At 32.4% G+C, this 72,089-nt stretch overlaps 3 protein-coding genes across 4 annotated transcripts; 1 reads left to right on the top strand and 2 right to left on the bottom strand.

The window, feature by feature from the left end:
• Positions 1 to 23,619: 23,619 nt before the first annotated feature.
• LOC141690197 (uncharacterized) lies at positions 23,620 to 37,238 on the top strand. Of its 2 annotated transcripts, none has more exons than XM_074494881.1 (24): positions 23,620 to 24,012; positions 24,645 to 24,754; positions 25,287 to 25,359; positions 25,632 to 25,693; positions 26,620 to 26,761; positions 27,725 to 27,943; positions 28,035 to 28,101; positions 28,693 to 29,092; positions 29,445 to 29,592; positions 29,697 to 29,857; positions 30,758 to 30,857; positions 31,532 to 31,606; positions 31,734 to 31,868; positions 32,856 to 32,945; positions 34,106 to 34,282; positions 34,400 to 34,504; positions 34,590 to 34,748; positions 35,354 to 35,398; positions 35,504 to 35,725; positions 35,919 to 36,025; positions 36,121 to 36,177; positions 36,293 to 36,350; positions 36,422 to 36,711; positions 36,859 to 37,238. In XM_074494881.1, exons 1-23 carry the CDS (start codon positions 23,872 to 23,874, stop codon positions 36,581 to 36,583), a joined length of 3,015 nt encoding a protein of 1,004 aa, XP_074350982.1. In that variant the 5' UTR covers positions 23,620 to 23,871; the 3' UTR covers positions 36,584 to 36,711; positions 36,859 to 37,238. The 2 variants fall into 2 exon arrangements, with proteins under 2 accessions (XP_074350982.1, XP_074350981.1); XM_074494880.1 differs by having other exon boundaries at positions 23,621 to 24,012; positions 36,290 to 36,350.
• Positions 37,239 to 42,339: 5,101 nt separating this feature from the next.
• On the bottom strand, positions 42,340 to 43,570 carry LOC141693254 (ERBB-3 BINDING PROTEIN 1-like). The gene is made up of 3 exons (XM_074498279.1): positions 43,440 to 43,570; positions 43,252 to 43,343; positions 42,340 to 43,145 (listed from the first exon to the last, which is right to left on the bottom strand). The coding sequence occupies exons 1-3, from the start codon at positions 43,505 to 43,507 to the stop codon at positions 42,940 to 42,942; spliced, it is 366 nt and encodes a 121-aa protein (XP_074354380.1). The 5' UTR covers positions 43,508 to 43,570; the 3' UTR covers positions 42,340 to 42,939.
• Positions 43,571 to 68,300: 24,730 nt separating this feature from the next.
• LOC141691148 (protein FAR1-RELATED SEQUENCE 5-like) lies at positions 68,301 to 69,794 on the bottom strand. The gene has a single exon (XM_074495889.1). The coding sequence runs from the start codon at positions 69,792 to 69,794 to the stop codon at positions 68,301 to 68,303; it is 1,494 nt and encodes a 497-aa protein (XP_074351990.1).
• Positions 69,795 to 72,089: the final 2,295 nt, after the last annotated feature.

Genomic DNA, 72,089 nt, shown 5'->3' with positions numbered 1-72,089 from the left:
GGAGATTGTTGTACAAGACATACTTATACAATAACAAGACTAAGTCACAATGAAAAACCTGAAATTTAGTTGTTTGATAATCAATTTTGTATTATGTATTATATTTCTTGAGTCTGTAAAAAGGATAGAAGATTAGACTGGAGTATTATTCTGTGAACAAATTCAAGCTAAGGAATAAACTCTGGAAGAAGATCAAGCCATGATCATACCTCATAGAAAAGTGTAGAAGTTTAGAGTTGGATAAAACTATTTTATGAAAAATATTCTGAGTCAAGATATCGATAAGTCACAGATCAAGTTATATTAAGAAGTCATTCGAGAAGTCCATATGACTTATCGAGAAGTCCAAAATGGCTAATAGAGAAGTCTAAGAGAGATCGACAAGTCAAATGAAGATGTAGAGAACTGAAGATATCGACAAGTCATTTCTGCATGTAGATAACTCAGAGATATTGACAAGTCAAAATGAAGATGTGAAGAATTGGAGATATCGACAAGTCAATTTCTCATTAGAGATCTCAGAGATATCGACAAGTCAAAATATATATAGAGATCTCAGAGATATTGACAAGTCAATTCTACATGTAGAGATTTCAGACATATCGATAAGTCATTTCACATGTAAAGATTAAGAGACCTCGACAAGTCAAATATACCTATAGAGAACTCAGAGATCTCGATAAGTCATTATACTTATCGAGATGTCACTTCTATATAGAACAAACTGGAGATCTCGATATGCCTCTCAAATACAGAATGCAAACATGTTCAAGATTCAAGATTATTAGTCAACAAACGATCTATTCACTAGATTGAAAAGTCTACAAAGTAGTTGAGAGAATTCAAGATCAAGGGTCAAGATTAACTGGACAAAGGATGGTCACAGACCTGCAAGATTCTGCACATATTTGCTAAGCTAAAAATGGAAATAGAAAAAGGTTGTTTTAGAAAGTAGTTTAGTATATTTTAGCGCAAATCTTGTAAACCTGTGCTGCTAGTGTATAAAGCATTATTGATCCTAAGTTTAGTAGTATCAAATATATTCAAATTTTCTTGTATTCTCTTAAGAAAGAAGTTGAGTTCTTATAATTTTAAGAACACGGATTTTGTAGCAAGACAAACTTAATTAATACAAATTAAGTGAGTTTTGGAATATTGTACTTGTTGTTTTATTTCCGTTAAACACAATATCTCTGCAAATATTAAATTGCTTTGTTCATATAATATCCAACTGTTTAAAAAGGCTAAAAATTCAAAGAAACACATTCATCCCTCTCTGTGTTGTACTCAATATCTAACATTTTAACACACTGAAAAAATCTTAAATTCGATTGATCATTTTCACTTTTACCACATAAAATATTTTTGTTATTTTTTTCCTAGTGTATCAATAAACCTGAATACAACATTAACATTAAATATGTTACAAATAGTGGAGCCTAAGTCATATGTGTATATGTATGGAAGTAAATTATCATATTTTATATTTTTGAGTGAATTATGCTGCTCCCGTTTATTTAAATGCTAAATATCTTATTGATGAATATGTTTATAAATATTAACATCTAGTAAGTCAACTGATTAGTCAAATAACATGTAGCTATAATTATTCAAAATTTATAACTAGCTAATAGATAAATTGCAATTATTTATATATGGTAGTCGCAGTAGTACTAACAAACAATCCATATATAATTTTTAATCAACCGAGTGTTAGTCATGATTGTGACACAAAAAATATATTTATACATTATAAATACTTCTTATTAATTTTCACGATTAATCTCAAGAATTTGAAGAAAAATTTGTAATAATATCGTTATTCAAAATATTATTACCTTTTTTCCATTTATGATTCTAATTTTTTTCTTATAATAATATGATAATCTTGTACATTATATTTTTTGAATTAAAAAAAAATTGATTAATAAAGTTTTTATAAATATTAGTTGAACTTCTTAATTCTTTCAAATTACTAAATACTATAATCTTTTATTTAAATAGAGTAAACTGGATTGAATCAAATGCTATAGTATATTATAGAGATTTAACATTTATTCAATTCCAAATATTAAAATAATTTATAAAATTTGGACGATGTTTTCTAGTAATTTATATTATCTTCGTCAATTAATATTGCTTTTTAAAATAATGATTTTTAGAAAGATGGTTCTTTTTTAAAAAGTGAAAAATGAAAAATAAATCGATTTAGTATACCGTCGCAGTTCATATCAAATTTCAAATATTTTAAAAATTAGCTCAAGTCCCTAAAATAATAATGCACTACCGATCAAGTTAGTACTTTTAATACATATAATCAATTGACTTGATCCAATAAAGACCTCAAACACATTAATTTTTATTAATTAAGATATTAAACATATTTTGCATTATTGGTAAGATATTCACCCTGAGCTTGTAATATAAATTTGTTAAATCGAGAATTTCATGATGCACTTTTAGTTGGGCCGGGTAGTCAAATTTTGAGTATTTTTGAACGAGTTAACTTCTTATTTCAAATTCAATATAAACAAAAATACACCAACTCTTTATAATAAGAACCTATCTAAATATGCAATAAAAATATAGATTATTAATACAAAGCGATTCTATTTTCAATATTTTTCTAAAAATTATTTTTACATATATACATTTTAATTCATTTTTATATTAATAATATACTATGCATATTTTTAAACCAAAAAAATTAATAAATAGGTTAATGATTCATTTATGTACTATACTTAACCCTATATCTTAACTTCATTTCTTTATAATTAACTATAAAACTATTCAAGTAACTATCTTTGAAGTTAAATAAAATATTCATTATTTACCACACACATATTAATTTATTATTTTAACATAATTATCTTCTATAGTATTACAAAAGAATGGACGGGAAAAAAAGAGTTATATCGTGAATTAGAAAAGTTCATGTTCACAACTCTAAAACTAATGTTGATAAATCAAATCAAAAATAAAGATTGAACTAAACAAATTTTGTATGAGAATAGTTCTCCAGCACTGATATAAAATTGTTACGGATGGGAATAGAACCTATATTTTGAGTGAGTTTATTAATTTATTTTTTTCTAAAACCTAATTATTATAAAATATGTATTATAATTATAGTCTGCTTTACTTATTCTTGCTAACATATATAATGATATTATATTATTGGATAGTTTCATTATTATAATAGTTTCCTTGTTATGATATTTTCTTTTATTATGTATGGTTGTTGGCTATATAAGCCCTTTTTCTATTGTAATCAAGAACAAGTCTTATTATAATAAAAACCTACTTTTCTCTCTTTTCACCATACTTTATCATGGTATCAAGAGCTATGGTTCGATCCAAGATAGGTTGATGAGTTATATCGGGTTAGGTTTCACATGTTGGGTTTAAAACATGTGATATGATTATTATTTCTTCTCGTATTCTTCTTATTCAAATCGACTATTTTTTTTTCTCAGATGATTTTGAGTTTTAATTATGACTATTGTTTTTTTTTCTTCGATTTGGTTGGATTTATCATGGGTAAGAAATTGATTTTGATTAAAGTTTATTTTTTCTAGCTGGTTTTGGTTTGGACTCTCTACAGGTTTTGGTTGGAACTCCCGTACAACTTTTTATGCTGGTTTTGGTTGGGACTTTAATACACAGTCTCGGTCTCGCATTGATGATATTGGCTCCTTGATAATATTGTTTTTTTCTTTCTTTCGCTCTCATCTTCCTTTCTTTTTCTCGTGTTGATGATGGGGGTAGCCCTAGGCACATCTGTATACTTCTCCGCTTTTTTGTTTTATTTTATCTGGTGCTCTAGGTACACTGGCCATTTGCAGGATTGTTGTAGGTTATTTGGTACTCTAGGCACATTAGTTTAGTATATTTTGTTCTCTAGGCACATTGGCCCTGCGAAGGATTGTTTAGTTTATTTGGTGCTATAGGCACATTGACCCTTTGAGGGATTGGTTTAGTTTATTTGGTGTTCTAGGTACATTGGCCCGTCACGGGGATTGGTTTAGTTATTTGGTGCTCTGGGCACATTAGTTTAGTTTATCTCGTGCTCTATGCACACTGGCCCTTGGAGGAATTTGATTAGATTTGGATACAATTTGAATTGAGATATAGTTTGTGTTAGTCCCTTAACAATATAGCAAGAATTACAGAAGGGGGGTTGAATGGAATTCTTGAACCTTTTTCTCGAAATAAAAATGTTCAACTCGAATGTAGATATAAGTGTTTCGATTAGCACAATGCGGAATAGAAACTTAATTGAATCAAAACATAAGTAATTAAAAACAAGAGTCTTTAAAAACTTTCTGGTGGATTTAAACAATTCCACCAGAAATATATATTATATAGCGAGAGAACTCTGTGTGCAAGAATGCTCACAGCTGCTTACAAATTGAACTACTGAGAATACAGGGAAATGCTAATGATTCTGCTTACAAAGATTTCTTTGTTTGTGTATCTCAGCTCTCTTGTTTTTATTTGCTACGTTCTTGGTTTATATATTACCAAAATTATAAAGTCAAAAAGACTGAATAAATATAAAAACTATCAGTCTTAAGCTTTGCTACTTTTCGTCCTTTATTACCCAGTTAATGGGCTTCCACAGTAGATTTGTATACATCTCGACGGCTGTGCTCAGCTTTCACTGTTCAACTGTTGTTTGAATTCTTTATATGATCATCCGTTGGACTTTATAAATATTCGTTGGATATATGATCATCCGTCGACTTTCTGAACATCCGTTGATGGCTTCATTGATCATCCGTCGACTGCTATATTAAACATCCGTTGATAGTCATTTGATCATCCGTCGATGGCTTTGTTAATCATCCGTCAGTAGCTATTTTGGCACTTGACTTCATTTCACTTATGCAGAATTACAAGACATCATTTATATACAATTAATCAACCTATTCTGCATATCTAGTGAAAGTCAACATGACTTATAGGCTACTACAGAATCTATATAAAGATGTATACAGAACTGTGCTACAGACTCATTATTGCATAAGCTACTCACTCGATGGATAATAAGTCATCATCCGTCGGGACTATAATGAGTTATTCGTCGGGACTATAATTCTTATCCGTCGAGTGCTACATAATTTCACTAAGTAAAATCTACTTAGATGTTTTATTTATGAAATCATCAAGTACACAACATATGCACAACAATCTCCCCCAATTTATGTCTACTGGAATTGTAGGCATAAATTAAGAGATACTTGATGATGACAAAACATCCTTAACATACAGCTTTAAAGACAAGTATATAATACTGAAAGTGCTTCAAATAATCAAAATGTACAAAGTTTAGCTCACAGTCATTTCAAGATGCTCCTCTAGCCTGAGCAGATTTTTCTAGTTTCTTGAAGGTCTGGATCTTCTTCCAAGCTTCCTGTTGTTTTCATCAATCTGATTTTGGAGCTGCCTGTGGAATTCCAATTCATCAGATTCTGAGAGATCTAGCTTTTCTTGCAGTTTCAAGAGAGTCTCATTGCTAGATATACTCAATTGGTCTTCTAACCTGAAGAATCTTCTCACACCTTTGTCATCTATAAACTCCATCAGCCAGTAGGGCCTTAGATACACTCTTCTCCCTGTGTATGGGATGATTAGAGTCTTTGGGAGTGCATTTTTAGCTCTAATACTCCTTAGTTCTTCAATCTTCTTCAATACTAGTCTTCTCGCAGTGACATTGAACCCAAAGTTCTTCTTGAAGGATGAATAAACTTTAATCAGTACAGCTTGGCTCTCTTGAAGAATCCTGTGAAGTGGCCACACAATCTCCTTTCCTCCTTTGTACTTGAACACTAACCTTTCAGGTAGGTTTCTGTAAGCATCAATTCCCCTCACTTCATCTAGTTCATCCAGATAAAGATTTAGATCTGAAAACTCTTTGATGTCACACAAGTACAAGTAGTCTCCCCTGCTGACTTTGGGTTGAGCTTTAACTACTGATTTGCATTTGAGAGGTGACAGCTTCACTTTCTTGACTGCCCTTGACTTTGTCCTTTTTGGCTTGCTAAGGATTGGTAAACTGAAGTCAGGAATTGGTATGTTATCCCACTCTATTGGCTCATCCTTGGGCACAATAGGTTTACCATGAATATTCCTGTAGGGATCCACCACCCTTATATCTTCAAATACCACAGAGGGCTTTGATGCTTGAGTTGTAGCTGGTGTGGGTACCTTAGGAAATTGATCTTCCAATTCTTTGTCAACAATATCCAGTTTCCTTTTTGTTCTTCTAGCCAATTCTTTCTTCCTTGGGGATTTCTTCTGTTCTTCAATTTGCTTCCTTGATTCAGTGGCTTCAGAAGGTTGAGAGGGAATTTGTTGAGATGAACTTATAGCCTGTAGCTTGGCTAAGATAGCAATCTGCTCTTTTTTTTGTTTAGCCTTCTTTGCATCTAGAGCAGCTTGCTTCTTTTCCTGCTTCAATCTTGCCTTTTCTTCTCTCTTTGCTTGAGAAAATTGAGGACATCCAGCTATCACACAAATTTCCTTCCCATTTCTGAATATTTTAGCAATTCTTCTTTTTGAAGCTGAATGAACTGGATCTTTATAGAAAACAATTGATCTTGACAGAAGCTTCTTTTCATCAGGCTTGGGTGTTTCAAACACAGTATCCAAGGGGTTCTTTAAGGATGATTTTGAATAATTTACCCTTGGTTTAAGAATCATTTCAGCCTTTGGAGATTTGATGCAGGAAGATTGTCCTTTTTCCAGATAATTCATGCTCATCTCATTCACACTGATTTGCTTGACTTGAGAGTGATGGATGGCTGACTTAACTGGCTCCTTGACAAGTTCAAACTTTTTCTGTATCTCCTCATCAATCTTCTCCCAGTTGATCAAACTCAACTTTCCTTTCTCAGTAACTTTCAAGTTTGCTGCTGCTGCTGCTTTAATTAGATTTATACCATCTGCAACTGGTGGCTTGGAATTGAAGGTACAATTACTTTGCTGATTTGAACTTGAAGTTTCTCCCCCTCACTTGGTCCTTTCTCCCCCTTACTTGGTTCTCTCCCCCCATTTTTGTTATCATCAAGTTGAGGAGTTAGGCCTTCTGCTTTAGCCAGTTGCATGAGAAGATTTGTCTGAGACTGTTGATTTTGAAGAAGGGTGGCCACAGAATTCTCAATAACTTGAACTCTATCTTCCAGCTTGGCCAGCTTCTTTTCAGAATCTGATTCTCTCCTCAGTCTCAGTAATAGATCCTACATCGTACCATATGGCATGACTGAATCCAGCTTCTCAGAATTGTAGGTCTTCAAGTCAGCTATATCATTTTTGATTTCATCTACACTCGGATTCTGTTTGACTTGCTGTAGCTTCATTAGATGTAAAGAATCTAGGTGAGCTTGAAGAACAGCCTTGGTACCAGCATTTGAGCTCTTCTGAATGGCCTTTTGGATAGACATAATTTGTTTGACCAAGGATACATTGAATTGTCCAGGTGTGGATTCCTTAGTCAAGGCCCATTCAGGTAGATCAGGAATAGAACTTGGGCCTTCATCTCCCCCTAAGTTCATGCTTCTATCAAATGAAATAGAGTCATCTTCATATTTATTCCAAATTCTTCAGATGGCTCATCAGCTATAGGAGGCATTAAATTGACAGCAGCTTTATCCCTTTTTAGAGATTTTGAAGTATGCACCAAATTTGATGTCTTTTCTGCCTCCTCATTACCCTGAGCAGCCAACAATTGATAGGCTGACACAGGATGAGTAAAAGTGTCAGCATCCAAGGAAATGTTATCAATTACAGCCTTGTAATGTTGCTGAAATTGTCTTTCCTTTTCAGCATCATCCACAATCATTGACTCATGAGCAATGGCTGTATCCACCCTTATTACTTCTATACCTGCTTTTCTCTCATAATCTCTCTTTTGTTACATCAGGGTCTCACCCTGGCTCCCCACCCTCACCTTCACCTACTAAGGTGGGACTCCTCTCACTCACTTTTGCCAATCCTGAATAAATGGATTGCTGATTTTCACTTTTTTCCTCTCCTTTTGCCTGGGAGCAACCCAGCCTCTCACTCAATACACTCTCCTCTCTCAGTCCTAAGAGTGACTGTACAACCCTAAATCTTCTGCACTTGAAATAATTGAAGTTTGAAGTTGTGCAGAGATACTCGACGGATAAGTGATATCCATCGAGTGAGTGGTAATGCTATCCGACAGATAACTGCTGTTAAGCTTATCCGTCGAGATACAATCACTACTCGACGGATGAGCAATATCCATCGAGAGAGTAGAAATGAATGAGGTGGGAAGAGAAACTATTGTTGACTCTGTGTTGATTGAAGATATTTGAGGCACAGATGTCTCAATAGTATCTGAAAAAATTGGCAAGTGAGCCAACAAATCATCTAAAAGATGATGCTCACTTGCACTAGATTTTGGCTTCCCCAACAGAGTTAAAGAAGGGGAATCAGGAATTGAAATATTTATCATATCCACTTCCAGAGAGTTTGTTGGTGAGTATGGTGTTTCAGATGCTTCTATTATTAGAGATTTTGGCTGTGACTCCACATTTATTGGAGCCACATCAAACTGAATTTGAGAGAGTGCAGGGACTGTGTCTTTAGCACCAGTTTGCACTGTGTGTGTGCCCTGTGCATCCCCAGAGGTTTTAGATTTCTTCTTTCTTGAGTAAGTTTGGGGTGAGCTTGTGTCCCTAACCCTTTTGGCCTGTGCTCTTGGCTGAGAGCTTTGTTCAATAACTGCATCCTTTTGGGAGGATGCAGCTAGAAGTGTGCTTTTATCCTTTTTAAGCACTACAGTTTGTTGGGAAACTGCAGTGTGGCTAGGCTGAGATTCACTCAACTCTCCATCCTTATTCTTGGGGTTTCTTTGATGTTCACCCCTTCCCTCACCTGACTTTCCCTCCTTCACACTCCCCTCTTTTGCTTTTATGGATTTTTCAACTGGCATCTTTTGAGAGATGCCAGAGGGGGTTTTCTTTGATTTAGATTTGGAAATTGTAGAGGGTTTGGAGGCTTTGGTAGGCAACTGTTTGGTCATTGGCACAGTTGCCATAGCTACTCCTGAAGTCAAAGAAATAGAGGAAGTTGGAATAGTTATAGGGATGGATGAACTTACCTCACTTACCTGAGGTGCCTGCATTACAGGAAAATAGAACATTGGCACATCCCTGTGATGGTTGGCTCTGTTCAAATCAGCAATGAGTCTTTTCTCTTGAACCCAACAAGTCAGTTTGTTGTTTGGGTTCTCAAGCACAATCTCTTGACATAGATGGTTAGCCAATAACATGAAAAATCTAGCATAATACACATTCTTTCCTTTTTTAGCTAACTCACCTAGTTTAAAACCTAACTCAAACAAGACAAGGTCACTGAAATTATAAAATTTATCTGTAACTAGCATGTATAGCATGTTAAGCATGGAAATATTCACTGAATCAAAATTGCTGACTTTTCCAGAGAAAACTTTAGTAACCACATCACACAAGAAACTCCACTATTTCCTAAGACCCAATCTCCTAATATCACTTAGTTTAGTAGTAGGAAGTGCATAATGCATGGAATTAAGCATATTGATAATATCAGTGTCATTGTGTGGTGAAGTCACATTATTATCAGGAATTTTGAAACATGCTTTTATCACATCACTATTGATACAGAACTCATTACCTTTGATGGTTAGAGTGCTGGTCTTGTCAGCAGAGTTGTAGATAGCAGTGGTCCACATCTCTTCAACAACTTCACAGAAGATTATGAGTGACTCCAGCATGGCGTAATTTAGCTTGCAATTCTTCACAAAGTCCATCATCTTGTGATAGTCCTCTGATTGCTGAATACCCTTATTGACCAAAGCAGTGAAGTTGTTCTTCTCATAAATGAACCCAGTTTGAGACATAATCTTTACTACAGGTGCCATTGTTAGAGAATGAAAGCTTTGAAGAGAAAGAGAATATTTGCTTGAGAGAGAATGAAATAAAAGCAGTTAAATTTGAGAATGATAAAATAAAACAATTGGAATGAAATAAGCTTTTATACTATCTCAAAAATAACTGATAAAAATAATAAAGAAAAGTAAATTAACCAATAGAAATTGCCTAAAATAGCCGTTTAAAAGTAAACTGTAAAAATTCCACCCATTATTCGTCGTGTAATGCTTACAAACTATAAGTATACTCGATGGATTATGTTCAGGGAATTAACGGCTGAGATTTAGACAATTCGACGGATGAGGATAAACTGAAATCCGTCGAGACACAAAGTATTCCAGAAAAATAATTGACTTTTATTAGCAAGTAGTATATCGACGGATGACTAAACTCGATGGATAAGGGTCATCCGTCGAGATGCAAATTTTGACTTATCCAAAATTTCATCCAAGACTTAAAAATCAACTAAATTTCTGGCTACATTACAACTTGCAAAATAACAACTCAGATAAATTTAAGAGTAATTAAGCATACCTAACTCACTTACCAACCTTGAAAAGGTGGATTCTTCCAGTGGCTTGGTAAAGATATCTGCAAGTTGCTTTTCACTAGGAACAAAATATAATTCCACAGTACCATTCATCACATGTTCCCTTATGAAATGGTACTTGATGTCTATGTGCTTTGTCCTTGAATGTTGCACTGGATTCTCAGTGATGGCAATTGTACTTGTGTTATCACAGAAAATAGGAATCCTCTCAACTTGCAAACCATAGTCTAGCAATTGATTTTTCATCCATAAAATATGTGCACAGCAACTGCCAGCATCAATATATTCAACTTCAGTTGTTGAAGTAGAAACTGAATTTTGCTTTTTACTGAACCAGGACACAAGCTTGTTTCCTAGAAATTGACAAGTTCCTGTTGTGCTCTTTCTATCAATTCTACAACCTGCATAATCTGCATCTGAATAACCAGTTAGATCAAAACCAGAATCTCTAGGGTACCAAATGCCAAGTTTTGGTGTTCCCTTGAGATATCTGAAAATTCTCTTAATAGCTATCAAGTGAGATTCTCTAGGATCAGCCTGAAATCTAGCACATAAACATGTAGCAAACATTATATCTGGCCTACTAGCTATTAAGTACAGAAGTGAGCCAACCATGCCTCTTTAACTTGAAATATCCACAGACTTTTCAGTAGTGTTTAATTCAAGCTTAGTTGCAGTGGCCATGGGAGTTTTTGCAGATGTACAATCCATTAGATTAAACTTCTTTAAAAGATCAAAAATATATTTAGTTTGACTAATGAATATTCCATCATTAACTTGCTTAACTTGCAAACCAAAAAAGTAAGTTAGTTCTCCCATCATACTCATTTCATACTTACTTTGCATCAATTTGGCAAACTTTTTGCAAAATTTCTCATCTGTAGAGCCAAAAATAATATCATCTACATAGATTTGAACAAGTATACTAGAGCCATTAACATTTCTGAAAAATAAAGTTATATCTACAATACCTCTTGTGAAATGATTTTCCAAAAGGAACTTTGATAAAGTGTCATACCAGGCTCTAGGTGCTTGCTTCAGTCCATAAAGTGCTTTCAGAAAATAATAGACATATTCTGGAAAATTTGGATCTTCAAAACCAGGAGGTTAACTAACATACACTTCTTCCTCCAAATCTCCATTTAGAAAGGCACTTTTGACATCCATTTGATAGACCTTGAAATTGGCATGGGCTGCATAGGCTAAGAAGATTCTGATGGCTTCAAGTCTTGCAACAGGAGCAAAAGTTTCATCAAAATCTATTCCTTCTTGCTGACAATAACCCTTAGCAACCAATCTAGTTTTATTCCTGATTACTATGCCATTTTCATCCATCTTGTTTCTGAATACCCACTTCATGTCTATTGGCTTCTTTCCTTTAGGCTTGGGTACCAGCTTCCATACATTATTCCTTTCAAATTAGTTTAGCTCCTCCTGCATAGCTAAAATCCAATCAGGATCCAACAAAGCTTCTTTTACCTTCTTTGGTTCTTCCTTTGATAGAAAGCTGCTGTATAGACATTCTTCCTGAGTTGCTCTTCTTGTTTGAACTCTAGAAGAAACATCGCCAATGATAAGCTCAAAGGGGTGATCTTTTGTCCATTTTCTTTGTTGAGGTAGATTAGCTCTAGATGAAGAGACCTCATGGTTGTCTTGATGTGTGATTGAGTTTTGATTGCTAGAAACTCCCCCTGTGTTTGTGGATCTTTAATTTGAGAAAGGGGAATTTTCTATAGGTGATCTGTTTTGACCTCCTGCTCCTTTTGATAACCCGACGGATGGTGAATTTTGAGTACCGACGGATGAGGCAGGTTGTCTTCCGACGGATAACACAGATTGTCTTCTGACAGATGAAGCATTATGCAACTCGACGGATGTTGAGTTTTGTGCTTCATTGGTGGTAGATTTGTCTGCATTATCGTTAGACACTGTTTCTTGATCACTCTCATCATCACTGTCATCACTAACCATCTCCACATTGTCGAATTTGAGGCTCTCATGGTAATCTCCATCTATCAGTCCTTCAATCTTTTTATCATCAAACACAACATGTATAGATTCCACAACAATGTTGGTTCTTAGATTGTAGACTCTATATGCTTTACCAACAGCATATCCAACAAAAATTCCTTCATCTGCTTTAGCATCAAACTTCCCATTTTGATCAGTTTGATTTCTCAGGATATAGCATTTACAGCCAATGACATGAAGAAAGTTTAGAGTTGGCTTCTTGTTCTTGAACAATTGATAGGGAGTCATGCATCTTGCTTGATTAATCAGAGAAATGTTCTGAGTGTAGAATGCAGTATTTACAGCTTCAGCCCAGAAATATGTTGGTAGTTTGGATTCTTCAAGCATTGTCCTTGCAGCTTCAATAAGTGATATGTTCTTCCTTTCCACTACTTCATTCTGTTGTGGAGTCCTTGCTGCTGAAAACTCATGCAGAATCCCATTTTCTTCACAAAATGCTCTCATGACAGAATTCTTGAACTCAGTTCCATTGTCACTCCTGATTCTTCTAACTTTGAAATCAGGATGATTGTTGACTTGCCTTATGTGATTGATGATGATTTCACTAGCCTCATCTTTAGACTTTAGAAAATGTGTCCAAGAGAACTTTGAGAAATCATCTACAATTACTAGGCAAAATCTTTTCCTTGAGATTGACAATACATTGACTGGTCCAAACAAATCCATGTGAAGCAGTTGCAAAGGCTCTTCAATTGCTGAATCAAGTTTCTTCCTGAATAATGCTTTAATCTGCTTCCCTTTTTGGCAGGCATCACACAGTCTATCCTTTGTAAACTCCACTAGAGGAATGCCTCTTACTAGTTCTTTCTTTACCAGCTCATTCATGGTCTTGAAGTTTAAATGAGATAGCTTCTTGTGCTATAGCCAACTTTCATCCTGACTTGCTTTGCTGAGAAGGCAAGTTACAGATTCTGCTTTGGATGAGTTGAAATCAGCTAGATACACATTTCCTCTTCTCACACCAGTGAGAACCACTTTGTTGTTTTGATTATTAGTCACAACACAGGCTTCTTTGTTGAAGGTTACTAATTTGCCTTTGTCACAAAGCTGGCTGATACTCAACAGATTGTGTTTGAGACCATCCACTAAGGCAATCTCCTCAATGATGACATTGTCCTTTGAAATCAAGCCATATCCCACAGTATAACCCTTGCTGTCATCTTCAAATGTAATACTTGGGCCAGCTCTCTCCTTAAACTCTGTGAGCAGGGTAGAATCATCAGTCATGTGTCTTGAACAACCACTATCCAAGTACCAAAGATTCTTTCTGTTTCCGTACATACATCAAAATCAAATCAAGTTGATTTTGGTACCCAAGTTTCCTTGGGTCCTGCCTTGTTAGCTTTCTTTTTCTGTTTCTTAGGTCTTATCTCATTTGACTTAGTAATTTCAGATTTATCCTTAGTCATTTGGATTGGACCTTTGAAACCATTCATTGCAACAGAATTATCATGTATATTATGACTAACAGGAAATGGCATGCTTGGTGTAAACATGTTATTCCAGTAGGGCATGCTAAATGGTATTTGTGGCATACTATATGCAACATAATAAGGATTAGGCGCAAATGGCATATTAGCAAACTGTGCATTCATGTTCTGTGTAGGCATAGCATTAACAGGCATGGGAGGCATGGCATTCATGTTAGGAAATTGAGACTGAACAGACATGGGAGTAGGCATGGCAGATTTGCAATTAACATTAATGATTTACACTACCACACTTGACACAGATTTTTCTAGGAGCATATTTATCAGGTGTGTATTTATTGTGTTTATTAATCCCCACTTTACCATTCCTATTCTTTTTCCTTTTAGTCTCTATTTTTACCTCAATTTTCTCAAGTCTGTCACTTAACTGTTTGACAGTCATGTGACCAACATTAGCCTTTTTCCCTTTCTTAACTTGACTTGACTCTCCTGAAACAAAATTCTTGGAAACAGACCCATACTTCTCATTCAGCTTGATTAGTTTGGCTTTGCTAATGGGCTTGCTCACAGCCGATGGATGAGGATTTTCATCATTCGACGGATAACACTTTTTGTTATCCGACGGATAGTCCTCATCATCCGTCGAGTCTACATCTGTTAGCAGTCCATCTACCAAATTAGGTTCTAGTTTCTCTTTGTTCTTTTTCCAGGCTTCATCACAGAAAGACTCAATTCCTTGAACTTTGGTGATTTGAGCATGGACATCCCTGGATGTTTTCCAAGCTTTAATCACCTCTTGTTCACGCTCGAGCTGCTTTTTTAAAATTTCTTCCTTTTTCAAGGACTCAGTTAATTCCTCCTTGGCAATTTTACACTCAATTCTTAATTTCTCAAAACCAATAAACTGAGACTCAAGCACATTATTCCTCTCACTTAAAACAAATTATTTTCTTTGATTTTAGCATTTTCTTTAGTAAGAGACTTAAGTGTAACACGCAAATGATATAATTCCGTAGACATGTCATTTATGGCATCATTACACTCAGCTTTAGATAAATGTGCAAGGTTTGTGGTAATTACCTGATTGCTTGAGGAACTTGTCTCTGTCTCATCAGACTTGGCCATTAGAGCTAGATTGACATAGCTGGCATCTTCATCTTCATCCAAACCATCTGCTGCCCAGTCATTTTCTTGTGTAATAAAAGCCCTTTCCTTTTGTTTGAGTAGATCAAAGTATTTTTGCTTATAATCCACAGACTCAAACTTTTTCTTACTGGAATTTGACTTTCTACACTCATTGGCAAAATGCCCTGCCAAGCCACATTTGAAACATTTGAATTTTGACTTATCCACCATGTTTCTATTTGGCTTGGCTGCTCCAAAGTTCTTCTTGAACTTGAGCTTGGCAAATCTCCTGGAAAGAAATGCTAGGTGCTCATCAATGTCCTCCACGTCATCTTAGCTCAATGAATCTTCACTTTCTACTATAAGCCCCTTGCCCTTGTTCTCACAGACCTTAGAAGTTGACTCAACAGCTTCCATCTTCACTTCCTTCTCCTTTTCCAAATCAGCAACTAGTGCAATGGATCCTCCTTTCTTCTTTCCTCTCTCCATCCTTTCATCCTGCTCTATCTCAAGCTCATAGGTCTTCAGGATGCCATTCAATCTCTCCAAAGTAAACTCTTTATAATCTTGTGAGTTTCTTAATGAGACTGTCATTGGTTTCCATTCCTTTGGAAGAGATCTAAGGAATTTCATATTAGAGTCTTTAGTCTGATAGACTCTTCCATGCAACTTAAGAGCATTTAGTAGTTTTTGAAATCTACTAAAAATGTCAGTGAGTGACTCACTTTCCTCATTGTGAAAATGCTCATATTGCTGAATCAAGAGCTGCATCTTGTTTTCTCTAACTTGCTCAGTGCCATCACATATTATCTGTATAGTATCCCAGACTTCCTTGGCAGTTTTGCAGTTGATAATGTTGTCAAACATGTCTGCATCAACTCCATTGAACAGAATGTTCATGGCCTTTTTATCCTTCCTGACTTGTTCAATGTCAGGATCAGACCATTCGTGCCTTGGCTTGGGAACTGATGGCTCGTTTCCTGTTGTAGCTCTCATTGGAACGTGAGGGCCTCTTTCTATGCAGTCCACATAGGCCTCATCTTGAGAAATCATATGAAGATGCATCTTTACCTTCCAATGATGGTAATTATCTTTATCTAGAAAAGGAATCTTGACTCCAACGTCTTTCTTGTTCATCTTGCTGAATTGTTTTGATCTTTAAACTCTTTGTAGATTAAGAGCTTGCTCTGATACCAATTGTTAGTCCCTTAACAATATAGCAAGAATTACAGAAGGGGGGTTGAATGGAATTCTTGAACCTTTTTCTCGAAATAAAAATGTTCAACTCGAATGTAGATATAAGTGTTTTGATTAGCACAATGCGGAATAAAAACTTAATTAAATCAAAACATAAGTAATTGAAAATAAGAGTTTTTAAAAACTTTCTGGTGGATTTAAACAATTCCACCAGAGATATATATTATATATCGAGAGAACTCTGTGTGCAAGAATGCTCACAGCTGCTTACAAATTGAACTACTGAGAATACAGGGAAATGCTAATGATTCTGCTTACAAAGATTTCTCTGTTTGTGTATCTCAGCTCTCTTGTTTCTATTTGCTACGTTCTTGGTTTATATATTACCAAAATTACAAAGTCAAAAAGACTGAATAAATATAAAAACTATCAGTCTTAAGCTTTGCTACTTTTCGTCCTTTATTACCCAGTTAATGGGCTTCCATAGTAGATTTGTATACATCTCGACGGCTGTGCTCAGCTTTCACTGTTCAACTGCTGTTTGAATTCTTTATATGATCATCCCTTGGACTTTATGAATATCCGTTGGATATATGATCATCCGCCGACTTTCTGAACATTCATTGATGGCTTCATTGATCATCCGTCAACTGCTATATTAAACATCCATTGATAGTCATTTGATCATCCGTCGATGGCTTTGCTAATCATCCGTCGGTAGCTATTTTGGCACTTGACTTCATTTCACTTATGCAAAATTACAAGACATCATTTATATACAATTAATCAACCTATTCTGCATATCTAGTTAAAGTCAACATGACTTATAGGCTACTACATAATCTATACAAAGATGTATACAGAACTGTGCTACAGACTCATTATTGCATAAGCTACTCACTTGATGGATAATAAGTCATCATCCGTCGGGACTATAATGAGTTATCCGTCGGGACTATAATTCTTATCCGTCGAGTGCTACATAATTTCACTAAGTAAAATCTACTTAGATGTTTTGTTTATGAAATCATCAAGTACACAACATATGCACAACAGTTTGGTTGAGGATTAGATATAGTTTGTTGACTTAGATTCAATTATTTGGAGTTTGTATTGGGTTGATTATGGAGTTTGGTTTTGGATTAGAATTCAGTTTCGCATACAGTTTTGGTATTGTTTCGATGGTTGCATATTTGTTACTTTGGTGACTTAATTGCTTTATTTTCTCTTGGGTTGCCGCGTCTTTTGACGATTTCTCTTTTGTTGTTGCGTTCTTCTTTGTATTGTTCCGTCTTTGGTATTGTTTAGAAGTTTTTGGTTTGTTTGGATTCGTAACTCTGTTTTTGGATTTGTTTGGATGCTCTTCAATCTCTGGTGATGCAACTTTGGATTTGTTTGGTTACGTGGCTCCGTCTCTTGGTTAGCAAACTCCCGATTCAACATCGTGAGTTTAAGGGGGGATGTTAACATATAAAATGATATTATATTATTGGATAGTTTCATTTTTATAATAGTTTCCTTGTTATGATATTTTCCTTTATTATATATGGTTGTTAGCTATATAAGCCCCTTTCCAATTGTAATCAAGAACAAGTCTTATTATAATAAAAACCTACTTTACTATCTTTTCACCATACTTTATCAATTCTGACATACTTACAGGTTTAACAAATATATTTAGTAAAATATTAACATTCAAATAACAATTATGTAAAATAATCGTGCATCGCATAGGTTCAGACTAAACATTAAAAATTTGATAGTCGATCGGTACTTGCTGAAAGTACTTAATTGCCCTCACTTAATTAATTTATTATTTTGATATAATTATCTTATATAATATTATCGTTAAAAATTTTGAAACCCCTAGAATAAGGTTATATATAAATGGACACAATAGACGAGTATGAGACGGTATTTGGGTAGAAATAGACGGTGTCCAGGCTAAAATAAAATAATAGATATTACTGATAGTATTAAAATAATTATACTATTGAACCGAGATAAAAAAATGAAGTAGAAAATAATTCGTTGGTCGATATACTGATATATAGATAAAAAACAACGTATTAATTACTCTATTAACAAGTATCATCAATACAATATTAAAATATAAATAATAAAATAACATATATTTAAAACAACCGTGCATCACATGAGTTTTAGGCTATTAAAGTTAAAAACAAACTAAGTGTAATTAACTGGATTGGGCCAAAAAAATAATGAAATTATTGATCTACGCTAAAATCAAAATCAAATTCAAACTAAAGATAATTTTTATATTATTGATCCGGGTTAAAATAATTTAAAGTCTACCTAATTCGTTGATAGGTATAATGTAGGCTTAAAAGAGTGGGATAATTAGGATCCGACCCTAATAGCCGAAATATTAAATTCTGATATTTGATTTTTGTGTACAATGTTTGGGTTTATATAATAACGGGTTTTCTTTAATTTCTATATGCCAAATTTAGAGCATAGGGGACAAACCTCCAACTGATCATGCAACCAGGTTGAAAAACAAACAAACGAGCTAAAAAATTAGCCGCTTTATTTTCGGATTGCTTAACTAACTAAATACAAATATTCTGAAAATTAAAAACGAAGATAACTGTTTCCTGAGCAATCCATCCTGCTTCCCGCCAGAAAAAAAGTAGATTCACAATTGACCCGCACATTAATTTCATGGGTAGTGCAATGTTCAGAGGACTCGGTTGCAAAACTGAGCTTAGAGCCCTTATGTTATAAACAAATATTTTTTGTGAGAGGTGAGCATATGCAATTTTCACCACCGTTCTGAATGCACCCTAACTATCTACCGGTCGGACACCAGTTATAGACTCGTCGAAAGTGTTGTTAATGTGACACCATAAAAATAATTTTCAACACAACCACCACATCACACAGAACGAGACACATCGCATTAAGCGAGACAATTAAACACACAAAAATAACTCAAACAAAAACGAAACGAAAAAAATCCAAAATTCAAAGATCTCGGAATGACACCAAATTTTAATATGTCGCAGGACCAGAGATTTTGAATCCCAAAACTGAATATAATGAAAAATCCGAGCTCTTACCATTGTAGATCTGAAACTAAAGTAAAGAACTCATATGATTTTTTCGAGTTATGTGGAACAAAACTCGATTTTATTAAAGAAGAGGCAAATAAAAAGAGGATGTTTATTGAAAGAAAATTAAAAAAACAAGAGAAAGGTGTTGTGTGAATAGAGAAGGGGCGGTTAAGAATTATGACGAGAGGGAGAGAGTTGAGATGGGAAGAAAGGAGAGAATATGGGGATGGGAATAAGGTGTGGAAAAGGAGATGAGGCGGCTAGGGTTAGAGAGAGATGGGGCGGCCGACTCTAATGAGAAACGTACTATTTTAATAAAATGAAAATAGAGATACTAGCGCCATACTAGAATAAATTAATGTAAACTATTCATATGGGCTAAAAAAATTAAAATAAAAAAATAGACCAACTAAAATAAAATAATATGTATTTTTATCCGGGCTTACATAACTTTTTTTACCATTGATAGACAAAATTTACCATTAATCTAAGCTTGAACATATTAAACTAACATAAATTAGAATATAGTTAGCTGAATTTAGTTGATTAACAGATTCATATACAATTGATCTAAGCTAAATTTACCTTTTAACTAAAACATAATTATTTTTTATAAACACACATATAAATCTTTACTTGTATAATACACCTGTTGGGCTTGCTAAACAGGCCTAACTCCACATTAGTATGATATTGTCCGCTCTGGGTTGAGCCCTCACGGTTTTGGTTTTGGGCACCTCCCAAAAGGCCTCATTCTATTTGGAGTTATCTGGATGCTTATATTCTAGCAAACTGCCCCTCCCACAAACGATGTAGGACAACTCCTAACAATCTCCCCCTTCACACATCGGGCCCGACACCTGTCGATTCTACCTCCTTCACTGTGACCAGGCTCCCCCTCGACCTATACTGAAAGTCTATCTGGCTATCTGCTCCCCCTAGGCCCATACTGGAGGCTCGTCTGCCTTTTCCTTGAGCCCATTCTGGGGCAAGCCCATCTGTCTCTTCCTAGGTCACTTCTGGAGCCTATATGTGATTGTTATGGACCGTTTCGACCATAGCTCTGATACCACTTGTTGGGCTTGCTAAGCAGGCCTAACTCCACATTAGTATGATATTGTCCGCTCTGGGTTGAGCCCTCACGATTTTGGTTTTGGGCACCTCCCAAAATGCCTCATTTTAATTTGAGTTATCTGGCTACTTATATTCTAGCAAACTGCCCCTCACACAAACGATGTGGGACAACTCCTAACAACACCAACATGGTTATAAAATTAATGAGATATTTTATTTATGAGTTGAAATGACTAATTTACCCTTATATGTAATGTTTACTTAAAAGATGTGTTGGTGATTGGAATATAATTTGAGCCTCTACATTCACAAATAAATGTCCATACCACTGTACCATATTGTCACGTATGTTATTAATAATAAATATTATATGTGAGTTTTGTAGATAGCAAGACACTTTATTTTTCAGTTCAAACATAGTTAGTAGATTATTTGTATAGTTAATTTTAAAAAAGTTATATTTATTTATTTTCTTCGTGTATTATTGTGTTAAAGATTTGTATACCAAAATTATTAACTTAATTTATTTTGATTTGTCATGGACTTAACCTTATTTTTCTAAAAAACTCAGTATTTTGGTTCAAATTATCGCGTGATTAGATAAAAGTACAGGCTTTGTACTCACCCAACTTTTTTTCCATACTTCACTTTGTTGAAATAATATACATTAATATCGGAATTTAAACTTTTTTATTATTGGCGAATTCTTAAAGAGCAAAATTTAAATCACTAATTTATATTTTCTACAAATTCAAAATAAAAATGTTATTTACTTTTGCAATTTAAAAAAACAAATTATATTAGTTAATGTAATTTGGAAAATATATTTGGTAAAACTACAAGTTTTGTACTCACCCGACTTTTTTTCCATACTTCACTTTGTTAAAACAATATACATATATATCAAAATTTATATTATGTGTATGTGACTTTTTTTCCATACTTCACTTTGTTGAAACAATATACATTTATATCCAAATTTATATTATGTGTATGTGACTTTTTTATTATTAGCGAATTCTTAAAGAGCAAAAGTTAAATTACTAATATATATCATACAAAATCAGAATAAAAATGTTATTTATTTTTGCAATTAAAAAAAATCCTAACAGTTAATGTAATTTGGAAAATATACTGACTTCAACGATTTTAGACAATACTCTACTTACAAAAAATGTAAATTTAATATTTTTTCATATATTTAAAAGTACTTGAATAAAACAAAGTACTTCTTGTAATTATAGAATTATTTACATATTTGAATTTTAATACATGAATAAAACTTATACGCACACTAAAAATGTAATTTGATTCAATCTATTATAAGTTAAAAATAAAAAATAATTATATTGATCACGAAAATTATTGTACTATTTCGTTCATAATCACGTTAAAATGTTAGAAATTCAAGTACTAATATTTATGAAAATTTAATCAAATTTAGAAAAATGGTGATCCCGCTTATGAGGTCAAATCGAGCAAGTTACTGAATTTACATGTGAAAAAAGGTTGAAATCATTCACGAACAAACGGGTGAATGATTAAAATAATGCTACATTAGTCTCTATATAAAAAACAATATATGGGGTGACACTAATACTACCACACACAATAACATATTTTAAAATACATCTCTCATGCATAAATAGTATATATATTTATATTTGCTAAATAAATAGTCTTGCAAAGAATTTAAAAATATTATAGGAACACTTTAACACGAGAAATTTGAAATTGACCAGAAACATCTTCTACTTCATATGAAATAAGTTTTCATCACTTTAGAATCATATTTATTGGAACTACATAAATTATAATATGCAAAAATATACTTAACTTAGAGTTCACGCACAATAAAAATATTTGTTATCACTAGAATTGTCAAATCCTGGAAAAATAAGGGCAATGAATATAACACAGTAGATCATCACTTAAGCATTTAAACAATAATTGAGTTTAAACTACTTTTGGTGCTATTTTTTGTTCACTTTAACTAAATTATTAAGGATTATATATTTTATTTTTTAACCGCAAAATATTGACATTTTAAAAACTATATACACCGCATTTCGATATTGTTAAAAAATGGTTCATGTCTCGCACAGAGTATTATGCTAGTATCAATAAAGCTATAAATTTAATCATTACAATATTTTTTAAAACTGAAATATCACTAAATTATACACTTATGTGTATATTTATAATTATTATCAAATCCTGTTTGTTAAATTTTTAAATAAATAAATTTCATAACTTAAAATTTTCACTTCAAATTAAATTCAAAAAATTATATAATATTAAAAGCAATAAATGCATCGGCTAGTAATTATTAGAATAGAAATGTTTAATAAATAAAAGAAATATTTTTTGTTCATCATTCGAACAAGTACAAAAAGGAGCATAATAAATACACATAATTGAAATCTATACTATAATATAATAACCGGAATGAAATATATTTTGATTCAATGATTATCCTATTTTGGTTATTAAAAAAAAAAAAAATAGTGTTGTACGCTAAACTACTAAATCGCTAAATTACCGGATATAATATCCTTATCCCGCTTATCCTACTAAACAACTTATTTTTATTATAAATTTATAATTATATATATATTAAAATTAATATATGATTGGATAAAAAATTTAAAATCTATTTAAATATTAACGGAACTCGTGTATCGCACAAAATTTTAAGCTAGTTAATTTTAAAGATGAAGGCCTTATTTGGTAATTAGTGGTTAACTGTAGCGGTTTGAATTAATTGTTTTGACTAGCTCATTAAGTAAGTAGTTTTGACTAACAGCTTAAATTTAGCTATCTTGAACCAAATTGTTTGGTAATTAAATATTTTAATTAGTTTTTTTATATATAAGTTGAAAAAACTACTTCAAGTAACTCTTTCAAATTTAGTTTGTTTGAATAAAAAATTATTTCAAAAATCTAACTACCAAACACTTTACATTAAAAATTTCATTTGGTCAAAATTCTAATTTGTTTCAAAAGAACTAATTTATTGTTGAAAAACTAATTTTCAAAAACGGTCTAAAAACTCATAAATAAGTTAGTATAAAATAATAAAATAGTTAATAATAAGAAATACAATAAATAAAATAATATAACATAATTAATTTCTCCCTCGTAGAGATTGTGATGGGCCAACCCAAAATACCCAAAATATTCGCAACTCGCATATGGAAATGAGGTGTAAATATGGAAGGAACACAACTTCATTCTCAGTCTTAGCTGGCATCTTCCTTAACTTCTATACTCAACACTTTTCTAAACCCTCACCTGTTAAATCAATAAACACACACACACACACATTCATATACTCTATTCTTCAATTTCACCTAATAATCACATTAATTCATCTAATTTATTCGAATACTCATTCTAATTGATTGAATTTAAGCCAATTGATTCCGATTTCATGTAGTTTAGCTATGGCACTCACACAAGCTGACCTACCTGTTATGTATACTCTTCTCTCTAATTCACTTAGTGGCGATGATAGCCTGCGTAAGCCTGCTGAAGCCGCGCTCTCGCACAACGAAAATCGTCCCGGTTTCTGCTTTTGTTTACTGGTACCTGCCGTTTTTCTGTTGATTGTATTGTGTTTTTTTCGTGTTTTCGAGAAATCAACAATAATTTGTTTTTTCACAGGCTTTCAGGATGTGATAGACTATGCTAATGCTTTGATAATATTTCGGTATAATGAACACTAATACAAAACTTAATTCTCGATATCTTTGTAAATTGATCATGAATTGTGTTTCCTAGGGTTTTAGGATGTAAGATACGCACATTTGTATCTCCCTAAATGAACACTAGTTTTCTGGTAGCTCTGTAAAATGCTCACTAATTTGTATTTCCTAGGGTTTTAGGATGTGATACACACACATTTGTATCTCGATAAAGTGAGCAATCATTTTTCGATATCTTCGTGTAATGATCGCTAATGTTGTTTTTCCTAGCACACATTTATATCCCTGTAAAGTGTACACAAAAATTTGGATATCTTCATAAATGATACTCTATTTTATTACCTTGGGTTATAGAATGTGATACACAAACACATTTATATCTCTGTAGAATTACCTCTAGTTTTATGATATCTTCGTAAAATGATCACTAATTTTTTCTTTTTCTAGGGTTTTAGGATGTGATGCACACAACACACATATGAATATGTAATTGTTTTTTTGGAGTGGTGTAGGAAGTGATTACTGCAAAGGATTTGGCAGCTCAGACGGATGTTCGGTTAATGGCTTCGGTGTATTTTAAGAACAGTGTTAGTAGATACTGGAGGAATAGGCGTGAGAGTCAGTAAGTTCCCCACTTTGTTCGTTTTGGTATTGGTTGAATTTGATGATTGATAATAATTGATTTGAATTTTTAATACGGTTTAAAAGAGCTTGTTTGATAGTGTTGGACGTGTTATGTTTTTATATGATAAGTATCATGTTGACTGCTGTTAAACATTAACCGTGGCTGCTCGAACAGCACCCTTAGGATAAGAAAAAGTTTTGTAAGTATAAAAATAACTTTAGCTTGATATGCTATACCAAATTGGATAGAGTCTGCTATAGTTAAAACCCTAAGCGAGAAAAGATTGTGCAGTTTTCTTGGATGGGCTGTAGTGGTGTACATTTTATGTTTTCTTCATTAGGAATTCAAATATGATGATGCTTAAGTTTTATGTCCTTAGTGATCTACTTCAGGCATTGGGTTTCGAGTATTGCCAATTGGACTTGTGCAACTAACTGCCTTGTCATGCTGTCAGTGGCTCATGCCTTGTACGTTAGGATTGTGTACATGATTTTCTTTTTTTAATTATTATCTTCCTAATTATCTGCAGTGGAATCAGCAAGGAGGAGAAATCCTATTTAAGACAAAAACTGCTGTCTCACTTGAGGGAGGAAAATTATCAGGTAATATTTCTAAATGTTCCAAATATATACATGTTCCTGTCGTCATGTGCTAGTTTCCCTGATTGAGTTTCTTTTACTTGCATTTCTGTTACTCCTAGGCAATTTGTTAAAACATATAATTGACCTGGAAGATTAAGTGCGGTTCTCCAATTTGTTATTGGTCAATAAGACTACCAAACTCAAATTAGATTTGCTGTTTTTGGTTCTTATTGGCGTGAGTTGTAATTATTTGGTTGCCTTTTTCCAACTTCTTTGTTTCTGGCATTATGCAGATTGCTGCTACATTGGCTGTGCTCATTTCCAAGATTGCTCGAATTGACTATCCTAAAGAATGGTATATACTTCTGCTCCATATGTCACATACAAGAGTCACAAAATGAAATCCATATTGGGCAACTAGTACATGTGGAACTTGAGTATAAAGATTTTATTGCTTTATAATGTAACCCTTTTCAATTATGTGCACTAAATGCCGTTGATTATGTCTTAGGAAAAATCTCTGGATCTCAATCAATAAGGTACTTTGCTAGTAGATGGTTTATTTCCTCTCAATTAGACACTTGCAGAAAAATATTTTATTTGAGTTTGATGCAACTTTTTCTACTTTATAGGCAAAGCCATATAGAAACTCAACTCATAAATCTATCAACGTAGTTTAGACTATATTGTCAAAACTATTTTTTTTAAGAAAAAATAAAATACCAACCTCACACCTAACTACACAATGGAAACTTCAGTTTTAAGTTATTGAAGCAGACCTGTTCTGTGCAGTCTACTAGCATCTTGCCAAATATAACTTTATCCCCGAAGTGGAAGACTTATCCATTCCTTCTTAGTTAATCCTGATTATACATCAACTACAAAATTATGCTGTTCAGTAGCTAAGTTGAGGCAGGGTTACCATCGTAAGTTTCATTGGTCTGTGAACCAGGCTTAGTAAGGGCATTTTGGAAGAAAACATTAGGGTAATTATACGAGAATATCATCTAAATCTGGTAGAACATGTTACGACAATAATTGATTTATTTGCTGTCATTCTTAAAGTTCTCTCTTAATATCCTTTGATTTGATGGACCAACATCAAGATTATATAGTCCTATTCAATCATTTTATTCCAAACATTATATCTGTTGGATCTATGGATCTATGTCATATTATTTTTCGAAAATTTGTGGGTTTTGAGTTGTAATGATTCTCTTCAGTATATCTTTTGGTTAATTGGGATCTAGATATTGATCACTCTGTTGATTAATTATTCAGGCCAGAACTATTTTCTACCTTGTCTCAGCAACTTCAATCAGCAGACATTCTTACATCACAAAGAATATTTATGATCCTGTTCCGAACTTTAAAGGAGTTGTCTACAAAACGCCTTGCTGCAGATCAGAGGAATTTTGCACAGGTATACTCTATACCGATATATATATATATATATATATATATATATATATACACCGTGAGAACTGGTGATTACTGTAGTAAAAACTGGTGATTTTTTGAAAAGTTGAAATTTCGAAATCAGTATATTGGTGATTTCATGCAAAACAAAATTTTTAGATTTTGTAAAAAATCACCAATTTTAACTATGAAAATCACCCGTTCGGTTCTCATTTTAAAAGTTCTCATTTGAGCAAAAGCGTGTATATATATATATATATATTTGAGCAAAAGCGTGTATATATATATATATATTTGAGCAAAAGCGTATATATAAATATATATGCTTGTACCGCTAATTGTTTGGTATTTTAATTGCTGCACGTTATCTGACTATAATTTTGATTGTTTTGACAATTTTATGTTTCACTTTTCCCCATGGTGGCCACTGTTAAAATGTACGGTTCAGCCATGGTTGCTATTTTTATCTATACTAGCTCTCAACCCGAGTGCACTGATTTTAAAATTTATAATTGTTAGAATTTATTTAATGTGTTTTCTAATTCTTAACTAAAAAAACTCACACACACGTATGCAGGCCTTCTTTCATCCCTCTATTCAACTTCTTTCCTTTAATTTCATTAAAATTCATGAACACGGTAGTTTAATTAGATTAAGACATCCGAAAAAGAGAAATATTTAAGTTTAAGAACGATAAATTTTGTGGTTTGAATTCTTTCTCTTAATGAATATTTATAATTTTATTTGTATTTTGTACACAACATAATATTAAGAAACATATCTCTATTACTTTTCTTAGCTGGAAAAAAACTACACCTTTCAACTTGGTAATATTTATAAATGAATATTATGTTATTTTTTGCAATGTCCCAACCTTGACCTTTGGTAGTACTCTGGATAAGATATCTCTTCTGCTTATAATTTGTAGGATGAAGTTTATGTAATTTATGAACTCTCTTCTATACAGATATCGTCCCAATTCTTCGATTATTGCTGGCAGATTTGGCAGAGGGATGCACAGTCAATACTACATGGTTTTTCTACGCTTGCTCAAAGTTTAAGCTCGTCAAATGCTTCAGAGATAAATGATGAACTTAATTTAACATGTCAGAGATGGTATCTATGCTCAAAGATTATACGTCAATTGATTATCGCTGGGTTCCAAAGTGATGCAAAATCTATGCAGGTATCGGTGCAGTGAAACCTCATTTCTATTTGGAAGTAGATGCTCATTACAGTTTTGAGTTAAATTCTAACACAATTTATTGTTATTTCAGGAGGTTCGACCAGTCAAAGAAGTCTCTCCTTTTTTTTTGAAAGCCATTCAATCATTTCTTCCACACTGTAAGAATACCTTTTTTTAAATAGCTCTAACCTTTGCACAATTCATTTCTGTTCATATGTCATGTCTATGATCACATGTTCGTGCTTCTATTAATTTTCCATTGTTAGAATCCAGAAACTCAAGCATTAGCAAATGGTGCTTTTGTAATGGTAAAAAAGTTTGGTGCAATGCTCCAGATTACTCTTTATTGGCAAATGTTGCTCATTTTTGCTCATGAAAGTGGTGGAAATACTTCTTTTCAAATTGACTTAACGTGTGTTACCTATCCTCCATACAATTGCCCTCAACATAAAGGCACTATGGAAGTTATTATTACACATTTTCTACAGAATGTCTTCCAATATGTCTCTATGCTTTAAAGATGAACTCCTTTAAATTGTCCTGATTAAATCTTGTAATTTTATAAAGTAGAATCTGTATCTGGTTTTCGTTTGGCTCACTGCCATCATGCATCTGATGGAAGTTTATAGAAGACCGACATTTTCATTTACGCAGTTAGAGTATTGTCTCTGCATTAAAACATATTTATCAAAACTACATTTCTTAAAATGCTTAAATGCTGATCAGCTGATGTAAAATTATTTCTGCAGATTCATCTTTCCGCGAGAAGCATCCCATGTTTTGGGAGTTCTTGAAGAAATCGTGTACTAAACTGATGAAGATTCTAGTCGCAATTCAGAAGTGTCATCCATATTCCTTTGGTGATAAATGTGTCCTACCACTTGTCATTGATTGCTGCTTGAATACGATCACAGATCCGGGAACGGAGCTAATGTCATTTGAGCAATATACTATTCAGTGTATGTCAATGGTGAAAACTATTCTTGAATGTAAAGAATACAAGCCAAACTTGACTGGTCGCGTGATGGGCGAAAATGGAGTTACATTTGAGAAGATGAAAGAGAACATGTCTAGTCATGTTGCTGGTGTGATTTCATCACTCTTGCCAAGTGACCGGGTGGTGATTTTATGTAACATATTGATAAGGAGGTATTTGCAAATTTCCTGCACGGTGTCAAACATAATTAATAGGAAATAGTCGATCATTTTACCTTAATATTATCACTATCTTTTTTTTGCCAAAATTAAGGGCTGTTATTTGGAACAACATTATTCTGCTGGATATGCAATCGTTAGAAATGCCCAATCTGTAGAACTTCTTTCTTTAGAAAGCTAACCCGAACTTATACCCTATGAGAATGGCTACGTATTGCAATACTCTTTTCAGCTACTTACAATTGTTAACTTTGTGATTTGTAAGGTGCCTGCATTTTTGCATCTTTAGATCAATGATGAATGTTATTGTTGTCTTTTAGCTAATACTACGCGACTCCTAAAACAGGTATTTTGTGTTGTCAGCAAGTGATGTGGAGGAATGGTTCCAGAACCCTGAATCTTTTCATCATGAGCAGGATTCTGTTCTCTGGTCCGAAAAACTTAGGCCATGTGCCGAAGCACTATACATTGTTTTGTTTGAAACTCATAGTCAAGTAAGTGACAGTATGTATGGTGTCATGCACTTGACAATTTTATGATCTTTTAGTCAACAAGTTTTTTTCATTGGCAATGCATATTAATCACTATCTCTGTTCAGCTTCTATGTCCTGTTGTGGTTTCTATTCTCCAAGAGGCTATGGGTGGATGCCCCTCTTCTGTATCTGAAATCACCCAGGGTTTACTTCTCAAAGATGCTGCTTATGGCGCTGCTGCGTACGTGTATTATGAGCTATCAAATTACTTGAGCTTCAAGGACTGGTATGTTTATACAAGTTGCTGTATTACCCTAGTCCTTTGAATTTGTATTTGGCTACCTTGCTCCACCTTATTGTTTGATAAGTTTTCAATATTGTTTTGTGACGGATAACAATGACGAGCTGTGTGAAAACTTATGTATTAGGTGTCATGCTGCCACAGTACTATTTTCACTTTTCACAATATAAAGCAACCTGAATCGTCATTTAGGCATGTGCCTGGACGTAGTTTTCAGATGTCATGCTAGTTCATATTGGCCATTAACAAATTTTTTATTAGTTGTACTGTGATTTCTGCATCGATCTTCCCCGAAGTTAACTCTAAAATTCCTCTTTTATGCTTCAGACAGTTCTTTGAAGATTTGTTTTCTCCCTCCCCTCTAACTTTCATTTCTAGTAGAGATAAAGTCAAGCATCGTCCTGCCCGAATATTATGTATCTACCATCAGTAATAAAGTGTGACATTATTTTGTAAAATATGTAATGTATTCTTCATCATATATTTGTACAAAAACTTGCAAGATCGAATATTCCTAAGTTAACTCATTTCACCGCCTGAGTTGGTTGATAAGTGGCGACGAATCCTATATGCAGGAGAGAGACACCTCCACGTAAATTGTTCAATTATATTTAATGGAAGAAGATGAATGATTACCCAAGCATGTCTTACTTTTCTAGTTTCCCTTGTTTAAGTATAAATAATTTTTGATGCAACTGCTTTGATTAAGATCAAGTTTTATATCTTGTAATTTACTTGTGACATCTTGATAGGTGGCGTTAATTAGCTATCAGAATCTTATAATATTGATTTAGTTATCGTGTAATGTATTTTACTATTAAGTGGATGCCTAACGCAATTTCCGTATATGTACTTTATGACTTATTGACTCTAAATGTCTTGTAGGTTTAATGGTGCATTATCTCTAGAGTTGACAAATGATCACCCGAACATGCGGATCATCCATAGGAAAGTTGCACTCATACTTGGGCAGTGGGTCTCGGAGGTATAATTTATCTATCAACTTAACTTGCGTAGGAGGGTTTAACGTCTCAACTCTCAAGTATTATGCATTAGCTGGTGCCTAATGGTATAGTGTCTACTATGCCACTTGATTTTACATATACAAAGGCTATCTAGGGTACGGAGTGTCGGACACGACACATATCCGAGTGTCGGACTTCAAGAGTCTAAAAATTGGGGACACATGGACACTGTCCTATTTTTGCACACGGGTGTATAGGGACACTGCATAATATATTAATAAACAATTACGGTAACATGGTACAAAGGTATTTTGCTTTTTATTATTATGTTAACATTCGTATTTAGCTATATATACATTACAAGACAATGTCTATAGAAACTCACTTCATTTGACAAAGGGCTTACAAGGATGGTGAATGCTCTACAACAGCATCGTCTCCTTGGGTTTTACAGCAAGTTTTTTTGTTCAGTTTTGGTAACAATACTGTGCTTTATTACTGCTCGTTATACAAGACAGTATTTATAAAATCTCACTTCATTTGACAAAGGGCTTACAAGGACGGTGAATGCTCTACAATAGCATCGTCTCCTTGGGTTTTACAGCAAGTTTATTTGTTCAGTTTTGGTAACAATACTGTGCTTTATTACTAGCCACTAGCCAGAGTATTCTTTAATTTTCTAGCTTCTTTACAGATTAAAGATGACACTAGAAGAGGAGTTTACTGCGCTTTAATTAGATTGCTTCAGGACAGTGATATATGTGTCAGGGTATGTATAGATCATAAGACATCCTAGTTGTTTTTTCCTTCTATCCATATTTCAAATATACCACCTTCCAAATTATCTTTGCTTTCTGAAGTACTTTTTTAAAATTTTATCCTTTCTACCTTTTAAGCTGGCAGCGGCTCGGTCACTATATTTTCATATTGAAGATGCAACTTTCTCAGAGCAGGAGTTCTCTGATCTTCTCCCAGTATGTTGGGATTCGTGTTTTAAATTAGTAGAGGAAGTTCAGGAGTTTGACTCCAAGGTAAAAGTTGTGGAGTTCATATTTTAATGTTTGGTTATCATTTTGGTAAAATCTCTTTGCTGCTCAAAAGGGACCTTCGTTGCATAAGCATTTGGCATTTCTATAATATTAGCCAATGTCAAATTTTTGTGATATATCAACATTTTTTTACAATAAACTATACATGAATGTTGTTGCATGTAAATATTTATATACTCGCCTAAATATTTACGTAGGCAGATGACTGTTTACACATGAATATGTACTTTTTAGACACACTCATGCGTACCCAGGATTAACTCCAGTGGCAGCTTAGGAATTGAATAAAAAATCAATTGCTGCTAGGTAAAAAAATAGCAAAATTTGACAATCGATCCACCCTATGTACAATTTTTTACTACTACCTCGCCCCCCCTCATTTCTTTACCTTTCTTTTTCACTGCTCGGCACGTATCTTAAGGCGTATATAAAGTATAGTTCCATAACTTATTTTTAATTTTTTTTTTCTCAATAAAAATTTAAACATTAAATTTTTATTCAGAAATCTTAAAAAAAATAAAATAATTTATGGAACTATACTGGATAAGAGTCTTAGAATGAGTGCTGTACCATCCCTCTCAGATGTAGAGAATTGAGAGGGACGGAGGGAATATTTAGGATTGGTTATAACACTTGAATTTGTTAGATATGGACTTATTATTACTAAATTTTTTAAAATGTAAGAGATTTTCAAAAAAATTAAGAAAATAATTATTCTTAGTAAGATCCAAATCTTGATCAACCATATAAGGAAACATTGTAGCTTTCTTAAAGTTAACGTCAATTTTTAGTGGTAAGATAGGCAATCTTGTTATATATTAAATTCTACTAATAAGATGGTAATTTAAGTTTGGGTTACACCTTAGTCATTAAATAATCGATATATATTCAAATAAATTTTAAATATCGATCATCTTGCCCTACCTGTTGGGTTACTGGTTATTAAACCCTTTTTACTTATTGTTTCAGGTCCAAGTTCTAAATACTATTTCAGCTTTAATTACACATGTCAGTGGGGTCATTCCATATGCCAGCAAGTTGGTGCAATTCTTTCAGAAGGTATTGTTGTGTTTCATAAGATTCCATCTTGATGTAATTTTTTTAGAGTTGATAATTTTTCATAAATATTAAGTATGTATATAGTATTTGCTCATATTTTCGGCCATCATTTTATGAGAAGTTGTGGGGAGAGTCTTTAAGACCAATGTCATTTAAAGTTAACTTTTTATTGCCAACGCCCAACGGTGTCATTCTCCTGTGTCCTTTAAGGATGACCGATCTTAAACTTTTCTCAAAAAAATAAGCAGACTCCTCTTAGTAATACTTATATATTAAATTGTTAGCCCAAGTGTACATGTGCTAATGTAATTGTTCTCTTTATATTTCTACATATCTTGAGATTAAAGCACAATTGATATTTCCACTAGATAATTGAAATAATCTTACGAGTATTTTTTTGTGACACATCTATTAGTTCTTAGAAAACATGGAATGCATTTGCTTTTGTGTATGCCAAACCAGTAGTGTGCTAATGTAAAAAGCTGTCATTTAATGATTCGCAAAGCAAAATCTACAAAAGAAAAAAAAGAGGTTTCAGGCTGGACAAAGATGGTAAACAGATTGCACTAAAATCTGAATCAGGCAGTTTAAAATTATATATTTCAGTCTATCCAGCTAGAGAAGTCACTATAATCTCCTTGCAGGATAAAAAATAGATAAAGAAAAATTTGAGGATGTATAGACAAGTGTATAGCGTCAAGTATTTGCCTACATGTTTATAACATTGGGGACTATGCAAGTAATTTATTTGGTCTGTGAGGGAGTCAAGTTAGAACTGTCACATTAAGGTTAAAAAGATGAAGAGAAAGGATGCAGTGTTTGATTAGATTTATACAAACAAATAATCTTTTATAGCAGTACAAAAAGTCGTATCAGACTCGAGTCTCACTGTTTTGGACGGTGATGTTCTGAGTGAGCATGTGATGTTTGTCCACAGCATGCCTAATGCAATGAGAAGAAATACAGTCACCTTATATAGGGTAAAGTCAAGCGGATATGTGCTGCTTACAATTTTAGCTGGACATCAAATGCATCATAAATGCTTCTCTGGTTGCATTTTTTAGCATAATGTTGTAATAATTAAGTATTTCCTTAATCCACGATGGATAAATTTTACCAAATTCTTTATCTACTTATTGAAAGTTACCCTTCATTTCAAGGCATGGGAGGAATCCTCAGGCGAAAATCTTCTGCAGATTCAGCTTCTTACTGCTCTGAAGAACTTTGTTGTTGCACTGGGCTATCAGTCACCTTTGTGCTACAACATGCTACTGCCTATTTTGCAAAGTGGACTCGTTGTAAATAGCCCAGATGAACTTGTGGAAGACAGCATGATGGTTAGCCATTTTAATGCTATTAATTTTTCATTATAAATCTCATCATAAAGATGACATTAAGAGATCGCACGCTCAACCCTTTTATATGTTATTAACCATGATGTTCTTGTTCTGCAGTTATGGGAAGCTACAATTTCTCATTCTCCTTCAATGGTACCTCAGTTGTTAGGACTCTTTCCACATCTTGTGGAGATCTTGAATAGAAGTTTTGATCACATGAAGGTTTAAACAGTAATTTTTCTCTTTCCACTTTATACTAATAACTCATGTTACTCTGTAATGTTGAGGGTTATTCCTTGAAGTGTAGGTTGCTGCCAATATCATCGAAGGTTACATACTTTTGGGTGGTAATGATTTTATTAATATGCATGCTTCGACTATTTCGAAACTTCTAGATTTTGTTGTTGATAATATCAATGATAAAGGGCTGCTGTCAGTTATTCCAGTTGTTGATCTTCTAATTCAGGTACCTCTCTTGAGAAATTCTCTTATAAAATTTTTATCTTTCTGGGCATAACAGTTTGTTCATCTGTTGCAACATTTTACCCAGTTAAACAATAACTCTTTTGTGCATTATTAATTGATTTACACTCCTTTCATAGCAATTAAACATCATCTCTTCCTCTATAGATTATTGGAATAAATTTTGAAATAATTATTGTAAATTTTTTGAACAATTTCTCTGATACCTTATATTGATCGAAAACCTTAGATATTCCCACATTTGTCTATTAGAAATTGATATTCATATATGCATTGGTTCCACTATATTGTGTGTATTATAGCAGAGTGAATCATCTATGAACATAGAGAATATGTGTGCAGAAGGAAAGATTTTGGAATTAAATTGTCTTCTAAATTTGCTGGTCAAAATCTAAAGAGGACATTGTATTGTAATGGAGGATATTTAAAAGAGTGATAAGTGATGGACTAAAAGTTTTCAATTGCTTAGTGATAGACAATTTTGCTGAAGTATTCAACAATTATTATCTGAACATTTGTTTGGAGGTGGGAAGGGCCTTGCTTGACATTAAAGACCCCAATGCTGATTTATGTGTTTTTTGCTGGCAGTGTTTCCCTGTCGAGATTCCCCAGTTAATTAGCAGTACTCTTCAGGTACATCCTTTTACGTTTCTACTAACTGAATCATCTTGTACTCCCTGAATATTCTGCATATCATATACACTTACACAAATTTGTTTTTTTACTGGATATTGGTAGAAATTGGTTGTTGTATGCTTAATTGGAGGAGACGATCATGATCCTTCTAAAACAGCTGTGAAAGCTTCTTCAGCAGCCATTCTGGCAAGGATTTTGGTAACGAACACCAATTACCTAGCACAGTTAACAACACAACCAACGTTATTGGCACTCCTTCAGCAGGCAGGTTTTCCAGGTGAAGAAAGCGTACTTCTTTGTCTGGTTGACATATGGCTTGACAAGGTCAGTTGATGCACTAAGTGTAAAATTTACGTGTATGCTTTTTTCTAATCCCTCTTTGGGGATCAGGTACTATCTTATTTCATCATCCTATAAAATTGCTTGTGTTTTGTGCAAAGCTGTTCACACTGTGTTTGTCATGATAATATTAAATTTAATCAAAGTTGCTTTTTCATTTATTTCTTTTCAATTTCAGATTGATAATGTTACATCGATTCAGAGGAAGACATTTGGTTTGGCCCTTTCAATTATGTTGACACTAACATTACCTCAAGTACTTGACAAGCTTGATCAGATCCTGAGGTATTTGTTCAGATTCTTACTTTTTTAGGCATCTGCATTTAAGCATAGAACTGAGTTTCTTGTTAAACACCTTGTTGCATCTTGGATTGTAATAGTGCTTGTACAAGTGTTATACTGGGTGGAAGCGAAGATTTAACTGAAGAAGAGTCCAGGTTAGATTAAATACAAAAGTGTATTGAGTTCACAAAAATTCATGTCTATTATTGTGAAATTGATAATGAAAACATTTCTTTTTTGTTTTCCCAAAATAAAAAATACCGACAGCAGTGGTAATATGAGCTCTGCTGGACCTCAGTTTCCTAGCAAAGAGTACAGGAAGAGACAGGTAAATATCCAGATTGTAAATATCAGCAATATATTTCTCGAGTGATTTATGAACTTTTGGTTCTATCATAGATCAAACTATCGGACCCTGTACATCAGTCATCACTGGAGAACTTGGTGCGGGAAAACCTTCAAACTTGTGCGGCCCTTCACGGGGAATCCTTTAATTCCACCATTGGTAGAATGCATCCTGCAGCATTTGCTCAACTGAAGCAGGCTATAAATATGACATAAGCCAGAACTGATATTACGGTCATTTGATAATACTGTGTGATGTTTCAGTAATCCAGTCATATGGTGTTATCATGTTTTACATCTTCAATATCTGGTCATTGTTCTAATCCTAAAGGAGTATATATAGGGTAAAGTTTTCTTTATTTGTTAATCTCAGTAAATTTCAGACAAATATGATATTTTTCCAATGTCTTGAAAGTCTAATGATTATTTATAAATGCAGCATATATGAATTGGTAATTATTCTGAACTTATATGTATTGCAATCTTATCAGGTGGCAATGGGGTCTTTTGGCTTGTGCACGGGGATGGTTTGCACACATTTTTGGACATTTGTTAAATGGTTGATCTAGGACTTTCTCTTATTCTTTTTGTCACTCGCCAAGGTTGCAATTGCTGTATACAGGTCATCTAAGCACTGTAAATAGTGTTGTCCTAACATCATGTAGTTTTTAGGCACATAGGGATATTGCACATCTGAGTTTCTCAAGTTAGATACATGTGGTGGGGGAGAGCTGTATTGTGTATAACATCCAATGATTAGTGTTATGCGGATCTTGTAATCGATGGAAGTGGTCTGGTTACTGCTTGGTGCCAAATGGCAATGAAATAATGTTTTTGTAATACCAGATTTATCATGTGGTTTCCGGTTATATATCTTGCTCCCAACAATTTAGAAACGCAATGAATGCAGATGTATCATGTGGTTACTGAACTAATTTTGTTACTGTTTTGGTATTTTCTAATTAGATAAGAGATGTAACATACAGATATCAATATAGCATAGAATCGGATTGAAACAGCACAATTTAGACAAAAATGTACAGAGAACGGATGAATCAGATATATAAACCTGTAGAGGAAGACATAGTTTTAGAGAGAGACATATTAGGGGAACAATTCCCTTTTCATATTCATCCTGCATAATCAGAGAGTACACTCCTTACTATTTATAATGTTAAAGTAACTACCCCTGGACTTAATCATATACCCATATACCAATACTACTAATTCTTTGGTACTACTGTATTACTAAGGAGTGCAAGTTGATAGAGCATATTAGTTTAGGTCCAAAAAGAGGAGCCCATGGCCCGATTAACAAATGACTGAAGGGCTCTCGACACGTGGTAACATCCCCACCGTCCAGGTGACCCGGAATCGGACCCAGAACCCGATGATATGTTGGCTCATCACAGTCGTCCTCAATCCAATGCTCACCTACGGTCCAGATCAAAGGTACTAAACCCTAATTAGGGCTGTTCACGAACCGAGTCGAGCCGAGTTTTGATCGAACCGAGCCGAGCTTTAATTTTTTTTCTGACGAGCCGAGCTTTCTTAACGAACAAAAATCTGTGTTCGAGCTCGAGCTCGTTAACGAACGAGCCGAACACGAGCTTTTATCGAACAAAATCGAGTCGAACCGAGCCGAACACGAGCCGAACACGAGCTTTCTCCATCAAAACGAGCCGAGCCGAGCTGAATTAAAAAATTCTGGTCAAAACACCGGTTGACTGTTAAAATAACAAACCAAATACTTTTATTTTTTTCTAAAAATTTTGTCATATCACTAAAATATATTGATCTTAACATCCGTACGGTTGGATCATTAATAAATATTTTTAAAAAAATCGAAACATTAATACGATACTAAACACTAATTACAAGTACAAGTCAAAACACTGGTTGACTGTTAAAATAACAAATCGAATACATTTATTTTTTTCTAAATTGTTTGTCATATCACTAAAATATATAGATCTTAACATCCGTATGGTTGGATCATCTATAAATATTTTAAAAAAATCAAAACATGAATACGAGACTAAACACTAGTTACAAGTATTGTTCAAACAAGTGGTTGATTGTCAAAATAACAAACAAAATAAATTTATTTTTTTCTAAAATTTTTATCATGTCACTAAAATATATAGATATTAACATCCGTACGGTTGGATCATTCATAAATATTTTTTAAAAAATTGAAACATTAATATGAGACTAAACACTAGTTCTAAGTATTGTTCAAACAAGTGGTTGATTGTCAAAATAACAAACAAAATAAATTTATTTTTTTCTAAAATTTTTATCATGTCACTAAAATATATAAATATTAACATCCGTACGGTTGGATCATTCATAAATATTTTTTAAAAAATAAAACATTAATATGAGACTAAGCACTATTTACAAGTAAAGGTCAAAACACCGGTTGACTGTTAAAATAACAAACCAAATACATTTATTTTTTCTAAAACTTTTGTCATGTCACTAAAATATATAGATATTAACATCCGTACGGTTGGATCATTCATAAATATTTTTTAAAAATTAAAACATTAATATGAGACTAAGCACTAGTTACAAGTAAAGGTCAAAACACCGGTTGACTGTTAAAATAACAAACCAAATACATTTATTTTTTTCTAAAACTTTTGTCATGTCACTAAAATATATAGATCTTAACATCCGCACGGTTGGATCATTCATAAATATTTTTAAAAAAATTGAAACATAATATGAGACTAAACACTAGTTCTAAGTACTGTTCAAACAATTGGTTGATTGTTAAAATAACAAAACAAAATAAATTTATTTTTTTCTAAAATTTTTATCATGTCACTAAAATATATATATATATTAACATACGTACGGTTGGATCATTCATAAATATTTTTTAAAAATTGAAACATTAATATGAGACTAAACACTAGTTACAAGTAAAGGTTAAAACACCGGTTGACTGTTAAAATAACAAATCAAATACATTTATTTTTTTCTAAAAAATTTGTCATATTACTAAAATATATAGATATTAACATCCGTACGGTTGGATCATTCATAAATATTTTTTAAAAAATCGAAACATTAATATGGGAGAAATACTTGTCAAACTACTAGTTAACTGTTAAAATAGCCAACCAAATATATTTATTTTTTCTAAATTTTTTATTATATAACTTAAATATATAGATCTTGACATCCGTACGGTTGGATAATTTTTAAATAATTTCAAAAAATCGAAACACCGATCAGGAAATAAATACTAGTTACAAGTACTAGTCAAATCACTTGTTAATTATTAAAATATCAAATTAAAAAATTAATTTTTAATATCTGAATTTTTTCAAATTACTAAAATATATATTTTGACATTCATATAGTTCAATAATTTAAAAATATTTATAAAAAATCTGAATCAAATTCATAATAATTAAATATATATAAAATATATATTTTTTAATTTTTTTTTCGAGACGAGCCGAGCCGAGCTCGAGCCGAACATGTCAAAAGTTCGGCTCGAGCTCGTTTTCTTAACGAACACATTTTTGTGTTCGAGCTCGAGTTCGAACCCTTAACGAGCCGAGCCGAGCCGAGCCCTTAACGAGCCGAGCTCGAGCTTGTTCGCGAACGGCTCGGTTCGCGAACAGCTCTAACCCTAATAAAAAGCCTATAACTAAACCCTAATGAAAAGCTTATAAAAGCTGATCAAAAAGTGTATAGGCGTTACTGAATTTTTACTATCTACACACCTATATACACACCATTACCTATCTATCCGTTTAATTCTCATATTACCCTTTACCCTTTCTTCTCCGACACCATCTCATTCTCCTACGGCTACATCACAAACACCATCATTTTCGCATAAATAGAGGCTGAGTCCGGGTAGAAGGAGAAGACCAGGGGTGATATGGAATTATCACAAGTTATACAAGAGTGTGTACAGAAGAAGATTAACCGAATTGCCGTTGTGCAGAGAGGTGGTTGTAAAGGATTGTGGTAACACCATAGTCCTAACAATCAAATAATCCAGCAATGATAATGATAATAAATACTCCCTCCGTCCCGTTAAACGTTTCCTCTTTTGACTTTCAATACTGTTCACGATAAGCGATTGACTACTAATTTACGTCTAATCTATAATATTAGTGATCTCGTTGGATTCGTATTTATCAGAAATTTTTATATTTAATACTAATACGAATTTAAAGATATTAACAATTAAAAGTGTGCATTGGCAAACGTGTCCAACACAAATATGAAACGTGTTTAGGGACGGAGGGAGTATTAAATACGATTACAAAATTATCAATAACATAAAGTTTGCTAATTTTATCAGTTACACTGAAAATGAAGGAATTAGCGGTAATTACACATGTTCGTTGCCATCCGATAATCAACCAGGCACTATTCGATGTTTGCAGTAAATTGTAGTAGGAGCTGTAATTTTTGTTGATCGGGTTCAGCCGAAACAGATTAACACATTTGTTCGGCTTGGTTTTGCCAATTGCCTCTCTGGTATTGTGTTTCAGCCACTAGAGCTCCACATTGGTGTTTATTTACCCTTTAGAAGCGCACACGATATAGAGAGAAAAGGAAAGTATGATGCATTGTGCGCACTAGGTTTGCTTGTTGAAAGATTCACTCACAATTGTTCACAAGTTAGTGGTTCACTCAGTATCCTGAGTTACAAAATACTGACGAGGCCTTAAAATTACATGTATTGTTGATTTTGATTGCAAATCGTATTTTTGTAAAAAAATTAAAAAACAGAAAAATCGTAAACAAAGTTTAGAAAAGTGTTTTTTTTTATAATTATCTAAAAATGGTAAAAATTTTGATAATTTTTCTAAAAAGTTTAATCGTAAATTTTCAAGCAAAGTATAACTCATGAGTTAAAAATTGTTCTCATCATATAGCAAAATTATCAATCAATTCTTTGAAATCACAATATGCAACATATTTTTTCAAATTGATAACATAGCTAACTCAATCAATCTTGTGTGACATATAAGAGCGGAGATACGACATAATCAATTTTAACTTAATTTTTTTTATTATACACAAATCAGTATAACCGGAGTGGTTAATAATATTCAAACGCAATATGATAGCAACCTTCATAATTTTCAAAAAATTAAATATATCAAAGAGCTATTTTACTTCTATAGGTAAATATTCCTCTATAATTTTGGACACAAGAAACATGACATTTCTGTTAATATAGAAATAACATCATGTTTTGAAGATTCTTTAGGTAAACACTCTTTTATAACTTTCAACTCAAAAACATGACATTTTCATCAATATCAGAAACAAAATTATGCCTTAAATATTCTTCAAGATTCGGGCAAGAAGCCCTCAAACTATTATCACTTGATCTCAAATTTACTGAAAAATCCAAAAATCTGCTCATATATATGAAATTATTTAAACTTAAGTTGAAGTAATTTATCCACATGATCTGCCAATAAAAATATTAGTTATGAATGTAGTAAGAATTTTAGTTACTAACATATTCTGTGACAAGTACAGGCCCAAACCCAACCCAATCATTTTTTAAATATGAGTTACGTATTCTCCTTTTTTTAGTTGCTATTAATTTATATATTTTATTATCTTGAACTTTTGATAACATTTTCTTTTTTTGTATTTTTGAAAATTTTAAGTTAGTTTTTAATTTTTTTTTTTGAAACTACTCTTGAAATTTTCTCTAGAAAAATTTGTATGAATGCCCATACAATAACTTGGCTCGCAGCAGCCCCGTTCTTAGATGATCTCTTTGACTTGTATACAATGACTTCCCCGTTCTTAGATATTGCTTTCTTCTTCAATCTCTCATCTGGATAATCTCTTTGACTTGTTAACTGCATGCCTCGAAGCTGAACACTTGTGCACAAGTGTTCTATTTTTAACAAAAATAGGATTCGATTTTTTTAAATAGAATTTTTTACATCTATCAGCTATTTTTGCTCACATACACTTCTGCTCACATGTATCCGATCAGCTTTGGCTGAAACCGGCAATCCGGGAACTTCTGTTTAAAAAGAAAATTCTATTTTTGGAATTTTTCATTCAGACTTCTTCCAATCGATTACCGAACTACATAGGAACAAATGAATACAAATTCTGCTGAACACTCTTAATCACCTCTTTCTTGTTGGTTACTAAAACATTTTTCTTACAAGCCATACCCAACTGCAAGTTAATTTATGTACAAGGACCAGGCAATCTGGCACAGTGGGGATTCAGCATTCCATACCAACAAAAAGAGTTCATGAGCAACTTTGCCCGGTATAATGGAGTAGCTGTAAAAAGGTTAAGACTCAAAAGAACTATTCTTGCTGCGCACTGTCATTCGTTGGAGCATCAACAGACCCTGCCTCTTTTGATTCTTCACCTTTATCACCCTTCTTTCCTGCATTATAAAAAAAAACAAAAAACAAGTCCTAGTTTGCACTAGAAACACGTATTCTTTTTTCCTTTCTATTTTAGTAAATTGCTTATCTTAAAAAGAATAAGATTTAAAGTGATAAAATTTTCATAATATCAGCAGAAATGAACTTGGATATATCCTATCCATCGTGCCTATTCACCGTATCTTTCTTTTTCCTACCACCACCTTTCTTCTTTGTTCTAGTCCCAAGTGCTAACCAGGCATTAATTACAGGATCATCTACGGCTCTTGAAGGTTCCAACTCCTGCAAAGAGTGAGAAGTGATCCGGTCCGATCCATTTGGCATCAGCAGAACAGTGAACTTGATATGTGCAACGTAATCACCTGCACACAAGAAAAAAATCATCAGCCAGTAAAAATACAATAAAACAAATTAAGTTATATTTTAGGGTACATCTAATAATGATTCTGTATCACAATAAAGTCTTACCAGGTTTCTCATGAAGAACCGGATATGGTTGCAGAAGATCATGATTAACACACTCTACTAATCCAAGACGAGCTCGTTTCTCTTCCAAAGCCCTGTCAGACAACATTTTAGGATTCTATAGGTGATAATGATTAGATATATGAAAACAGGTTGTAACTTGCACATGTATATTTTAAAAAGTGACAAACCTTGCTGTGAATGGCATAATTGGAAACTTTTGACTAATCTCACTGAATATGAAACTTGATGCTTTCATTTTCAAGTGATAATTCTTGTCCAAAGCTCTTTTATAAATAGTTGTCTGCTTTTCATCCAACAACTTGGGCTGTAATGTTCAAGGATACCAAGGAGTAGTTTAGCATATATAACAATTACAGTACTTTCTACTACATTTAAAAGCTATAAATATATTCCTAAAGCAACAAACAACATTTCCAACAATCTCCTAAATTTTCCTCCAACAACAATTTCGTACAATTAATTTCACTCCTAAAAACTTAGGGACTGTTACAGAAAAGTTTTCTAGTTTTCTATCTCTAAATTTTCCAAAATTTTATGAGTTTCCCTTTTCTTAGAAAACCAGTGAAAACAAGGAAAAAATATGTCCCAAATATAAGAAATGAGATTTGATTAGTTTTCTATTTTTTCAGTTTCATATATATGTATTTATACATTTAACATATAACTAATATATTTTTTTCCTGAATAACATATAACCAATAATTATATACAATATTTTTGTGTATATTACTAACAATTTAAAATATTTTCTCTATGTTTTATAATAATACATATAATCTATAAATTTAAGTATAAAAAATACTTAACTTCTAACCAGTTCACGTAGGATTAACTTATCTTAATGAATTAAATTACCATTTCCTGATAAAAAAAAGTACCATGAACTTGTTTTAAATGCATGTTTACATGATTATACATATAATTTTTTTAAAACAAATGAATGTAGCCTAGATTTACAGTAACCAGTGGAGTGGGTTATGTTTGGGTTAGGAGTTTGATTAGGAGTTGTTAGAGATGCTCTAATATCCTCAATTTAAGCAGATATAATCAATCAATACTCCATTAGCTTTAATTATACCAGTAAATGACGAGATAGGACCTATCTAAAATTAAGCTGAGAACATTTTAAGAACTCGTGCTTTTTTTAGACAAACACAAACAATAAATTTGTATCAATTTCATGTATCGTACTATAATGAAAGTGATATATTTTATTCCATATTAGAGAAATCAATCTCACCTTCCCTTCTCCTGTGCTGGTGACAATGTCAATTGCATAAACTTCTGGGGGTGTATTCATTTCAGATTTTAAAAAATTGAAAATAATCCATGAATTTTAAAAGATTTTCACTGATTTTAATTGTTCGTGGATTTTGTCGGAGTTGATAGAAAAATCTTGCAGAGTCTTGCTGATTTTGTGAAGTTTTCCTGAAATCATTCAAAATCTCATTTATTTTAAAGAGATTTCAAAAGATTAAAAATGAACTAGCAAATCCATCAAAATCCACCACTTTTTCAAATAAAAAAAAATCTACCGACTTTTGAATACCATCAGATTTTGATGGATTTTTAAAAATCCAAATTGAATACCGTCAGATTTGAGTCGACTTTTTAAAATCTAAATTAAATACACTCAGATTTTGATAGACTTTTTCTAATCTCTATTGAATACCATCAGATTTTAAAGGATTTTTTAAAATTCAAATTGAATACCTCTTGATTTCAAAAATCCAAAAAAATCCTTTAAAATCTTGATTGAATACACCCCTCTTCATTCTCCTCAAACTCTGCGGTGTCAACTTTTGTATCAGGGTTTGAAACACTCAAGACAACTTTGTTTCCATCAATCACAAACTGTTTGAGTTGATGACTAAGAACGCCTTCAACAATTTTACTGTCATAGGCAGTGGCAACCTTTTGAATCGCTTCAGACACATCTATGTTCTGCCTCAGCAATAAAATGTATTAAATATTACCAAAGAGAGATGAAGGAGTTTTATTCGAATACTAAATCTAACGAATCCTGAAAAGTTGTAGCATTAGCAAATTATCAGGTACGAATAAAAACAAAAGCAACTCAAAGTGAATCAAACAAATCAAAAATTGTAGCAAATGAGATATAGAATTGCTTCTCATGCACAGTAAGCATCAGCAATCCACAAAAGATGCACAGATAATGTCAGCATCCAAATATCTTACAAAACCAAAACAAAGATACATAGAGAGTAGTTAGTACACAATACTTGACTGTTGACCATATTTCTCAGAGCACCAAGATATCACCTAGGATTCCGGTGCCTAGATTTGAATCAGTTGTGCACTGACATTGAGCCAGTGTAAAATAGAAAGAAAGATGATAACAATCACTTCATTCTACTATCAGAAAAAGAAAACTAGGAATTCTGGTATGGGAACTGAATGCCCTGCTCACCCCGAGGTTTATCCAAGAACAGATACTACTTGTCAGCTACAGACCTATCCCTTCTTTATAAGGGAGAAAAAAAATTGAATAGGGGGAAAGAAGCATGAAATCTATCACTGTAACTATGACTATATGTGGCTTCACGGGATATAAAATTCCATAGCCAGCACTAGTGCAGACTGGACTTTTAGCGTCGGTTAAAACAACACTACGGCGTCGGTCAAGTGGCGAAGTAAGTGTGGGAGACGCTATAGGTATTGACCTATAACGTCGGTTAAACGAGCGACACAGAAACATTAATTGCGTCGGTTAAACGACACACGTCATAGGTTAATCAACCGACGCTGTAGATTGACTTATAGCGTCGGTGTTATATATATAACCGACGCTATTTGTCGCATTGCAATGCGTCGGTTGGACAAAATGCCGACACTTTTGGTTTGATTATTTGCGTCGGTTATATCCAATGCCGACGCTATTGGTTCTCACCTGTTGCGTCGGTTCACTAAAATGCCGATGCACTTGCTTGTCACCTGTTGCGCTGGTTCGCCTGTTTGTTAACCGACGCTATTGCTTCTCACCAAATGCATCAGTTAGCATAAATGCCGACACACTTGCTTTTCATTTATAGCGTCGGTTAGCTAGAATGCCGACGCTTTTTGCCACTGAAAAATTATGTTTTTTCCTGTTTTTTATTGATATTTTATATATTTTCTGTAAACCTGTTTCATTATACAATTAATACTAAAATCCCAAAAATACTATACAACAAAAAATTAAATTGTACAACTTAAAAATTTTATATTACAATAAATTTAGAAAATTTAAATATACCAATCTTGGAAGAAAAGTATATATTGAATTACAAATACCATCCAACTCTTTCTATTATGGTTCACTTACAGATAAAATAACACATAATGTATCTCCCCAAACTAGTACTTCAAAATCTTCAAGTCCCCCTTTTCTTTCTGTAAATCGAGATCGCAAAACTACATATTGTCTTTTGACACGAACATGAGATGCTTTTAAATGCTAGACCATCCGTTCTCATTTTTCTCTGAAATGTTCAATAAAAAATAAATTCACAATCATGCAAATTATAACCAACACGAAGATTCTATATTTCAGTTAAATGTTTGAAATTGGAAGGTAAGAAATGCTTTTATGCTTCTCCACACATATTGTAAACAAATAAAATCAACCAACACATTTAATTATAAAATGGTTATATGCTTCTATCAAGTACTTATAGCATAAATGGAGGATCTAAATATTAAAAGAAATTACCTTGTTAGAAACATTCTAAAGTAAAAAATTGTGCCCAAAGCTCTTGTATCTCTTTAATTTCCTTTTTGGTATAGTTCCTTGAACCAAGACCCTTCAAAATATGAAAGACAAAGTAAAAAAAAAATCTTTATTTGATCAATATTTGTAAAATAATGTTGAGATTATTTTTCTTACCACTTTCCAATTTATGGTGGAATTTTTTTGAGAAAGCATGATTATGTCATGCATGTACCTCATAACGAAAAAACCACACTCCGTGCCTCCTTCTTGTTGAGGACACTACACATAAAGCAACATCATTTTTCAAGTTATGTATAAAAAAACAAAAAAAAAGATCAAACATGTAAACAAGTAATACCTGAACCTCAGAATGATGCCAGAGAAATTCTTTTCTATTATTCATTAATCCACCTTCTCGTATGTATAATTTATACACCCCGTGAATTAAGCATACATCATTATTCACATTTATTATGAAATTAGAACAATTCATTATGCAAAACTAAAATTCATATTTAACTTACGTCAGGGCAGGTGTTGCCAAGCGTATTTTCCGTTCTTGTTTCAATGGATCAAACACATATATAACACTTTCCTTGAGATAAAACAGGAGCAATATCCAATGGTTGCTACAATGATACAAACATATGTAATAAATATTTTGGATTACACTAGTAATAAAATTAGTGATATAGACTTATTTTGTTCGTACTCTTGGATGTATGGTGCTAAGATAAAAGGTTTTCTTTTATTTTCTACTAAAACATTTGTCATGTAATCAGCTGCTTCCCGTTGACGTTAATAGTCACGATTATGTGTTATGGCTAATCGCCCCGTAGTATGACTTCTTTATATCTCGCGATGTGATAGAATTTCCCCTTTCAAATTCTGTTGATGAAGCTTCTACAGATACCCCGCTATTCTGCACAGTGCTCTTGTCATCTTGACATTTTATGTAGAAAGTATACCCATTAACATCAAATGCTTGGTAAGATCTCACGGGTATGTCAGGGCCATATGCTAACCATTTTAGCGTATTGGAAATGATGGAATGATTTTCTGAATATTGAGACATCACTCGATTTTTAAACCATTTACGAAACGATCGGTTGTGTTCACTTGTAACCCATTTTCCACTCTTAGAAGGATGTATTTGTCGAATCTCGACTATGTACTCTTGTAAGTAAGGATTAACTTCTGTCATGTGTTGCAATACAAAGAGATGGGCTCTATCAAACATTTCGGCACTGGGAGAGATCATTTTGTGGCCCAATGTCCCCTGTCCTTGAAGTCTTCCTTCGTGACGAGATCTTGGAATTCCAACTGAATCAGTAGATGCTAAATAGTCTGTGCAAAATTCAATGGTCTCTTCAACCGAATATCCTTCAACTATGCTGGCTTCAGGTAGATATCGATTTCTCACATATGCTTTTAAGATACACAAGAATCTCTCAAAAGGATACATTTGACGCAAATATAAAGGACCACAAATTTTAATCTCCTTCACAAGATGCATAACTAAATGGACCATAATGTCAAAGAATGAGTGTAGGAAATACATTTCAAATTCACAAAGTGTGACAATAATATCAGCTTGCAACTTATCCAATGTCATGGGATCAATGACCTTACTGTTTATAGCATTAAAAAAGTAACACAGTTTTGTGATAACCACTCTCACATGCTTTGGTAATATGCCTCGAATTGCAATCGGTAGTAGATGTTGCATTAATACGTGACAATCATGTGACTTCATACCGACCAGCTTCAAATCTTTCATTGAGACAGAATTTTTAGGGTTTGAGGAATATCCAGATGGAACTTTCACGCCAGATAAACACTCACAAAAGCTAATTTTCTCTTTCCTTGACAAAGTATAACACGCTGGAGGTAGATATGCACGTTTACCAGATTGTTGTGGTGCTAACTCTGTTTGTACACCCATCTCTTGCAGGTCTAATCTGGCTTTCACCCCATCCTTTGTCTTACCAGGTATATTCAAAAGTGTTCCGGTAATGCTTTCACAGACATTTTTTTCGATATGCATAAAATCAAGACAGTGTCTAACTTGCAAGTGCTCCCAATATGGTAGATCCCAAAATATAGATCTTTTCTTCCAAATGCTACTGGTGGTTGGCTTTTTATACATCTTCCCAAGTACAACATCAATATTTTTTACTCGTTCAAACACCTCCTTCCCGGTTAAAGGCAATCGAGCCACTCGAGTCTCGATAGTCCCATCAAAAGACCTTTTCCTCTTGAGATAAGGGTGAGCAAGGGGAAGAAATGTACGATGACCCATGTATATATTTTTTTTGCAATTTTTTAGACGAATGTCAATCGTAGCTTCTTCACAAATCGGACATGCATTAGCTCCTTTAATACTGTACCCTGAAAGGTTTCCATAGCCAGGAAAATCACTTATGGTGCAAAAAATCATGGCACGCATGGTAAAATTTTCTTGGTTGTATGCATCATACACCCTCTCTCCTTGATCCCACAATAACTTTAGATCTTCAATAAGTGGCCGCAGATATACATCTATGTTATTTCCGGCTTCTTTAGGACCGGGGATTAGCAATGTCAACATGATATACTTGCGTTTCATGCATAACCAAGGAGGCAAGTTATAAATCGTTAGAAGAACTGGCCAAGTGCTATGTTGAGAGCTTAGAGTGCGATATGGGTTCATGCCATCTGCACAAAGTCCAAGTCGAATATTTCTAGCTTCTTGACCAAATTCCGGGAACTTTTCATCAACGGTTCTCCACTGTGGAGAGTCAGCAGGGTGTCAGAGCATCCCATCTAATTTTCTTCCTTCCATGTGCCACCTCATAAGCTTTGCATCGTTCACATTTGCAAACATACGTTTAAATCATTCCACAATGGGAAAATACCGTAAAACCTTCACAGGAGGCCTCTTCTTGTGACTAGTAGAAGAATTACTTCCCTCCCGCTTATACCTAGAGGCTCCGCATTTTGGACATGTGTGCAGATGTTCATGCTCATTTTGAAATAACACACAATCATTAGGACATGCATGTATCTTTTTTACATTCATACCCATCAGACACAGTATCTTTTTTGCCTCATAGGTGGAAGTGGGAAGCTCGTTATTTGGTGGAAGCATTTCTGATAGAAGTTTTAGCATTTCCGTGAAACTCTTATCACTCCACCCGTTCTTTACTTTGAGCTTACACAACCTCAAGGTTGTTGATAACCTAGTAAAACGATCAGTGCACCCTGGATAGAGAAGTTTTTTGGAATCATCAACCAAGTTCTCAAGAACTTTCGGTTGGTGCATTAAAAGATCTTCAACATCATGGATCATCTCATCAACCATATCATTTTCCTCATCATCTTCTTTATTGATAGGAATACTATCTCTATTACTTCCATAATCATCATCAGGTTTATTTGTATTTTCAGAATATATTCCTTCGCCATGCCAAATCCACTTAGTATAATTATTCATGAAACCACGCCGAAATAGATGATCACGCACTGTCATAACACTAGGATACTTTTTTAAATTAAAACAATCACGACATGGACAGGTGATCATGTCTTCTTTTCTTAATTCCATTTTCTTTTTCTTTACATTTAGCTCCGCACATTCAATGAACTTGTCAACTCCATCAACATACTCTTGTGATATACGTGGTATTTTGTACATCCATGTATGACGATCCATTTTAGATTTCTAAAAAATATACAAAAGACAAGGCAACATTTATTAATATATCTTTTTTGTTAGACTAATTAATTTAGACTTTATGCTTGAATGTATATTATTAGAATAGGTAGTTGGTTGGCATACGACGATGGCATAGCACATACACTAAGGCAGACAATCAGATACACTATACAAACAAGAAAAATTCAGATTATAAATTTACAAGATTCACCAAACAATACATACAAGCATAGTAGATTTATATTTCCCACCAGATGCCTAATATTTGCAATGGGTAATAAGGTATAAAATCATACTTTTAAGCAATAAACTCAAACAAAATAAATAGAATAAAAATATGATTACCAAGAATACAAAATCTTATACTTTTAATTGGATGCTAGCAAATTAAGAATACAAACCAGTTAATGTCGACCATTTATATATACATACAAACCCCTTAAATATACACAAAAAACTCAATTAAAAAATCAAAACTTAATTGAACTCCATATACATACCTGCAATAGATGTGTACTGAGTACAACCCAATTAGCAGACCCGCAAAAGAACTGATGCCCGATTTCGGAGACGTAAGTAGAATCAGATTCTCTATCTACAAGAAGAATTTCGTAATTAAGTTAAACAACTAATCGAGCATCAAAAGTTCAAAACCCTAGATTATACATACATATACATACAAACATAAGTGTGTGTGTATTACAGTAATATGTTTACAGAAACACGTAGATTAAACATAGTAGAATTCGAACCAGTAATCTCATAGAAGACCTCTGTCTCGCTCTATCTCTCTCTCAACTAAGTCCGAGAGATAGAGATTAACCGCGGGGAAGAAGAACAGAGGGGTGTCTGTTCTGCTTTGGTAATAAAAACAATTTTTTTTAAAATATTTAAAATATTTATAGACTTACTTTAAAACAATACTTGTTTGTGCTAATTATATACCAATATTCTTCAAAAAATTAATTATATTTTTCATTTATTTATTAAAGATATCAAATAACTGCTAACATTTAAAATTATTAAATTACATAATTACTAATTATATTTCTAAAAATATCATAATCTATATTTTAAAACCCGACAATAACTATAGATAAATAAATATACCCGTAACATACATATATATATGACAATGCTTTTATAAATATTATTTATTAGTTTCTTTGTAATAAGTTAGTTATTTTCAAAAAAAAATTCGAATTTTTTTTAAAAAAATACTCCCTTGGAGATTACTTAATCGCACAATACTTGTACATATCTATTTTCTACACAATTATATGATTAATTTTCATTATAATATATAATATAATTAATATAGCTAAATATGAAAATTATGACTTATGTTTTAAAAAAAATTATAGAAGATTTTTTCAAAAAAAACGTGTATTATGAACACAGTTGGGGGAGTAATTGCATTAAGTGCATTATCCACTGATTGTTAACACCTATGTATTTATTTATATAAAATTAAAATTTCAATTAATTTTCAAAAATTGAAAAATAATATTTCAAATCTACTAAATTAACATTTAAATTAATTAGTTAATTTATTGTTTTTGGTGAAATATCAATTCTTTTGTAACTATAAAATTATTTTATTTAATTTCTTTTATATTTTAAAAGTATTTAGAGTTTAGTATATCATAGATATTTAATTTTTTACTATTTTTTAATGATTTTAATAATTTCCCATCCATAATTTATGAATTTTATTTCATATTTTATAATTATACTTAAAATTTTTATTACTTCAATTTTTTCTTTGAATTATTTAAAAAAAAAATCACAACCTATAGCGTCAGCATTCAGAAGACGACGCTTTAAACCAAATCTACAGCGTCGGTAATTAAACGCCGACGCTCAAACCAAATTTGTAGCGTCGACATTTACAAGCCGACTCTTTAAACCAAACCTACAGCGTCGGCATTTTAAATGCCGATGCTGTACGTAGAAGCTATAGCATCGGCATTATAAAGACCGACGCTATATAGGATTTTTTGCATCGGCGTTTTAAAGCCCGACGCTACAGATGGTCAAAACTGGCGGTTGTATCAAAGACCGACGCAACAGATCATGCACAAATGCCCTAAGGCGTCGGTTAAAGTAACAACCGATGCTTGAAGTGTGTTTAAGCGTCGGATCTATATTTAACCGATGCAAAAAGTGCGACGCAGAAGGACCTTTCTGTACTAGTGCAGTTAGTGTCTTTTTCATGTAGAGTCATGCTGACATTCCGAAGGGTTCCATGGAAAATTAAAATTGTACCTATGATGCTCTTGAAAAAAAATAAAAGAAATACAACCATAGGAGTTTGAACTAAACATCATAGACATGTTCAAGGATTTAGAAGCTTAAAATCCTATTATATTTGGAGGCATTTTGTGTTAAAACAGAGGCACGTGACAAGTAACCATATTTGTATACCTTCATTGGGGAAAAAAATAACTACAAGGAAAGAATCATGTCTTCTATCAGTGTAACTATTATAATATGTGGCTTCACAGGAAGTAAGATTCCATAGCCAGTCGGTATCTTCTTCATGTAGAGGCATGCTGAAATTCTAAAGGAGTTATATTGAAAGCTCAAAACCTTTGACACATTTAAAAAACTAAAAGAGATGCAACAGGTATGGTGGTTCTAACTAAACATAATGGAAATGTTCAAGGATTTAGAAAATATGAAATAAAAGCACGTGATAAGCTACAGCCTACATGTCATTCCACAACTCCGAGGGGAGGAAAATTTAACTATGAGAAACAAAGCATGACTATGACAATATGTGACTTCACTCACTACTAGAAATTTGTCAATAGACATCGCTTATTAGTCGATGTCTATTTAAAATCCAAGCGATGTCTTTGCATGCGATGAGAAAGGTAGGTGCATTACACATCGCTTATTAGCCGATGTCTATACCCAGTTTAGACATCCTTTTTCTTAGCAATGTGATGTATTTTTCTTCGATGTATACCTTCACTATGGTTTCAGTTATTCATTCATATGTCATGTATATCATTTTAAACTTATTACATATAAAGCAATATGATACATTAACATCGAAAAACTTATTAAACTGACGTGTAACTTAACATATTACATCAGTATTTTATCAGAAGCGATGTCGTACCTTTCTTTTTTTAATGAAACCGATGTCTTTGTGTGTATTTAACATCAGTTCTTTCAAAATGTGATATCTATTATATTGTTTTACATCAGTCATTTCTTGTGAGCTGATATATGTGCCTGCTTATGACATCAGTTTATTGTATGAAATGTCTTATTTGACTACATTTTACATCAGTTATTTTGTTCATGAAGTGATGTTTGTTTATTTTTTTTTATTCATGAATCCCCTGTTTCAATCAAATGCCCAAAACCCAAACAAGAGTCATCCAAAAACATACCAACTGCCATTTTACCATTCCAAAACTAACCAAACCAAAACAAACGCAAAAACAAACATACATTCATTGATTTACCATAGATTATACCAAGTACGTACATATATCCACCACCAACCAAACTTCATAATACAAATAAACTACATAACTACAAAAGCAAGTACTAGACATCCACCATCGATTATTTACATAGTTCATCCCAAACAGAAATTTACCAACTAAAGTTCCCCCATTATATTTATCAACTAAAGTCCCCCCATTATATTTATCAACAGTACTGGAGGTAAAATTCCATAGCCAGTTAGAATCTTCTTCATGTAGGGTCATGCTGGCAATCGAAGGGGTTGCATTGATAGAAAAAATTGCACCTACTATGCACTTGAAACATAACTCAAAAAGATACACAATGATAGGAGTTCTTATTAAACATGATGGACAAATTTTAAGGATATAGAAACAAAAATCCTCACAATACTTGAGGTATTATGTGTTAAAACAAGAAGCACGTGATGAGTAACACATCTTTGCACTTCTTTAAAGATAAAAAAAAATTAACTGAAAGGAAAAGTGCATGACATTTTTTCAGTGTAACCATAAATGAATTAAAATTTCAAGGCCAATCAGCATCTTCGATGTAGAGTTATGCTAACCATCTGGAGGAGTTATATAGGAAGCTGAAAATTTTATTGACGCAATGAAAAAAACTGAACATATACTACCATTGAGTCTAACTGAACATGCTGGACAAGTGAGCTGGAGGAAAAAGAAAGAAATGTAATGACAATCACGACAATCTTCTAGCAGAAGACAAAATGACTAGCAACAAAAGAGCACAGTTTTGGCATGGAACTGGAAGGCCTACTGACTGTTAATAAAAAAATCACATTAGGTCATGATCAATAAAAAGACATCTTTCCACTCAAAAAAACAAGACATGTAAAATATAGTATAAATATAACTTTTATTTGAATAATTTAAAATATTAAGATAATTCAAAATATTTGTACAATGTTATCTTGATCAATTAATATTATCGATCTAAAAAAATTCTTTTTAAAAAGCTAGTTTTTTTAAGTGAAAAATGAAAAATAAATTGATTTAATATATCATAGTATAGTTTTAACAAATCTCGTGAGATCTCATTTCAAATTCCAAATATTCTTAAAATTACACTACAAGAAAAATATCCATAGACATCGGTTTTTGGCCGATGTCTATGCTGTTTGGCAACCGATGTTGATGTCGGTGATGTCTATTCTAGACATCGGCCATAACCCGATGTCTTTACTTGCTTAGACATCATTTCTGGCAAAAAAACTGATGTTCATGCATATTGTTTTTACAAAAAATGTTAGAAATAAATAATTTAATAAATTAATTACACCTATTACAACAAATTAAACATATAATGAGCTATGTTTTTTCCACATAGACATCAAATATTTTCATTTAGGTGATGTAAAATCAGATATTAAACATCGATTTATTTAGTAAAAGGTGATGTCTATGTTGGCACTTAGACATTAGTTTTATCACAAACAAAGTGATCTCTATGTTCTGTTTAGACTTGAACATGTCAGTCTTTGACATTAATTTTTTAGGAAAAAGCGATGTATATCAAATTTTTTGACATTAGTTTTTCTTTGCTAAAAGTGATGTACAATTGCCTTTGAGACATCAGTATTTATATATTAAAAGTGATGTACAATTTTTTTTTTCTATTTAAATGATGAACTAACTAAACACTTATATTCAATAACATAAATATCAAGTATCTAGTTTTATTACAGAATCGTTCAAAACCAAACTATTGTTATATGCTTTCTAAGCCATGCTTGCTAACATAAATATCGAGAATATAGTGTCTTAGCTAGGCCATCCCCTGCTAACAGCTATACCGGAAACAGTGTAAGCAGCAACCCATAAGTTATATTGATATTATGTAAGTTATGGAGGACTATTTTATCAAGTCAGAGAGATTACTATCTGGACCTCTTCATATATTGTTGCTTGTTATTACAGAATTTCCTCTTGACTGGAACTAAGCTATTACTTGCGGATAATGATATCAAGTTGAGCAATTGACAAAAAGGTAATGTTATCTACAAGTCCAAAGGATGAAGAAATGAGCTACTGAGTGTGTTGGCATGCATATGCAACTACCAAATGTTTTTAATCTTATGGGATTGAAATTTTTTGATAAATGTAAAAGATTAACTTAAGCTCATGATTTCAGAAGAGGCATGTTCTTCAATCTGAATCAACTTGTGACCTATAAAACAAAAATATTCTACAGATGTACTCTAGAAACACCCAGTTCTCTAACAATATTAAGATATAAGATTACAAGGAAGATAGGGAATGTCTCAAAAATAGTATTGTCGTTAACCATGTTCTAATCCCATCATCCAAACAGCACATTAGTTGGATAAGAGGCTTTGTCACTATGAACTACTAATTCAACAAAATAACAGGGCCAGCCACATAACTCTCAAACGAGATCAGATTCTATTTATAAAGAGCAGTGAATACATATTATATCCAACCAATAACATCTACCACCAAAGTTCAAGTCACCAACATATCAAGTAACATCCAGATAGTTATTGTTCACTAAAAAAACAATGTAAATGATTGATATTAAACTAAGAACACATAAGTAAAAATTAGTTAAGTACAAGCCACATATCAATTACCTGCTCATAATACGCAAACGGACTATATGCTGCCACAAAATACCGACAACAACCATTCCCATCATCACCAACCTCCCAAACCCCTTAAAAATGCCACCTCTACAATAATGCCTCAACAAATATACAATCACACATTCATCCCTTTACTTGACTTTATAAACCTGTCTTTTCCAGTTGCTTTCCAGTATCCAGCCACAATAGCTCTGTTGGATCATTTCCCGTTCTGATACTTATGATCCTTAGGGCAGAAGAAGAACCACTCATTATCAATCGAATGCACCAGTGACATATCTGGAATCACATAATTAAGAATTTCAAGAAAAATGATAAGTAATCAACCTTAAAATACACAGATTCATTCAACATGACAAAACTCCAAACTTTTATATTGCCAAAATAAAAATCCCAACCTTTTTTTCGTAAGCTAAGGATCCAAACTGCGCCATCAAGAAACAAACAAAACCAAAAATTAACAACTAATAATGTACAAAAATCCTAACTTTAACATCAAGAAACAATCAAAACAAAAAATGAACAAAAATGTATAAATGAACACAACTTTAATATGAGATAACCTCAGTCACGTATCATTACACACCCAAAATAACAATTTAACTATAACTTAGCTGACCATATAATTACAAAAAGGAAAACACAAACACACACATTTAAAGGAAAAGGGGGTTAATTAACAGGAAGAAACAAACTTTAACATCAACAAACAAACAACACCGAAAATTAACAAATAACAGTAACGATGCATAAAAATCGTAGGTTTAACATCAAGAAACAAAGAAAACAGAAAAAAATTAAGTAAGAATATATAAAAAACAAAACTTTAACAAGAGAAACAAGAACAATGCACTAATAGATGAAACAAAACTAAATCACACATCAAGACATACTCAAATCAACCATCTTTATCAAAATATACTCAAATTTATTTATCAAAACAGAATCTTGAACAAATACATAACTAAAAGTCAGAAAAAAAAACAAATCACAAAATTAAAAAAAATTAGGGTTTAGAATTTAAATTTCCCCAATTTAAAACTAAATAAAACTAAGAATTCGAGTTTTGTCGCTTACTTATGTACCAATTCGAGCTTTATATCTTCGAACAAATTAAATAAGCTTCCACTTGAACGAATCGGATCAGTGATAGTAGAACTTCGGAAAAATTAAATCAAGTTGAACATCTGGGGGAACTTCTGAACCTTTAGTGAAAGATTTAAGACTTTCGGTGGAGGGAGGGAGAGAGGGAGAGGGAGAGAGAGGGAGAGAGAGAGAGAGAGAGAGAGAGAGAGTTTCAGTCGAGGGTGAGGGTGAGGGTGGGAATGAGACCAGAGAGACTAAAAGTTAATTTTAATTTAGTTTATGAAAGGGGGGGAAGAATTGGCAAAGGAGGGGGAATCTGAAAATATTTCGCTAAGGGGGAAAAATTGAAGTAGCGCGCCCTGATTTTTTTTGGTAATTTTAGACATCAGTTATTAGATAACCGATTTCTACAAATAACATAGACATCAGTAAAACACGGGATGATGTTATTGCTTATTTTAACATCAGTGGCAACATCAACCGATGTCAAATGTATGATGTCTATTCAACTTTTTCTTGTAGTGTTAGGACAGATCCCAAAAATAATAATGTGTTACCAGTGCAGTTAGTAATTTTAATAAAAATTATCAATTGAAATGATCCTATAAAGACCTCAAACACATTAATTTATATTTGCATAAGATATTAAAAAAATCACATTATTGGTAAGATATTCTCGGCGAGCTTATAATTTAAATTTACTAAACGTAGAATGTGACGATGTTTTTCGGCCGGGTCATGTAGTCAAATTTCGAGTATTTTTTGAATAATGGGTCAAGTTCTAAAATGGATTGACTCATTATAATTCAAACTTATCTAAATATGTAATACCAATATAGATTATTTATATATAAGCGATTCTATTTTTAATAATTTTTTTAAAAATTATATATGTAAATTTTAATTACTTTTTATAATAAAAATTTGTTAAAAATATATGAGATATATTTTCAAACTATAAAATGATTAATAAATAAGATGATAATCCATTTATATACTATGCCTAATTTTATATCTGGAATTCAATTTTTTAAAATTAAATGTACAAATATTCAACTAACTATCTTTTTTTTTGTGGAATTCAAGTAAGTATCTTTAAAATTAAATAAAATATTCATTTAGCACGCTTACATAATCTGTGTATGATAAAAAGGAAATGTGACAATATGGTGTAGTTGTAAGAGGTTGTATAATTGAATAAAATAACTCGATAGTCTTTTAATGAGATTTTTTAATCTCATGAATATTATACATTTGTTCTCATATTATATATAGAAGAGACGGTGTAAGTGTTATTTGAGACTATCAATTTAGTCTCCAATGCAAATCATAAACTGCATGTGGCTCCGTTTGGGAGTGCCGTTGAAAACTGATGTGCTGTGAGAAAAAGTGATGGTGGAAAAAGTTTTGTCAGGAAAATTAGATGACGGTTTGGTAACTTTTTTTAATTTATGCATATTTTGAGATATAATATATAAAAATAATGTTTTTGAAAAGTTTTGATGGTGAAACTGATAGCTAGTTCTTGCAAAAAATGAAAACAGCTTTTTACAAAACATGTGGGACATGCTTTTACTAAGAGCGGCTTTTACCAAAAACGCTTTTCCAGACAGCGGCTTTTAGAATTTATCAAATACCTTTCTGACAGCTTTTCGGTAAAAAGTTACTCCAGCTGTCTATAACATCAATATCAAACGGGGCTTATATCAGTTTGTTACTGGCATGTCAAAATTACAAAATCAACACAAAATAAAACAATTGATAGCTATGCTAGGTAGTTTGCTAGAAAAAGCGTCCTCAAAACAGAACAATGACAAATGGTTACCAAAAACACAACTGAATCTGAAATCAAATAACAAAATACAGTCGGTCCAGCTTCTAAATTATTACTTCTTCTGTTAATAAAATATGGTTACTTATTAATTTTAAGGAATTATATAATAAGGGTTTGTCTAGTGTATTCCCATGAGCACATGCCAAGCACTAAAACTGAAAAAATTTGGAATGTTTTGATTGGTGTATTTGTTGTAAATGCAGGGTCCATCATTATTAAGAAGTGTTGGTCCATCAAAACAAACTAAAATTATAAAAATTTGTGCTTAGTGTGTGTACATAGGCATACTACAGCAAAACCGATATAATAAATATAATTATTCAATTATTTATTTTAAATAGTCGGTTCATGTCGGGTTTTTTCGGACCGGTTTTTACTTATAACGGAAACCGAAGAATCGGTTTCCGTTTTGGTTTCCAGTTTTTCGCTTTAGGATCGTTTTTTTACGGTTTGATTTTTAACAGTTCAGTATTTAACAGTTTGGTTTTTAGCGGTTTTGAATTCGATTTTTTTTTACTTAGTTCTAGCTATAGCACGCTCCCCACCTCACTCCTATATTTCTTCCCTAAAATATTATAAAATAACTATTATTACATTAAATTATAGATCTAAAAATCGCTCATTTTCTCGATTAGTCCATTACATATACAAGGCATTATATCTATCATTATATAATATACATAAGGGAATCTTACTCATTATTTTGGTAGTTACAATTCGTGTACTATTAATTTAATATCAACCGTTAGATTTTTAAACAAATTTATCATAATCATTGGATTTAAAATAAAGAAATATTCTATAATCAACGATAAGTAGGTATTCGAAATCGAATAGAATATTCTACCATTTGAATAATTTAAATAAAAAAAAGTAGGTATCCTAAACCGAATAGAATTATAATGAAAAATTCGTAACTATTTTTTATTCACATTATGGATAATTTTTTTTGGACAAAATTTTCAAACCATCACTGAATTAAAATATTACTTCATGAGCTTCGTGTGGACCGTAAAATCGTCAAAATCTGATTTATAGAATTCAAGATATTAACCAAAATAAAATCAAACGAAACTCGAATTTTTTTGTTTGTTTGAACTTTAATTTGATCATTTATAACTATTTCAAATTAATAAATATTTTTTAAATAAAAAATAAACTTTCGTGCATTACACTCCCAAACAATAAATTGGTAGTCGCTATCGTATTTGAGTTTATATAGGACTTGGATTCATATAACACACGAGATTGTTTTTGTATTTATGATATTCATAATATTTTTTTTTAAAACTTAAATATAGATAATTCGTTATTTGGTGTAATTACATTGAATTAAGACAAAATAATATACATCATTCATCTCGACTAAAACAAAATCATACTATTTGTCGAGGTTAAAATAAATTCAAAATGAACTAATTATAATTAGTTGAATTTAGTTGGTGTAATAGATTTCGGGTTTAAAAAAAATAATAACTCCTATTAACTCGACTAAAAAATTATATTATTGAATTGATTATTCGGCGATCGGAATAATAGAATCGGGTTAAAATAAAATAATTTATACTATTTATCCAAGCTAAAATATTATTGTATATTAAAAAATATATATACGTAATACTAGAAAAAATCTGTGCATTGCACGGGTTATAAGTTACTAATCCGATTAATCACTACAAATTCTTCTTAATCAGGATATTGAAAATAAATCATTAGATACTGAATAAAATTAAAATTAAATATCTATAAATTATATAATATAATAAATACCTATTACTTTACAAATAACTAAAAAAAAGAATGTTTAATTAAATGTAATCCAAAATATTAAAAAAGGCATCTAATTTCTTCTCATATTAATTCTTCCAATTATTCCAGATTTTCCGATTAATCATAATCGATACTTTAACCGATTAGTTCTGATTACCGATCTTCACAATATTGCCTAAAAATATTGGAACCAAAAAGTTCTTTTACTCCTCGTTCTATAAAAAAGAAGTTCTTTTAATCCAATGGTATTTACTATATCAGCTTCCTATATTTTAAAAATTAATTTATACTAAAATATAATAATCGAAATTTGGTATAATTTGTGTCAACAACTATACCCGTAATTTGTTATATATATACATATAAATATATATATATATGTTATACATTTGATAAACTACTAAATTGTTAAACTACTAGACAATTTAGTACACTTTTTCTACTAAACTACGACCACACCTTAACATATTATTTTTATTATAAATTATATAAATATATTTACATAACTTATAACAATTATATATTTAAATATTAATGGAAACCCGTGCATCGCACGAGATTTAAACTACTATTTAATTTATATCCTAAATTCAAAATTTTATGAATAGTTTAATGGAAATGTTATAACGACTATATTTCAATAAATATATTCTAACAATTATATTTCAACGGACATTTTTTAACAACTATTATTTTACAGACGTAATTTAATAAATATATCCCAACAGATATATTTTAGCAACTAAATTTCAACTATTAAGTTTTGAGTATTTGTTGTGTTTGTTTATTCTTAATTTCGCATTCTTAAACACATGCACACAAGTATCAAGTTATTATCACATTTATCTGGATCATATTCAAGGAAAATACAGAAATAATCAAGAACCATTCACTCCCATGTATTCATGTTCGTGTGCACTCAATATATAACATGAACCCCTATTACAATCATTTCGTGTCAATAAAACAAAATTTAAATAAAATCGGATACAACATGGTTCAATGCTATCAATAAACCATTACCCAAGGGAATCAAATAATCTTATTACGTTCAATTTATGTTTATCAAATAAGATTCAAGGATTCACAAATAATCTATACCAATAGATATTTGCTCAAATATCAATAAATTGGAAAAAAAACAAGGATAAATACTTGCGTGATATGCGACACTAATTAAACTCTACTCATCTTGTCATTTAAGTCCTGTTCGGATGATCGACTCGTATTTTAGAAACTGTTACCTCTGTTAATTAATATCAATCTTCTCTAAAATATTTCCTTTACTATCGGACGAAATAATGACAAAAATAACATTTTTTTGGGACTAAGTGACAAGAATATCTATTTTCAATATCCTGGCCATTTTTACCAATCAAATACCCATTATCAGATTGGTTATCTCAAAAAAAAAATTATTTTTTTTTGTAAAAACCACATTTTTCAAAAAAAAAACAAAAAAAAATAGTTGAAATACCCAATCTGAGAATGGGTATTCGGGCATATACCCAATCCGAGAAAGCGTATTTCATATACCCAATCTCAGAAAGCGTATTTAAAACTTTTTTTTTAAAAAAATTGGTTGAAATACCCAGTCTGAGAATGGGTAATCGGGCATATACCCAATATGAGAATGGGTAATCGGACATATACCCAATCTGATAAAGCGTATTCTAAATACCCAATCTGAGAAAGGGTATTCCGTCGATATTTTTGGCCGCATTTCTCAAATTTGGTATTTTGGTCACAAATTTAGTGGTATTTTTGGCCATCATCCATATCGGACTACCGGTATATCCTTCTTGGTGCCTTAAATAAGTTTATAAAAGTAATAGCTCGTATATTCTTCCTTTTCTTATAACTAGTAGACATTAATCACAAGTGTAGTTGACTGCGTATATGTAAGTAGGTTGATATATATATATATATAGAGATTCTCTTCGGAAGACGATATCTTTCGTTCACACAACGCTAATATGGTCCCTATCCACAGAGTAAAAAACGAATGGCTAGGATCCGCTATTGCCGCTATGTTTCATTGCGAGGCCGCAATGAAACATTCCGGGTGTGGCCCACATACTCCATTCCCTTTTTTACCCTTTTTCTATATTAATTCATTTATCAATACTTTTTAACTACATAAATATTAATTTAATAAGATATTATTCTTAATATTTCTGATTAAAAATATAATATTTAAAAAATATTATAAAATATTTTATAATAATATTAAATATTATATTTAATATTTAATATTCAATATTTTAAAAGTATTGAAACATTAAAATAAAATTAATATATTTAAATATTTAATAATATATATTAAAATAATAAAGGAAAATATTTTGATATTTACATATTTTAATTATTCAATATTTTTAGTAATAAATTAAAATATTTGAATATTTGAAAATATTAATAATATTAAATATTAATTCGAATTTTAAATAAACATGAACCTACTACTGCAATGAATTATTGCGGCAGCGCAATGAAGTATTGCGGTAGTCGTCTTTTGAACACAGACACACGCGGAAACTACCATTATACCTGCCCCAACCCAGAAACAAACACAAAACACCAGCGATCAAAAGCGATTTCAGCGAAATCAAACAGCTCCTGATATCTTCCTTAATCAAGTAGCTTTGTTCTCTTTCTCTCTCTCTCGCTCATACATTCTTGAGGTAATTTTCCGAAATATGTTTGTTTTTAACTGTTAGGGATATAATTGGGGGTTTGATTTCTGTGGATTGTTGAATGATTTAGTTGTTAGAATAAGCATTAAGATGATCTGAGGATGCTATTTATGTATTTTTCGTAATTTTTGGTATGCTAAATCGACGAACCCGAGTTCTCGGGTTTTTGATTTTTTATTTTCGATTTCTTGAGTTATACGGATTGTTGTGGTTGATTAGGATCATGTAAATAAATTGTACTCCTTCTGAACATCATTTTGATATCAAAATCATGAAGTTTGGTTTAGAATTGAGGCAATTTGACTGTTGGCCGGACTTTGTTCGCCGGATTCTTTGAATTTGGCCGGGATCGACGAACTCCGGATTGTTTGCACTTGTTGTTGATTGCTCTGAGTTTCCGTCTGTTATTATAATTTTCCTTTCTCTTTTGTTGGTATCCTTCTTACTTGGTTGTCTGATTGACTTCAATTCAAATGTACTGAGATGATATACCAAAGTTTTTATGGTCGATTTGTGAAATGTGCACCTTGGGTGATATAGCAAGTCAGAGGCTCTTTAGTTAGAAGAGGAGGTTTCACAGTAATAGTTTATCTTGCAATCTTATCACTGTCTGTTCTTATGTTGCAAACAACTAGTATTCTTGTTATGCATTGTTCTTCGGGATTTTTGTGAGATAGATATCTGTATTTTTGGCTTATGATATACCTGTAGTTGAAGTGTTGATGGAGAGAAGAAGTCTTCGATTTGCTCATAATTGTTTCAGATTTGATATATTGTAGGAGATTTCTCATGTTCTATGATTACTGAGATCACAGTTGATATGAGAAATCAATTTGTTTTATGTATACAGTTTTAAGTTATTTTCCTATATTCAGAGTCTTTTAGTTGTCTTTATTTGGTAAATTTGCTTGTGCTTTACAAGCTGCAAATGTTTTTGATGAAATATGAAACTAGCTTTTAATTGTTAGAGAGGTCGTTCTTAATTAATTTCTACTTAATAAACTTCAATTCATGTCTCTACTCCACAGTTAGGTTTTTCCCCTTGTGTAAATTTAATTTGAATTTGCTATATTTTATATGTAATATTTTGATTTATTGAGTGAATAATTCGAATAAAAATGGAAAATATATAATAGTTTTTGTTAATTTTTATGTGAATTTACGTGCAAAGTAGTACACTTAAAAATTTAGAAAACATGTGTTGTAATAATTTGATTGTGTTGAGATGATATTTTCACGCATTTGTTTGTTTTCTTTTTCTTAATTACTGTTTGTTTGGAGTTCTACTGATGGGCTTTTTGGTTTAAAATATTGCAGATACTATGGACATGGAGTGTGGACCTCTTGATCGATCCTTGCTGACTATGCAAGACCGCCATATTAGCATTCTTTAATTCCCTACCAGTAGTTTCAAATAGATTAATAATTAAATAATGACTTGTTAGGTTCATTTCCCGTGAAATATCATTCTTTAATTCCCTACCAGTAGTTTTAAATAGATTAATAATTAAATAATGACTTGTTAGGTTCATTTCCCGTGAAATATCATTCTTTAATTCCCTACCAGTAGTTTTAAATAGATTAATAATTAAATAATGACTTGTTAGGTTCATTTCCCGTGAAATATCATTCTTTAATTCCCTACCAGTAGTTTTAAATAGATTAATAATTAAATAATGACTTGTTAGGTTCATTTCCCGTGAAATATCATTCTTTAATTCCCTACCAGTAGTTTTAAATAGATTAATAATTAAATAATGACTTGTTAGGTTCATTTCCCGTTATTTGCAGGAAAAGTTGATCCCATATATGCTCAATTATTTGCATCCATCTCGATTTCCATTGAAATATACCCGGGTTCATGGTCTTGATGCTCGACCCAAGCAAGATGGTGACAATGATTGTGGTGTGTATGTATCCAAGTACATGGACGCTATGCTCAACGGGATCTCCTTGCCATCAGCTGTGTGGAACCCTAAAGTTGATGTACAGACTTTTCGCTATCGGATGGCGCACGAGTTATCAAAAGGGGTTGCTAGACATATTTCTGAGTGGGGCATTCGACAAAGAGAGGCGGGACACTAGTTTGTTATTTGATTAGTGAATTGTAGTTACTTTAGTTAGTTGTACATATTTTGCCCGGTTGTATTTTATTTAGATTGATTGTATTTATTTTGTTTGGTTAGATGTATTTATTTTAGTTGATTTGTTTGTAGTTGGCATATCAAGGCCATTTTTTTTAAGTTTGGTTTGGTTTGGTTTGGTTTGTTTATAGTTGGCATGTCAAGGCCATTCATTTTTAAGTTTAGTTTAGTTTGGTTTGTTTTTTTTATAGTTGGCATGTCAAGGCCATTCATTTTTAAGTTTAGTTTGGTTTGGTTTGTTTGTAGTTGGCATGTCAAGGCCATTCATTTTTAAGTTTAGTTTGGTTTGAAATTTTACAGGTTTTTTGTTGACTTAAAAATAAATAGGTCATGCCGGTTTTTTTATTTTACAGGTAAAGTTTAACTTAAAAACAAAGAGGTCATGCCGAATTTGTTATTATGTACTTTGAAATATTAATGAATTTTAATTAAATATTTTCAATGTTGTTAATGTTAGTACTTGTTGCCATTATTAATAATCCCAAAAAAAGAAGTGACTCCAAAAAAAATTTGAAAAAAAAGTTATTTTTGAAGATTTTTTTTTTCCAAAATTGGGCAGAAAGTTTTCTGTAAAACAGAAAAAGTTTTATATAAAAAATAAATCATTTGCAAGTGCAGTGACCAATATGCGAAATTGGGCAAAGCCCAGTTTAGGCCCGCAATGTTTCATTGCGGATGCCGCAATATTTCATTGCGGATGCCACAATGTTTCATTGCGGATGCCGCAATGTTTCATTGCAGGGGTAATTAGGGTTTTGCATAATTTTGCAGATTGGTCATTGCACTTGCAAATGATTTATTTTTTATATAATACTTTTTCTGTTTTACAGAAAACTTTCTGCCCAATTTTGGAAAAAAAAAATCTTCAAAAATAACTTTTTTTTCAACTTTTTTTTTGGAGTCACTTCTTTTTTTGGGATTATTAATAATGGCAACAAGTACTAACATTAACAACATTGAAAATATTTAATTAAAATTCATTAATATTTCAAAGTACATGATAAGAAATTACAATCAATTTTTCCTTTTTTCCTAATAATCTCGAGGGACAATTTTTTCTATCATGGCCTTCTTCCCTCGCCCCACAAAAACTGCACTTTCAAAATTGTTTATTTGAACTTGACGTCTCGATACCACTTTTGAATCTACCCTCTTTTGGACGTCCTTTTGTTTGTGACCTTGGGGGATCTAATAACGGATCATCTTCTTCATCACTTTCATAGTCCTCATTTATTTTTTTCTCTGTCTTTTCTCCCGGAAAAGACTTAATCACATACTCCTTTTCTCTCTTGATCACGCTCATCAAGTAATTGTACCTCGGAACGGAGCAACTACCAACAACGGACAAACCTTGGAAAGCTTTACACAATCCACTATATCTTGCCGTTTGAGATTCTACAACATTACCAAGCATCCGAGGGGTACACGGTAGAGGTCCCGTAACTTTGTTTCCGTTTATTGTCCACCTCATTGTTACAAGATCTGGCGGTATCATCGTCTTTTGTTTCTTGTTAAGGTAACGGATCATGTGTCTACAAATCATCCCGGAATGTTCAAATTTTTTACATGTACAATAATAACTCCCGTCGATGGAAACCTTCAAGAAAAAATTCCTTCTATTAATCTTCGGCAAGGTGGACTTTTCTACCAAATACATCTTTGAAAGATAATCTCCACAACCTTTCATCTTTTCACAACAAAAGATTGACTTTTTTGAAGCTCTTTTTGAAATCGCTTAAACATCTCTTTTGTGTATATCTTGGAGGCATGTATCTCCATTGACGAGTTAGAGAATAGTCTCCTTTCCTTGTACTCGGTGTCAAAATCGGGTTGAACCTCCCGTAAATATTGTGAGTCCAAAGCTTTTTGTGAATTCTCAATGAATTCTTTCAAACCGGTCGACGCTTTCACATACTCATCAAAAAATGAATTCATAGACTCGCTCCTTGAGGTGGTAGTCATACCGGCGGCAAAATGTTATTTCGTGAAAGCAAAAACCCATTGCCGTCTAATTGCATACATATCATTTAGCCAATTGTGATTTTCAAGATCATATTTCTCTTTCAAGTCCTCCCACCTACCTTCAAATTCCGTTGGTGACAATGACTTGTAGATACATGCATTAAAATCCGTCTTGAACTCCAAGTATTGAGTATACAAAGTAGATAGTTTCTCGGAAAACTTGCTACTAATATGCCACGTACAATATGTATGGTTGGTGTTAGGCATAACCTCGGAAATGGCATTACTTAAAGCAATGTCTTGATCCGTAATAATGGTAATAGGTGGCTTGTTATCGACCGCTTCCGACCAAGTCTTCAAAACCCATCTATAAGTAGTCTCTTTCTCGTCCCTTATAAGTGCAAATCCAAACAAAATATTTTGGTAGTGGTGATTCACTCCCGTAATTGGAATAAAAGGCATGTCATACCTATTAGTCCGATATGTCGAGTCGAAAGTCACCACATCTCCAAAATTCTTGTACGCGTTAAGCGAACGAGGATCAACCCACACCAAACCCCTAACCCGATTCTCCTCATCCACATCTACTCGGTAGAAAAAATTGCCATCACTTTGTTTTTGCAAGTCTCGTGACAAAACCAATCCACACTCCGCATCACCGGAATCAAAAACCCGTCTTCGAATGTCACGTATTACATTTCGTACGTCTTGAGCGGAAAAACCAATTTTTTCAATACCACCACACGTTTCACTAAGTAAATTCATCACTTTCGGGGTCTCGATACCCGATTTGTTGAATAACTCAATCAAAGATCGGGTAAACGGATCTATGTTGCGTGATCTTTGCATGAAATTTACCTTATCCGATGTAACCATAGCATGATTGTGCTCTAGGTTGACCTTGGTTACTTCCCATTTGTTTGAGCTTACTTTGTGAGCAACACACATACGAGCACGACAACAAGTTCGAGGAATAACATCTCGAGGTCGTTTCCCTTTAGCCCTATCTTCAACTTCCAAGGGTTTTGGGCCCAATCTTCCACCCATTCGACATATATACAAACGTGACGATATACCACCATTTCTTGAATGCTTATGACTACTTCGAATAATTATCTCGAACCCTATACTTCGACCATAACCTCGATAAAAACTTTCCGCTTCATCCAACGAATCAAACATTATACCAACACAAGGAACTAAATCATTCATATTTCCAATAAAATTTTCATCATTAATTTTATCATCATCATCGCCATTAAAAGAATCATTACTATCATCGGAATCACCGTGAACATCGTGATTCTTCCAACCGAAACCAACATCATCATCACTATGCGTTTTTCGCTTCCCCGGATCATTAACTTTATCTTCAATACTATCAACATCTATTACTTCATCATAATTAAAGATTTTACGATAAACCCTCTTTTTTGTGTGGAGGGTAACATAATTAAAATCGTTATGATCACTAGATGAACTTGAATAATCAAATAAATAAGAAGCCATGGATATTGAATACTAACCTTTTTTTTCAGAAGAATAAATTTGAGCAGAATGTTAAGAAGCAGCGAAACAACAATGTTTCAAAAATACAGACATTTTAAGGTAGTTGTGTGCATTAAATGCACGCCCGTAATGTTTCATTGCGATGGCCGCAATGAAACATTGCGGCACTGTACAAACCCCCAAGCCAACAACTGTAAATATTTGCAGTTTAAAAAAAACTTTACAACGTACCCCAGCAATGTTTCATTGCGGGGGGAAGTGTCCACCGCAATGAAACATTGCGGTTGGGATGTTTATTTTTGTTATTTTCTTTAAAATTAGAAAATTAATCAAAAAAAATTATAAAAAATAGTTTCTAGACTTATTATATTTCATTTAATATGTTAAATGTTATTTTGAAAATATAAATGTTTATAAGAGTAACGTAGTTATAATATGCAACTATTTTACATAGTTTTGTGAAAATTTTGCATAACAGTTATGTCAAATGATATTTCTTGACGTGTAAGTTGTAAAGTACAAATTTTGACGATCCAACTATATGGATGCTAAAATATAATGATTATAATAATTAAGAAAAATTATTTCTTAAATAAAATGCGGTATTTATATATAGTTTGTTACCAAGAAATGTTTAACATTTTGAGGGCTAAATTATTTTATATTTTTTATAGATAACGAAAATTCGATAAATTTTCATTTTTTTAGATTTTCACATTTTCAAATTTTAGTATTATATTTGTTTATTAAAATTTAAAATTGATAAAATATATTGGACAAGTACAAGAAAAATAAAATATTAAATAATTTATTTCATTCAAATATAAATGGAGTACATTCAAATATTTTTTCAAAACAAATACATAATAACATTTATGTCGACGAGAATGATCAAACTTTAACGGTGTTGGAAGAACCGCCTTTATCACCCTTATCGTCGTCTTTCTTTTTCTTCGACTTTTCCGCCTTCGCTTTAGCTTCATTTTCTTTTTTTTTTCTTGCGCTTAAGCGCCATTTGAATACGGCGGAGAGCTATTTCCATGTCTTCTTCTCCTTCGGGCCCGTCGTAAGCCACACCATCTATAATTACCTTATTATTGTCTAAATCGTAGTAGAAAACCATTTTTCGGATATTAGAGAAGATAATGTTGAAGAGAAAATGTAGAATGAAAATAGAGAAGAGAATGTTGAAAAAAAATGAGATGAGGCAGGACTATTTATAGGTGAAAATCTGAATTTTAAAATTCACAAAATTAAATTTGGCACAAAAAAATTTTTGCTGAAAAAATTTCATTTGACTGTTGAAACTTCCGCATTGTTTCATTGCGGCGTGTCCAAACTGCCGCATTGTTTCATTGCGGTAATTTCAACAGTCAAATGAAATGTTTTCAGCAAAATTTTTTTTGTGCGAAATTTAATTTTGTGAATTTTAAAATTCTTATTAATATTGGCACAAAAATAAGTTTTGCACAAAAAATAAGTTTGACTGTTGATAAATTTTTTAAACTAAAATAACTCAATTCACTAAAAAGTATAAAATTAATAATATTATTTTTTTAATAATAAACTAAAATTATTCATACGATAATTTAAAGAAAAAGTACAGAAAAAATTAAATTGATAAATTTATTATTAAAATTGATAATATTTTAATATATTACTACTACTTATATTTAATGTTAACATATTTTAAAAAATTAATTACTGTTGAACATTAATATTATTTTTATACTTATATAAATAAGTTAAATATTAGAATAAGCTAAAGAGAGGGGCAGTTTGGACATTAAAAGCTGGGAGCCTAACCAAAAATGAAACATTGCGGCCCAACAATGAAACATTGCGGAATGCGCAATGTTTCCTGTGCATGGAGACATCCCGCAATATTTCATTGCGGAAGGCAAGACCCGCATTGAAACATTGCTTTCCCCCGCAATGTTTCATTGCTGTGGGTTGGCTGGCTGTCCCCCCAACCCACGTTGGCTCCTGATTATTTCCCCGCTAATATATATCTTACATTACATCAATACAACTATTTCAAGTAAGAAAATAACATATTACTTTGATTTTGATTTTTTTTTAAATAATGTTTTTATTAACGATTATTCTTATAAACAAAAATAAAAATAAAATTTTAATATTTATAATTATATTAATTTTATTCACCTTAAATTATTTATCAGTTACTCATAGGGATGACAACCGTGTCGGTCAAAACGGGTTTAGAAAAAATCAAACTTGAACCCAAATTGCTTTGCCAAACCCTAACACGAACCCCAAAAAAACCCCAAACCC

The sequence above is a fragment of the Apium graveolens genome, chromosome 10, assembly GCF_009905375.1.
Source record: "Apium graveolens cultivar Ventura chromosome 10, ASM990537v1, whole genome shotgun sequence".
In the NCBI taxonomy this organism is placed as follows: Eukaryota; Viridiplantae; Streptophyta; class Magnoliopsida; order Apiales; family Apiaceae; genus Apium; species Apium graveolens.
The sequence above is the reverse complement of the archived record's forward strand: the minus strand, read 5'-3'. Positions and strand labels throughout refer to the sequence as shown.

Bases quoted from the DNA above. Each gene is read 5' to 3' on its own strand.
- LOC141690197 (XM_074494880.1), top strand. From the start codon at position 23,872: ATGGCACTCACACAAGCTGACCTACCTGTTATGTATACTCTTCTCTCT. The intron at 26,762-27,724 runs GTATACTCTATA...TCTTCTATACAG, and splicing joins ATCAGAGGAATTTTGCACAG to ATATCGTCCCAATTCTTCGA. The intron at 36,351-36,421 runs GTAAATATCCAG...GTTCTATCATAG, and splicing joins AAGAGTACAGGAAGAGACAG to ATCAAACTATCGGACCCTGT.
- LOC141693254 (XM_074498279.1), bottom strand. From the start codon at position 43,507: ATGAAAGCATCAAGTTTCATATTCAGTGAGATTAGTCAAAAGTTTCCA. The intron at 43,344-43,439 runs GTTTGTCACTTT...GTTGTCTGACAG, and splicing joins ATTATGCCATTCACAGCAAG to GGCTTTGGAAGAGAAACGAG. The intron at 43,146-43,251 runs GTAAGACTTTAT...TCTTGTGTGCAG, and splicing joins GGTTCTTCATGAGAAACCTG to GTGATTACGTTGCACATATC.
- LOC141691148 (XM_074495889.1), bottom strand. From the start codon at position 69,794: ATGGCTTCTTATTTATTTGATTATTCAAGTTCATCTAGTGATCATAAC.